Genomic DNA, 72,089 nt, shown 5'->3' with positions numbered 1-72,089 from the left:
ATTGATGATGATGATGAATGATATTGATGATGATGATGAATGATATTGATGATGATGATGAATGATATTGATGATGATGATGATGATGAATGATGATTATTGATATTGATAATGAGGTTGTAAGGGTTATACTTAGGCGTATGTTGGACTGGATATAGGGGAGGTGGAGGCCAGAAAACCAGGTGACGATGGAAGCCCTGTCAGTGGATGTTTAAAGGTAAGCCTAGCCTAATGTGCTAATATAAGTTTTGCTGCTTCTTTCCCTCAGTGTTCCATTATAGGATGTTGATCAGAAAGGTTGCTGCGGATATATGAGGGAACTCCCTGAGTATGGGTGGTTGGAATACCCTGCCATCTTGTAACCTGCAGTACTCTGTGCAATGGGTTAAAAAGAACCTGTTTAGACAGTCCTACAACTTACTTTTAAAGAGAAGGCTAGTTTTAGTTTTCTATGGGATTAGTAGAGAGGCCTGTTTATTATGAAATTCATAGTAAATGCCTATCAGAATTCTTCCCTGCTGTCCTTACTGAGTTCTTTCCTGCTTTCCCGTCTGTGTGCTTCGGCTCGACTGTCAAAGGGGAAAGAAGGTATACCTCTTTTTACGGAGGACAGACAGAAGGACCTGTTCGCCCAAAGCACGTTTAACCAAAGGGACAAGTGCAGGCGTTAGGATATGCTTGGGTTCCCAAGCTTCCTCCTGGCCGGCTTGGTATGGCAATCTTGGGACAGATCTATTTCCCAGGATTTCTCCAAATGCCAAGCCGACCTCCTCTAGACGAGGACCAACCACTTTTGCTGGATTGTCGCCATTCAAGTGACCAGAGCCTGTGAAGATGGAAGCCCTGTCAGTGGATATTTAAGGTAAGCCTATCATAATGTGCTAGTATGATTTTTGTCGCTTCTCTCCCTCAGTGTTCCATTATAGGGGGTGATGATGATGCTGATGGTTAATATTGATGATGATGCTGATGGTTAATATTGATGATGATATAGTGATATAGATTAATGATTATTGATATTGATAATGATGATTGATATTGATGATGATGATTGATATTGATGATGATGAATGATATTGATGATGATGATGATTGACATTGATGATGTTGATAATGATGATGATTGATGATGAGTGATATTGATAATGATAATGATGATGATGATAATTGTTATTAATGATGTTTATGATGATGATAATGATGATGATTGATATTGATGATAATGATAATCGATATTGATGATGATGATTGATATTGATGATGAAGATTAAGATGATGATTGATATTGATGATGATGACTGATATTGATGATGATTAATTATGATGATTGATGATGATTGATATTAATAACGATGAATGATTTTTATAATGATGTTTGATATTGTTATTGTTGATGATGATGATTATTGATGATGATGATGATGATTATTGATGATGATGATGAATGATATTGATGATGATGATTAATGATATTGATGATGATGATGAATGATATTGATGATGATGATGATGAATGATGATTATTGATATTGATAATGAGGTTGTAAGGGTTATACTTAGGCGTATGTTGGACTGGATATAGGGGAGGTGGAGGCCAGAAAACCAGGTGACGATGGAAGCCCTGTCAGTGGATGTTTAAAGGTAAGCCTAGCCTAATGTGCTAATATAAGTTTTGCTGCTTCTTTCCCTCAGTGTTCCATTATAGGATGTTGATCAGAAAGGTTGCTGCGGATATATGAGGGAACTCCCTGAGTATGGGTGGTTGGAATACCCTGCCATCTTGTAACCTGCAGTACTCTGTGCAATGGGTTAAAAAGAACCTGTTTAGACAGTCCTACAACTTACTTTTAAAGAGAAGGCTAGTTTTAGTTTTCTATGGGATTAGTAGAGAGGCCTGTTTATTATGAAATTCATAGTAAATGCCTATCAGAATGCTTCCCTGCTGTCCTTACTGAGTTCTTTCCTGCTGTCCCGTCTGTGTGCTTCGGCTCGACTGTCAAAGGGGAAAGAAGGTATACCTCTTTTTACGGAGGACAGACAGAAGGACCTGTTCGCCCAAAGCACGTTTAACCAAAGGGACAAGTGCAGGCGTTAGGATATGCTTGGGTTCCCAAGCTTCCTCCTGGCCGGCTTGGTATGGCAATCTTGGGACAGATCTATTTCCCAGGATTTCTCAAAATGCCAAGCCGACCTCCTCTAGACGAGGACCAACCACTTTTGCTGGATTGTCGCCATTCAAGTGACCAGAGCCTGTGAAGATGGAAGCCCTGTCAGTGGATATTTAAGGTAAGCCTATCATAATGTGCTAGTATGATTTTTGTCGCTTCTCTCCCTCAGTGTTCCATTATAGGGGGTGATGATGATGCTGATGGTTAATATTGATGATGATGCTGATGGTTAATATTGATGATGATATAGTGATATAGATTAATGATTATTGATATTGATAATGATGATTGATATTGATGATGATGATTGATATTGATGATGATGAATGATATTGATGATGATGATGATTGACATTGATGATGTTGATAATGATGATGATTGATGATGAGTGATATTGATAATGATAATGATGATGATGATAATTGTTATTAATGATGTTTATGATGATGATAATGATGATGATTGATATTGATGATAATGATAATCGATATTGATGATGATGATTGATATTGATGATGAAGATTAAGATGATGATTGATATTGATGATGATGACTGATATTGATGATGATTAATTATGATGATTGATGATGATTGATATTAATAACGATGAATGATTTTTATAATGATGTTTGATATTGTTATTGTTGATGATGATGATTATTGATGATGATGATGATGATGATTATTGATGATGATGATGAATGATATTGATGATGATGATGAATGATATTGATGATGATGATGAATGATATTGATGATGATGATGAATGATGATTATTGATATTGATAATGAGGTTGTAAGGGTTATACTTAGGCGTATGTTGGACTGGATATAGGGGAGGTGGAGGCCGGAAAACCAGGTGACGATGGAAGCCCTGTCAGTGGATGTTTAAAGGTAAGCCTAGCCTAATGTGCTAATATAAGTTTTGCTGCTTCTTTCCCTCAGTGTTCCATTATAGGATGTTGATCAGAAAGGTTGCTGCGGATATATGAGGGAACTCCCTGAGTATGGGTGGTTGGAATACCCTGCCATCTTGTAACCTGCAGTACTCTGCGCAATGGGTTAAAAAGAACCTGTTTAGACAGTCCTACAACTTACTTTTAAAGAGAAGGCTAGTTTTAGTTTTCTATGGGATTAGTAGAGAGGCCTGTTTATTATGAAATTCATAGTAAATGCCTATCAGAATGCTTCCCTGCTGTCCTTACTGAGTTCTTTCCTGCTGTCCCGTCTGTGTGCTTCGGCTCGACTGTCAAAGGGGAAAGAAGGTATACCTTTTTTTTACGGAGGACAGACAGAAGGACCTGTTCGCCCAAAGCACGTTTAACCAGAGGGACAAGTGCAGGCGTTAGGATATGCTTGGGTTCCCAAGCTTCCTCCTGGCCGGCTTGGTATGGCAATCTTGGGACAGATCTATTTCCCAGGATTTCTCCAAATGCCAAGCCGACCTCCTCTAGACGAGGACCAACCACTTTTGCTGGATTGTCGCCATTCAAGTGACCAGAGCCTGTGAAGATGGAAGCCCTGTCAGTGGATATTTAAGGTAAGCCTATCATAATGTGCTAGTATGATTTTTGTCGCTTCTCTCCCTCAGTGTTCCATTATAGGGGGTGATGATGATGCTGATGGTTTATATTGATGATGATGCTGATGGTTAATATTGATGATGATATAGTGATATAGATTAATGATTATTGATATTGATAATGATGATTGATATTGATGATGATGATTGATATTGATGATGATGAATGATATTGATGATGATGATGATGATTGACATTGATGATGTTGATAATGATGATGATTGATGATGAGTGATATTGATAATGATAATGATGATGATGATGATAATTGTTATTAATGATGTTTATGATGATGATAATGATGATGATTGATATTGATGATAATGATAATCGATATTGATGATGATGATTGATATTGATGATGAAGATTAAGATGATGATTGATATTGATGATGATGACTGATATTGATGATGATTAATTATGATGATTGATGATGATTGATATTAATAACGCTGAATGATTTTTATAATGATGTTTGATATTGTTATTGTTGATGATGATGATTATTGATGATGATGATGAATGATATTGATGATGATGATTAATGATATTGATGATGATGATGAATGATATTGATGATGATGATGATGAATGATCATTATTGATATTGATAATGAGGTTGTAAGGGTTATACTTAGGCGTATGTTGGACTGGATATAGGGGAGGTGGAGGCCAGAAAACCAGGTGACGATGGAAGCCCTGTCAGTGGATGTTTAAAGGTAAGCCTAGCCTAATGTGATAATATAAGTTTTGCTGCTTCTTTCCCTCAGTGTTCCATTATAGGATGTTGATCAGAAAGGTTGCTGCGGATATATGAGGGAACTCCCTGAGTATGGGTGGTTGGAATACCCTGCCATCTTGTAACCTGCAGTACTCTGTGCAATGGGTTAAAAAGAACCTGTTTAGACAGTCCTACAACTTACTTTTAAAGAGAAGGCTAGTTTTAGTTTTCTATGGGATTAGTAGAGAGGCCTGTTTATTATGAAATTCATAGTAAATGCCTATCAGAATGCTTCCCTTCTGTCCTTACTGAGTTCTTTCCTGCTGTCCCGTCTGTGTGCTTCGGCTCGACTGTCAAAGGGGAAAGAAGGTATACCTCTTTTTACGGAGGACAGACAGAAGGACCTGTTCGCCCAAAGCACGTTTAACCAAAGGGACAAGTGCAGGCGTTAGGATATGCTTGGGTTCCCAAGCTTCCTCCTGGCCGGCTTGGTATGGCAATCTTGGGACAGATCTATTTCCCAGGATTTCTCCAAATGCCAAGCCGACCTCCTCTAGACGAGGACCAACCACTTTTGCTGGATTGTCGCCATTCAAGTGACCAGAGCCTGTGAAGATGGAAGCCCTGTCAGTGGATATTTAAGGTAAGCCTATCATAATGTGCTAGTATGATTTTTGTCGCTTCTCTCCCTCAGTGTTCCATTATAGGGGGTGATGATGATGCTGATGGTTAATATTGATGATGATGCTGATGGTTAATATTGATGATGATATAGTGATATAGATTAATGATTATTGATATTGATAATGATGATTGATATTGATGATGATGATTGATATTGATGATGATGAATGATATTGATGATGATGATGATTGACATTGATGATGTTGATAATGATGATGATTGATGATGAGTGATATTGATAATGATAATGATGATGATGATAATTGTTATTAATGATGTTTATGATGATGATAATGATGATGATTGATATTGATGATAATGATAATCGATATTGATGATGATGATTGATATTGATGATGAAGATTAAGATGATGATTGATATTGATGATGATGACTGATATTGATGATGATTAATTATGATGATTGATGATGATTGATATTAATAACGATGAATGATTTTTATAATGATGTTTGATATTGTTATTGTTGATGATGATGATTATTGATGATGATGATGATGATTATTGATGATGATGATGATGAATGATATTGATGATGATGATTAATGATATTGATGATGATGATGAATGATATTGATGATGATGATGATGAATGATGATTATTGATATTGATAATGAGGTTGTAAGGGTTATACTTAGGCGTATGTTGGACTGGATATAGGGGAGGTGGAGGCCAGAAAACCAGGTGACGATGGAAGCCCTGTCAGTGGATGTTTAAAGGTAAGCCTAGCCTAATGTGCTAATATAAGTTTTGCTGCTTCTTTCCCTCAGTGTTCCATTATAGGATGTTGATCAGAAAGGTTGCTGCGGATATATGAGGGAACTCCCTGAGTATGGGTGGTTGGAATACCCTGCCATCTTGTAACCTGCAGTACTCTGTGCAATGGGTTAAAAAGAACCTGTTTAGACAGTCCTACAACTTACTTTTAAAGAGAAGGCTAGTTTTAGTTTTCTATGGGATTAGTAGAGAGGCCTGTTTATTATGAAATTCATAGTAAATGCCTATCAGAATGCTTCCCTGCTGTCCTTACTGAGTTCTTTCCTGCTGTCCCGTCTGTGTGCTTCGGCTCGACTGTCAAAGGGGAAAGAAGGTATACCTCTTTTTACGGAGGACAGACAGAAGGACCTGTTCGCCCAAAGCACGTTTAACCAAAGGGACAAGTGCAGGCGTTAGGATATGCTTGGGTTCCCAAGCTTCCTCCTGGCCGGCTTGGTATGGCAATCTTGGGACAGATCTATTTCCCAGGATTTCTCCAAATGCCAAGCCGACCTCCTCTAGACGAGGACCAACCACTTTTGCTGGATTGTCGCCATTCAAGTGACCAGAGCCTGTGAAGATGGAAGCCCTGTCAGTGGATATTTAAGGTAAGCCTATCATAATGTGCTAGTATGATTTTTGTCGCTTCTCTCCCTCAGTGTTCCATTATAGGGGGTGATGATGATGCTGATGGTTTATATTGATGATGATGCTGATGGTTAATATTGATGATGATATAGTGATATAGATTAATGATTATTGATATTGATAATGATGATTGATATTGATGATGATGATTGATATTGATGATGATGAATGATATTGATGATGATGATGATGATTGACATTGATGATGTTGATAATGATGATGATTGATGATGAGTGATATTGATAATGATAATGATGATGATGATGATAATTGTTATTAATGATGTTTATGATGATGATAATGATGATGATTGATATTGATGATAATGATAATCGATATTGATGATGATGATTGATATTGATGATGAAGATTAAGATGATGATTGATATTGATGATGATGACTGATATTGATGATGATTAATTATGATGATTGATGATGATTGATATTAATAACGCTGAATGATTTTTATAATGATGTTTGATATTGTTATTGTTGATGATGATGATTATTGATGATGATGATGAATGATATTGATGATGATGATTAATGATATTGATGATGATGATGAATGATATTGATGATGATGATGATGAATGATCATTATTGATATTGATAATGAGGTTGTAAGGGTTATACTTAGGCGTATGTTGGACTGGATATAGGGGAGGTGGAGGCCAGAAAACCAGGTGACGATGGAAGCCCTGTCAGTGGATGTTTAAAGGTAAGCCTAGCCTAATGTGATAATATAAGTTTTGCTGCTTCTTTCCCTCAGTGTTCCATTATAGGATGTTGATCAGAAAGGTTGCTGCGGATATATGAGGGAACTCCCTGAGTATGGGTGGTTGGAATACCCTGCCATCTTGTAACCTGCAGTACTCTGTGCAATGGGTTAAAAAGAACCTGTTTAGACAGTCCTACAACTTACTTTTAAAGAGAAGGCTAGTTTTAGTTTTCTATGGGATTAGTAGAGAGGCCTGTTTATTATGAAATTCATAGTAAATGACTATCAGAATGCTTCCCTTCTGTCCTTACTGAGTTCTTTCCTGCTGTCCCGTCTGTGTGCTTCGGCTCGACTGTCAAAGGGGAAAGAAGGTATACCTCTTTTTACGGAGGACAGACAGAAGGACCTGTTCGCCCAAAGCACGTTTAACCAAAGGGACAAGTGCAGGCGTTAGGATATGCTTGGGTTCCCAAGCTTCCTCCTGGCCGGCTTGGTATGGCAATCTTGGGACAGATCTATTTCCCAGGATTTCTCCAAATGCCAAGCCGACCTCCTCTAGACGAGGACCAACCACTTTTGCTGGATTGTCGCCATTCAAGTGACCAGAGCCTGTGAAGATGGAAGCCCTGTCAGTGGATATTTAAGGTAAGCCTATCATAATGTGCTAGTATGATTTTTGTCGCTTCTCTCCCTCAGTGTTCCATTATAGGGGGTGATGATGATGCTGATGGTTAATATTGATGATGATGCTGATGGTTAATATTGATGATGATATAGTGATATAGATTAATGATTATTGATATTGATAATGATGATTGATATTGATGATGATGATTGATATTGATGATGATGAATGATATTGATGATGATGATGATTGACATTGATGATGTTGATAATGATGATGATTGATGATGAGTGATATTGATAATGATAATGATGATGATGATAATTGTTATTAATGATGTTTATGATGATGATAATGATGATGATTGATATTGATGATAATGATAATCGATATTGATGATGATGATTGATATTGATGATGAAGATTAAGATGATGATTGATATTGATGATGATGACTGATATTGATGATGATTAATTATGATGATTGATGATGATTGATATTAATAACGATGAATGATTTTTATAATGATGTTTGATATTGTTATTGTTGATGATGATGATTATTGATGATGATGATGATGATTATTGATGATGATGATGATGAATGATATTGATGATGATGATTAATGATATTGATGATGATGATGAATGATATTGATGATGATGATGATGAATGATGATTATTGATATTGATAATGAGGTTGTAAGGGTTATACTTAGGCGTATGTTGGACTGGATATAGGGGAGGTGGAGGCCAGAAAACCAGGTGACGATGGAAGCCCTGTCAGTGGATGTTTAAAGGTAAGCCTAGCCTAATGTGCTAATATAAGTTTTGCTGCTTCTTTCCCTCAGTGTTCCATTATAGGATGTTGATCAGAAAGGTTGCTGCGGATATATGAGGGAACTCCCTGAGTATGGGTGGTTGGAATACCCTGCCATCTTGTAACCTGCAGTACTCTGTGCAATGGGTTAAAAAGAACCTGTTTAGACAGTCCTACAACTTACTTTTAAAGAGAAGGCTAGTTTTAGTTTTCTATGGGATTAGTAGAGAGGCCTGTTTATTATGAAATTCATAGTAAATGCCTATCAGAATGCTTCCCTGCTGTCCTTACTGAGTTCTTTCCTGCTGTCCCGTCTGTGTGCTTCGGCTCGACTGTCAAAGGGGAAAGAAGGTATACCTCTTTTTACGGAGGACAGACAGAAGGACCTGTTCGCCCAAAGCACGTTTAACCAAAGGGACAAGTGCAGGCGTTAGGATATGCTTGGGTTCCCAAGCTTCCTCCTGGCCGGCTTGGTATGGCAATCTTGGGACAGATCTATTTCCCAGGATTTCTCCAAATGCCAAGCCGACCTCCTCTAGACGAGGACCAACCACTTTTGCTGGATTGTCGCCATTCAAGTGACCAGAGCCTGTGAAGATGGAAGCCCTGTCAGTGGATATTTAAGGTAAGCCTATCATAATGTGCTAGTATGATTTTTGTCGCTTCTCTCCCTCAGTGTTCCATTATAGGGGGTGATGATGATGCTGATGGTTAATATTGATGATGATGCTGATGGTTAATATTGATGATGATATAGTGATATAGATTAATGATTATTGATATTGATAATGATGATTGATATTGATGATGATGATTGATATTGATGATGATGAATGATATTGATGATGATGATGATTGACATTGATGATGTTGATAATGATGATGATTGATGATGAGTGATATTGATAATGATAATGATGATGATGATAATTGTTATTAATGATGTTTATGATGATGATAATGATGATGATTGATATTGATGATAATGATAATCGATATTGATGATGATGATTGATATTGATGATGAAGATTAAGATGATGATTGATATTGATGATGATGACTGATATTGATGATGATTAATTATGATGATTGATGATGATTGATATTAATAACGATGAATGATTTTTATAATGATGTTTGATATTGTTATTGTTGATGATGATGATTATTGATGATGATGATGATGATGATGATTATTGATGATGATGATGATGAATGATATTGATGATGATGATGAATGATATTGATGATGATGATGAATGATATTGATGATGATGATGATGATGAATGATGATTATTGATATTGATAATGAGGTTGTAAGGGTTATACTTAGGCGTATGTTGGACTGGATATAGGGGAGGTGGAGGCCAGAAAACCAGGTGACGATGGAAGCCCTGTCAGTGGATGTTTAAAGGTAAGCCTAGCCTAATGTGCTAATATAAGTTTTGCTGCTTCTTTCCCTCAGTGTTCCATTATAGGATGTTGATCAGAAAGGTTGCTGCGGATATATGAGGGAACTCCCTGAGTATGGGTGGTTGGAATACCCTGCCATCTTGTAACCTGCAGTACTCTGTGCAATGGGTTAAAAAGAACCTGTTTAGACAGTCCTACAACTTACTTTTAAAGAGAAGGCTAGTTTTAGTTTTCTATGGGATTAGTAGAGAGGCCTGTTTATTATGACATTCATAGTAAATGCCTATCAGAATGCTTCCCTGCTGTCCTTACTGAGTTCTTTCCTGCTGTCCCGTCTGTGTGCTTCGGCTCGACTGTCAAAGGGGAAAGAAGGTATACCTCTTTTTACGGAGGACAGACAGAAGGACCTGTTCGCCCAAAGCACGTTTAACCAAAGGGACAAGTGCAGGCGTTAGGATATGCTTGGGTTCCCAAGCTTCCTCCTGGCCAGCTTGGTATGGCAATCTTGAGACAGATCTATTTCCCAGGATTTCTCCAAATGCCAAGCCGACCTCCTCTAGACGAGGACCAACCACTTTTGCTGGATTGTCACCATTCAAGTGACCAGAGCCTGTGAAGATGGAAGCCCTGTCAGTGGATATTTAAGGTAAGCCTATCATAATGTGCTAGTATGATTTTTGTCGCTTCTCTCCCTCAGTGTTCCATTATAGGGGGTGATGATGATGCTGATGGTTAATATTGATGATGATGCTGATGGTTAATATTGATGATGATATAGTGATATAGATTAATGATTATTGATATTGATAATGATGATTGATATTGATGATGATGATTGATATTGATGATGATGAATGATATTGATGATGATGATGATTGACATTGATGATGTTGATAATGATGATGATTGATGATGAGTGATATTGATAATGATAATGATGATGATGATAATTGTTATTAATGATGTTTATGATGATGATAATGATGATGATTGATATTGATGATAATGATAATCGATATTGATGATGATGATTGATATTGATGATGAAGATTAAGATGATGATTGATATTGATGATAATGATAATCGATATTGATGATGATGATTGATATTGATGATGAAGATTAAGATGATGATTGATATTGATGATGATGACTGATATTGGTGATGATTAATTATGATGATTGATGATGATTGATATTAATAACGATGAATGATTTTTATAATGATGTTTGATATTGTTATTGTTGATGATGATGATTATTGATGATGATGAATGATATTGATGATGATGATGAATGATATTGATAATGATGATGAATGATGATGATGATGAATGATGATTATTGATATTGATAATGAGGTTGTAAGGGTTATACTTAGGCGTATGTTGGACTGGATATAGGGGAGGTGGAGGCCAGAAAACCAGGTGACGATGGAAGCCCTGTCAGTGGATGTTTAAAGGTAAGCCTAGCCTAATGTGCTAATATAAGTTTTGCTGCTTCTTTCCCTCAGTGTTCCATTATAGGATGTTGATCAGAAAGGTTGCTGCGGATATATGAGGGAACTCCCTGAGTATGGGTGGTTGGAATACCCTGCCATCTTGTAACCTGCAGTACTCTGTGCAATGGGTTAAAAAGAACCTGTTTAGACAGTCCTACAACTTACTTTTAAAGAGAAGGCTAGTTTTAGTTTTCTATGGGATTAGTAGAGAGGCCTGTTTATTATGACATTCATAGTAAATGCCTATCAGAATGCTTCCCTGCTGTCCTTACTGAGTTCTTTCCTGCTGTCCCGTCTGTGTGCTTCGGCTCGACTGTCAAAGGGGAAAGAAGGTATACCTCTTTTTACGGAGGACAGACAGAAGGACCTGTTCGCCCAAAGCACGTTTAACCAAAGGGACAAGTGCAGGCGTTAGGATATGCTTGGGTTCCCAAGCTTCCTCCTGGCCGGCTTGGTATGGCAATCTTGAGACAGATCTATTTCCCAGGATTTCTCCAAATGCCAAGCCGACCTCCTCTAGACGAGGACCAACCACTTTTGCTGGATTGTCGCCATTCAAGTGACCAGAGCCTGTGAAGATGGAAGCCCTGTCAGTGGATATTTAAGGTAAGCCTATCATAATGTGCTAGTATGATTTTTGTCGCTTCTCTCCCTCAGTGTTCCATTATAGGGGGTGATGATGATGCTGATGGTTAATATTGATGATGATGCTGATGGTTAATATTGATGATGATATAGTGATATAGATTAATGATTATTGATATTGATAATGATGATTGATATTGATGATGATGATTGATATTGATGATGATGAATGATATTGATGATGATGATGATTGACATTGATGATGTTGATAATGATGATGATTGATGATGAGTGATATTGATAATGATAATGATGATGATGATAATTGTTATTAATGATGTTTATGATGATGATAATGATGATGATTGATATTGATGATAATGATAATCGATATTGATGATGATGATTGATATTGATGATGAAGATTAAGATGATGATTGATATTGATGATAATGATAATCGATATTGATGATGATGATTGATATTGATGATGAAGATTAAGATGATGATTTATATTGATGATGATGACTGATATTGGTGATGATTAATTATGATGATTGATGATGATTGATATTAATAACGATGAATGATTTTTATAATGATGTTTGATATTGTTATTGTTGATGATGATGATTATTGATGATGATGATGATGATTATTGATGATGATGATGAATGATATTGATGATGATGATGAATGATATTGATGATGATGATGAATGATATTGATGATGATGATGATGATGATGATGATGATGATGAATGATGATTATTGATATTGATAATGAGGTTGTAAGGGTTATACTTAGGCGTATGTTGGACTGGATATAGGGGAGGTGGAGGCCAGAAAACCAGGTGACGATGGAAGCCCTGTCAGTGGATGTTTAAAGGTAAGCCTAGCCTAATGTGCTAATATAAGTTTTGCTGCTTCTTTCCCTCAGTGTTCCATTATAGGATGTTGATCAGAAAGGTTGCTGCGGATATATGAGGGAACTCCCTGAGTATGGGTGGTTGGAATACCCTGCCATCTTGTAACCTGCAGTACTCTGTGCAATGGGTTAAAAAGAACCTGTTTAGACAGTCCTACAACTTACTTTTAAAGAGAAGGCTAGTTTTAGTTTTCTATGGGATTAGTAGAGAGGCCTGTTTATTATGAAATTCATAGTAAATGCCTATCAGAATGCTTCCCTGCTGTCCTTACTGAGTTCTTTCCTGCTGTCCCGTCTGTGTGCTTCGGCTCGACTGTCAAAGGGGAAAGAAGGTATACCTCTTTTTACGGAGGACAGACAGAAGGACCTGTTCGCCCAAAGCACGTTTAACCAAAGGGACAAGTGCAGGCGTTAGGATATGCTTGGGTTCCCAAGCTTCCTCCTGGCCGGCTTGGTATGGCAATCTTGGGACAGATCTATTTCCCAGGATTTCTCCAAATGCCAAGCCGACCTCCTCTAGACGAGGACCAACCACTTTTGCTGGATTGTCGCCATTCAAGTGACCAGAGCCTGTGAAGATGGAAGCCCTGTCAGTGGATATTTAAGGTAAGCCTATCATAATGTGCTAGTATGATTTTTGTCGCTTCTCTCCCTCAGTGTTCCATTATAGGGGGTGATGATGATGCTGATGGTTTATATTGATGATGATGCTGATGGTTAATATTGATGATGATATAGTGATATAGATTAATGATTATTGATATTGATAATGATGATTGATATTGATGATGATGATTGATATTGATGATGATGAATGATATTGATGATGATGATGATTGACATTGATGATGTTGATAATGATGATGATTGATGATGAGTGATATTGATAATGATAATGATGATGATGATAATTGTTATTAATGATGTTTATGATGATGATAATAATGATGATTGATATTGATGATAATGATAATCGATATTGATGATGATGATTGATATTGATGATGAAGATTAAGATGATGATTGATATTGATGATGATGACTGATATTGATGATGATTAATTATGATGATTGATGATGATTGATATTAATAACGATGAATGATTTTTATAATGATGTTTGATATTGTTATTGTTGATGATGATGATTATTGATGATGATGATGATGATTATTGATGATGATGATGAATGATATTGATGATGATGATGAATGATATTGATGATGATGATGAATGATATTGATGATGATGATGATGATGAATGATGATTATTGATATTGATAATGAGGTTGTAAGGGTTATACTTAAGCGTATGTTTTACTGGATATAGGGGAGGTGGAGGCCAGAAAACCAGGTGACGATGGAAGCACTGTCAGTGGATGTTTAAAGGTAAGCCTAGCCTAATGTGCTAATATAAGTTTTGCTGCTTCTTTCCCTCAGTGTTCCATTATAGGATGTTGATCAGAAAGGTTGCTGCGGATATATGAGGGAACTCCCTGAGTATGGGTGGTTGGGATACCCTGCCATCTTGTAACCTGCAGTACTCTGTGCAATGGGTTAAAAAGAACCTGTTTAGACAGTCCTACAACTTACTTTTAAAGAGAAGGCTAGTTTTAGTTTTCTATGGGATTAGTAGAGAGGCCTGTTTATTATGAAATTCATAGTAAATGCCTATCAGAATGCTTCCCTGCTGTCCTTACTGAGTTCTTTCCTGCTGTCCCATCTGTGTGCTTCGGCTCGACTGTCAAAGGGGAAAGAAGGTATACCTCTTTTTACGGAGGACAGACAGAAGGACCTGTTCGCCCAAAGCACGTTTAACCAAAGGGACAAGTGCAGGCGTTAGGATATGCTTGGGTTCCCAAGCTTCCTCCTGGCCGGCTTGGTATGGCAATCTTGGGACAGATCTATTTCCCAGGATTTCTCCAAATGCCAAGCCGACCTCCTCTAGACGAGGACCAACCACTTTTACTGGATTGTCACCATTCAAGTGACCTAAACCTGTGAAGATGGAAGCCCTGTCAGTGGATATTTAAGGTAAGCCTATCATAATGTGCTAGTATGCTTTTTGCCACTTCTCTCCCTCAGTGTTCCATTATAGGGGGTGATGATGATGCTGATGGTTAATATTGATGATGATGATGCTGATGGTTAATATTGATGATGATGCTGATAATATTGATGATGATGCTGATGGTTAATATTGATGATGATATAGTGATATTGATTAATGATCATTGATATTGATAATGATGATTGATATTGATGATGATGATTGATATTGATGATGATGAATGATATTGATGATGATGATGATTGACATTGAAGATGTTGATAATGATGATGATTGATGTTGAGTGATATTGATGATGATAATTAATAATGATGATGTTGATAATTGATTTTTTAAGGATGATGATGATTGATATTGAAGAATATTAATGATGATGATAATTGTTATTAATGATGCTTATGATGATGATAATGATGATGTTTGATATTGATGATAATGATAATTGATATTGATGATGATGATTGATATTGATGATAAAGATTTAGATGATGATTGATATTGATGATTATGACTGATATTGATGATGATTAATTATGATGATTGATATTAATAATGATGAATGATTTTTATAATGATGTTTGATATTTTTATTGTTGATGATGATGATTGATGATGATGATGATATTGATGATGATGATGATGATGATGAATGATATTGATGATGATGAATGATATTGATGATGATGATGATGATGAATGATATTGATGATGATATTGATGAATGATGATGATATTGATGATGATGATGAATGATATTGATGATGATGATGATGATTATGAGGATGATTAATGATTATTGATATTGATAATGAGGTTGTAAGGGTTATACTTAGGCGTATGTTGGACTGGATATAGGGGAGGTGGTGGCCAGAAAACCAGGTGATGATGGAAGCCCTGTCAGTGGATGTTTAAAGGTAAGCCTAGCCTAATGTGCTAGTATGAGTTTTGCTGCTTCTCTCCCTCAGTGTTCCATTATAGGATGTTGATCAGAAAGGTTGCTGCGGATATATGAGGGAACTCCCTGAGTATGGGTGGTTGGAATACGCTGCCATCTTGTAACCTGCAGTACTCTGTGCAATGGGTTAAAAAGAACCTGTTTAGACAGTCCTACAACTTACTTTTAAAGAGAAGGCTAGTTTTAGTTTTCTATGGGATTAGTAGAGAGGCCTGTTTATTATGACATTCATAGTAAATGCCTATCAGAATGCTTCCCTGCTGTCCTTACTGAGTTCTTTCCTGCTGTCCCGTCTGTGTGCTTCGGCTCGACTGTCAAAGGGGAAAGAAGGTATACCTCTTTTTACGGAGGACAGACAGAAGGACCTGTTCGCCCAAAGCACGTTTAACCAAAGGGACAAGTGCAGGCGTTAGGATATGCTTGGGTTCCCAAGCTTCCTCCTGGCCGGCTTGGTATGGCAATCTTGAGACAGATCTATTTCCCAGGATTTCTCCAAATGCCAAATCGACCTCCTCTAGACGAGGACCAACCACTTTTGCTGGATTGTCACCATTCAAGTGACCAGAGCCTGTGAAGATGGAAGCCCTGTCAGTGGATATTTAAGGTAAGCCTATCATAATGTGCTAGTATGATTTTTGTCGCTTCTCTCCCTCAGTGTTCCATTATAGGGGGTGATGATGATGCTGATGGTTAATATTGATGATGATGCTGATGGTTAATATTGATGATGATATAGTGATATAGATTAATGATTATTGATATTGATAATGATGATTGATATTGATGATGATGATTGATATTGATGATGATGAATGATATTGATGATGATGATGATTGACATTGATGATGTTGATAATGATGATGATTGATGATGAGTGATATTGATAATGATAATGATGATGATGATAATTGTTATTAATGATGTTTATGATGATGATAATGATGATGATTGATATTGATGATAATGATAATCGATATTGATGATGATGATTGATATTGATGATGAAGATTAAGATGATGATTGATATTGATGATAATGATAATCGATGTTGATGATGATGATTGATATTGATGATGAAGATTAAGATGATGATTGATATTGATGATGATGACTGATATTGGTGATGATTAATTATGATGATTGATGATGATTGATATTAATAATGATGAATGATTTTTATAATGATGTTTGATATTTTTATTGTTGATGATGATGATTGATGATGATGATGATATTGATGATGATGATGATGATGATGAATGATATTGATGATGATGAATGATATTGATGATGATGATGATGATGATGAATGATATTGATGATGATATTGATGAATGATGATGATATTGATGATGATGATGAATGATATTGATGATGATGATGATGATGATGATTATGAGGATGATTAATGATTATTGATATTGATAATGAGGTTGTAAGGGTTATACTTAGGCGTATGTTGGACTGGATATAGGGGAGGTGGTGGCCAGAAAACCAGGTGATGATGGAAGCCCTGTCAGTGGATGTTTAAAGGTAAGCCTAGCCTAATGTGCTAGTATGAGTTTTGCTGCTTCTCTCCCTCAGTGTTCCATTATAGGATGTTGATCAGAAAGGTTGCTGCGGATATATGAGGGAACTCCCTGAGTATGGGTGGTTGGAATACGCTGCCATCTTGTAACCTGCAGTACTCTGTGCAATGGGTTAAAAAGAACCTGTTTAGACAGTCCTACAACTTACTTTTAAAGAGAAGGCTAGTTTTAGTTTTCTATGGGATTAGTAGAGAGGCCTGTTTATTATGACATTCATAGTAAATGCCTATCAGAATGCTTCCCTGCTGTCCTTACTGAGTTCTTTCCTGCTGTCCCGTCTGTGTGCTTCGGCTCGACTGTCAAAGGGGAAAGAAGGTATACCTCTTTTTACGGAGGACAGACAGAAGGACCTGTTCGCCCAAAGCACGTTTAACCAAAGGGACAAGTGCAGGCGTTAGGATATGCTTGGGTTCCCAAGCTTCCTCCTGGCCGGCTTGGTATGGCAATCTTGAGACAGATCTATTTCCCAGGATTTCTCCAAATGCCAAATCGACCTCCTCTAGACGAGGACCAACCACTTTTGCTGGATTGTCACCATTCAAGTGACCAGAGCCTGTGAAGATGGAAGCCCTGTCAGTGGATATTTAAGGTAAGCCTATCATAATGTGCTAGTATGATTTTTGTCGCTTCTCTCCCTCAGTGTTCCATTATAGGGGGTGATGATGATGCTGATGGTTAATATTGATGATGATGCTGATGGTTAATATTGATGATGATATAGTGATATAGATTAATGATTATTGATATTGATAATGATGATTGATATTGATGATGATGATTGATATTGATGATGATGAATGATATTGATGATGATGATGATTGACATTGATGATGTTGATAATGATGATGATTGATGATGAGTGATATTGATAATGATAATGATGATGATGATAATTGTTATTAATGATGTTTATGATGATGATAATGATGATGATTGATATTGATGATAATGATAATCGATATTGATGATGATGATTGATATTGATGATGAAGATTAAGATGATGATTGATATTGATGATAATGATAATCGATGTTGATGATGATGATTGATATTGATGATGAAGATTAAGATGATGATTGATATTGATGATGATGACTGATATTGGTGATGATTAATTATGATGATTGATGATGATTGATATTAATAACGATGAATGATTTTTATAATGATGTTTGATATTGTTATTGTTGATGATGATGATTATTGATGATGATGATGATGATTATTGATGATGATGATGAATGATATTGATGATGATGATGAATGATATTGATGATGATGATGAATGATATTGATGATGATGATGATGATGATGATGAATGATGATTATTGATATTGATAATGAGGTTGTAAGGGTTATACTTAGGCGTATGTTGGACTGGATATAGGGGAGGTGGAGGCCAGAAAACCAGGTGACGATGGAAGCCCTGTCAGTGGATGTTTAAAGGTAAGCCTAGCCTAATGTGCTAATATAAGTTTTGCTGCTTCTTTCCCTCAGTGTTCCATTATAGGATGTTGATCAGAAAGGTTGCTGCGGATATATGAGGGAACTCCCTGAGTATGGGTGGTTGGAATACCCTGCCATCTTGTAACCTGCAGTACTCTGTGCAATGGGTTAAAAAGAACCTGTTTAGACAGTCCTACAACTTACTTTTAAAGAGAAGGCTAGTTTTAGTTTTCTATGGGATTAGTAGAGAGGCCTGTTTATTATGACATTCATAGTAAATGCCTATCAGAATGCTTCCCTGCTGTCCTTACTGAGTTCTTTCCTGCTGTCCCGTCTGTGTGCTTCGGCTCGACTGTCAAAGGGGAAAGAAGGTATACCTCTTTTTACGGAGGACAGACAGAAGGACCTGTTCCCCCAAAGCACGTTTAACCAAAGGGACAAGTGCAGGCGTTAGGATATGCTTGGGTTCCCAAGCTTCCTCCTGGCCGGCTTGGTATGGCAATCTTGAGACAGATCTATTTCCCAGGATTTCTCCAAATGCCAAGCCGACCTCCTCTAGACGAGGACCAACCACTTTTGCTGGATTGTCGCCATTCAAGTGACCAGAGCCTGTGAAGATGGAAGCCCTGTCAGTGGATATTTAAGGTAAGCCTATCATAATGTGCTAGTATGATTTTTGTCGCTTCTCTCCCTCAGTGTTCCATTATAGGGGGTGATGATGATGCTGATGGTTAATATTGATGATGATGCTGATGGTTAATATTGATGATGATATAGTGATATAGATTAATGATTATTGATATTGATAATGATGATTGATATTGATGATGATGATTGATATTGATGATGATGAATGATATTGATGATGATGATGATTGACATTGATGATGTTGATAATGATGATGATTGATGATGAGTGATATTGATAATGATAATGATGATGATGATAATTGTTATTAATGATGTTTATGATGATGATAATGATGATGATTGATATTGATGATAATGATAATCGATATTGATGATGATGATTGATATTGATGATGAAGATTAAGATGATGATTGATATTGATGATAATAATAATCGATATTGATGATGATGATTGATATTGATGATGAAGATTAAGATGATGATTGATATTGATGATGATGACTGATATTGGTGATGATTAATTATGATGATTGATGATGATTGATATTAATAACGATGAATGATTTTTATAATGATGTTTGATATTGTTATTGTTGATGATGATGATTATTGATGATGATGATGATGATTATTGATGATGATGATGAATGATATTGATGATGATGATGAATGATATTGATGATGATGATGAATGATATTGATGATGATGATGATGATGATGATGATGAATGATGATTATTGATATTGATAATGAGGTTGTAAGGGTTATACTTAGGCGTATGTTGGACTGGATATAGGGGAGGTGGAGGCCAGAAAACCAGGTGACGATGGAAGCCCTGTCAGTGGATGTTTAAAGGTAAGCCTAGCCTAATGTGCTAATATAAGTTTTGCTGCTTCTTTCCCTCAGTGTTCCATTATAGGATGTTGATCAGAAAGGTTGCTGCGGATATATGAGGGAACTCCCTGAGTATGGGTGGTTGGAATACCCTGCCATCTTGTAACCTGCAGTACTCTGTGCAATGGGTTAAAAAGAACCTGTTTAGACAGTCCTACAACTTACTTTTAAAGAGAAGGCTAGTTTTAGTTTTCTATGGGATTAGTAGAGAGGCCTGTTTATTATGAAATTCATAGTAAATGCCTATCAGAATGCTTCCCTGCTGTCCTTACTGAGTTCTTTCCTGCTGTCCCATCTGTGTGCTTCGGCTCGACTGTCAAAGGGGAAAGAAGGTATACCTCTTTTTACGGAGGACAGACAGAAGGACCTGTTCGCCCAAAGCACGTTTAACCAAAGGGACAAGTGCAGGCGTTAGGATATGCTTGGGTTCCCAAGCTTCCTCCTGGCCGGCTTGGTATGGCAATCTTGAGACAGATCTATTTCCCAGGATTTCTCCAAATGCCAAGCCGACCTCCTCTAGACGAGGACCAACCACTTTTGCTGGATTGTCGCCATTCAAGTGACCAGAGCCTGTGAAGATGGAAGCCCTGTCAGTGGATATTTAAGGTAAGCCTATCATAATGTGCTAGTATGATTTTTGTCGCTTCTCTCCCTCAGTGTTCCATTATAGGGGGTGATGATGATGCTGATGGTTAATATTAATGATGATGCTGATGGTTAATATTGATGATGATATAGTGATATAGATTAATGATTATTGATATTGATAATGATGATTGATATTGATGATGATGATTGATATTGATGATGATGAATGATATTGATGATGATGATGATTGACATTGATGATGTTGATAATGATGATGATTGATGATGATTGATATTGATGATGAAGATTAAGATGATGATTGATATTGATGATGATGACTGATATTGATGATGATTAATTATGATGATTGATGATGATTGATATTAATAACGATGAATGATTTTTATAATGATGTTTGATATTGTTATTGTTGATGATGATGATTATTGATGATGATGATGATGATTATTGATGATGATGATGATGAATGATATTGATGATGATGATTAATGATATTGATGATGATGATGAATGATATTGATGATGATGATGATGAATGATGATTATTGATATTGATAATGAGGTTGTAAGGGTTATACTTAGGCGTATGTTGGACTGGATATAGGGGAGGTGGAGGCCAGAAAACCAGGTGACGATGGAAGCCCTGTCAGTGGATGTTTAAAGGTAAGCCTAGCCTAATGTGCTAATATAAGTTTTGCTGCTTCTTTCCCTCAGTGTTCCATTATAGGATGTTGATCAGAAAGGTTGCTGCGGATATATGAGGGAACTCCCTGAGTATGGGTGGTTGGAATACCCTGCCATCTTGTAACCTGCAGTACTCTGTGCAATGGGTTAAAAAGAACCTGTTTAGACAGTCCTACAACTTACTTTTAAAGAGAAGGCTAGTTTTAGTTTTCTATGGGATTAGTAGAGAGGCCTGTTTATTATGAAATTCATAGTAAATGCCTATCAGAATGCTTCCCTGCTGTCCTTACTGAGTTCTTTCCTGCTGTCCCGTCTGTGTGCTTCGGCTCGACTGTCAAAGGGGAAAGAAGGTATACCTCTTTTTACGGAGGACAGACAGAAGGACCTGTTCGCCCAAAGCACGTTTAACCAAAGGGACAAGTGCAGGCGTTAGGATATGCTTGGGTTCCCAAGCTTCCTCCTGGCCGGCTTGGTATGGCAATCTTGGGACAGATCTATTTCCCAGGATTTCTCCAAATGCCAAGCCGACCTCCTCTAGACGAGGACCAACCACTTTTGCTGGATTGTCGCCATTCAAGTGACCAGAGCCTGTGAAGATGGAAGCCCTGTCAGTGGATATTTAAGGTAAGCCTATCATAATGTGCTAGTATGATTTTTGTCGCTTCTCTCCCTCAGTGTTCCATTATAGGGGGTGATGATGATGCTGATGGTTAATATTGATGATGATGCTGATGGTTAATATTGATGATGATATAGTGATATAGATTAATGATTATTGATATTGATAATGATGATTGATATTGATGATGATGATTGATATTGATGATGATGAATGATATTGATGATGATGATGATTGACATTGATGATGTTGATAATGATGATGATTGATGATGAGTGATATTGATAATGATAATGATGATGATGATAATTGTTATTAATGATGTTTATGATGATGATAATGATGATGATTGATATTGATGATAATGATAATCGATATTGATGATGATGATTGATATTGATGATGAAGATTAAGATGATGATTGATATTGATGATGATGACTGATATTGATGATGATTAATTATGATGATTGATGATGATTGATATTAATAACGATGAATGATTTTTATAATGATGTTTGATATTGTTATTGTTGATGATGATGATTATTGATGATGATGATGATGATGATGATTATTGATGATGATGATGATGAATGATATTGATGATGATGATGAATGATATTGATGATGATGATGAATGATATTGATGATGATGATGATGATGAATGATGATTATTGATATTGATAATGAGGTTGTAAGGGTTATACTTAGGCGTATGTTGGACTGGATATAGGGGAGGTGGAGGCCAGAAAACCAGGTGACGATGGAAGCCCTGTCAGTGGATGTTTAAAGGTAAGCCTAGCCTAATGTGCTAATATAAGTTTTGCTGCTTCTTTCCCTCAGTGTTCCATTATAGGATGTTGATCAGAAAGGTTGCTGCGGATATATGAGGGAACTCCCTGAGTATGGGTGGTTGGAATACCCTGCCATCTTGTAACCTGCAGTACTCTGTGCAATGGGTTAAAAAGAACCTGTTTAGACAGTCCTACAACTTACTTTTAAAGAGAAGGCTAGTTTTAGTTTTCTATGGGATTAGTAGAGAGGCCTGTTTATTATGACATTCATAGTAAATGCCTATCAGAATGCTTCCCTGCTGTCCTTACTGAGTTCTTTCCTGCTGTCCCGTCTGTGTGCTTCGGCTCGACTGTCAAAGGGGAAAGAAGGTATACCTCTTTTTACGGAGGACAGACAGAAGGACCTGTTCGCCCAAAGCACGTTTAACCAAAGGGACAAGTGCAGGCGTTAGGATATGCTTGGGTTCCCAAGCTTCCTCCTGGCCAGCTTGGTATGGCAATCTTGAGACAGATCTATTTCCCAGGATTTCTCCAAATGCCAAGCCGACCTCCTCTAGACGAGGACCAACCACTTTTGCTGGATTGTCACCATTCAAGTGACCAGAGCCTGTGAAGATGGAAGCCCTGTCAGTGGATATTTAAGGTAAGCCTATCATAATGTGCTAGTATGATTTTTGTCGCTTCTCTCCCTCAGTGTTCCATTATAGGGGGTGATGATGATGCTGATGGTTAATATTGATGATGATGCTGATGGTTAATATTGATGATGATATAGTGATATAGATTAATGATTATTGATATTGATAATGATGATTGATATTGATGATGATGATTGATATTGATGATGATGAATGATATTGATGATGATGATGATTGACATTGATGATGTTGATAATGATGATGATTGATGATGAGTGATATTGATAATGATAATGATGATGATGATAATTGTTATTAATGATGTTTATGATGATGATAATGATGATGATTGATATTGATGATAATGATAATCGATATTGATGATGATGATTGATATTGATGATGAAGATTAAGATGATGATTGATATTGATGATAATGATAATCGATATTGATGATGATGATTGATATTGATGATGAAGATTAAGATGATGATTGATATTGATGATGATGACTGATATTGGTGATGATTAATTATGATGATTGATGATGATTGATATTAATAACGATGAATGATTTTTATAATGATGTTTGATATTGTTATTGTTGATGATGATGATTATTGATGATGATGAATGATATTGATGATGATGATGAATGATATTGATAATGATGATGAATGATGATGATGATGAATGATGATTATTGATATTGATAATGAGGTTGTAAGGGTTATACTTAGGCGTATGTTGGACTGGATATAGGGGAGGTGGAGGCCAGAAAACCAGGTGACGATGGAAGCCCTGTCAGTGGATGTTTAAAGGTAAGCCTAGCCTAATGTGCTAATATAAGTTTTGCTGCTTCTTTCCCTCAGTGTTCCATTATAGGATGTTGATCAGAAAGGTTGCTGCGGATATATGAGGGAACTCCCTGAGTATGGGTGGTTGGAATACCCTGCCATCTTGTAACCTGCAGTACTCTGTGCAATGGGTTAAAAAGAACCTGTTTAGACAGTCCTACAACTTACTTTTAAAGAGAAGGCTAGTTTTAGTTTTCTATGGGATTAGTAGAGAGGCCTGTTTATTATGACATTCATAGTAAATGCCTATCAGAATGCTTCCCTGCTGTCCTTACTGAGTTCTTTCCTGCTGTCCCGTCTGTGTGCTTCGGCTCGACTGTCAAAGGGGAAAGAAGGTATACCTCTTTTTACGGAGGACAGACAGAAGGACCTGTTCGCCCAAAGCACGTTTAACCAAAGGGACAAGTGCAGGCGTTAGGATATGCTTGGGTTCCCAAGCTTCCTCCTGGCCGGCTTGGTATGGCAATCTTGAGACAGATCTATTTCCCAGGATTTCTCCAAATGCCAAGCCGACCTCCTCTAGACGAGGACCAACCACTTTTGCTGGATTGTCGCCATTCAAGTGGCCAGAGCCTGTGAAGATGGAAGCCCTGTCAGTGGATATTTAAGGTAAGCCTATCATAATGTGCTAGTATGATTTTTGTCGCTTCTCTCCCTCAGTGTTCCATTATAGGGGGTGATGATGATGCTGATGGTTAATATTGATGATGATGCTGATGGTTAATATTGATGATGATATAGTGATATAGATTAATGATTATTGATATTGATAATGATGATTGATATTGATGATGATGATTGATATTGATGATGATGAATGATATTGATGATGATGATGATTGACATTGATGATGTTGATAATGATGATGATTGATGATGAGTGATATTGATAATGATAATGATGATGATGATAATTGTTATTAATGATGTTTATGATGATGATAATGATGATGATTGATATTGATGATAATGATAATCGATATTGATGATGATGATTGATATTGATGATGAAGATTAAGATGATGATTGATATTGATGATAATGATAATCGATATTGATGATGATGATTGATATTGATGATGAAGATTAAGATGATGATTTATATTGATGATGATGACTGATATTGGTGATGATTAATTATGATGATTGATGATGATTGATATTAATAACGATGAATGATTTTTATAATGATGTTTGATATTGTTATTGTTGATGATGATGATTATTGATGATGATGATGATGATTATTGATGATGATGATGAATGATATTGATGATGATGATGAATGATATTGATGATGATGATGATGATGATGAATGATGATTATTGATATTGATAATGAGGTTGTAAGGGTTATACTTAGGCTTATGTTGGACTGGATATAGGGGAGGTGGAGGCCAGAAAACCAGGTGACGATGGAAGCCCTGTCAGTGGATGTTTAAAGGTAAGCCTAGCCTAATGTGCTAATATAAGTTTTGCTGCTTCTTTCCCTCAGTGTTCCATTATAGGATGTTGATCAGAAAGGTTGCTGCGGATATATGAGGGAACTCCCTGAGTATGGGTGGTTGGAATACCCTGCCATCTTGTAACCTGCAGTACTCTGTGCAATGGGTTAAAAAGAACCTGTTTAGACAGTCCTACAACTTACTTTTAAAGAGAAGGCTAGTTTTAGTTTTCTATGGGATTAGTAGAGAGGCCTGTTTATTATGAAATTCATAGTAAATGCCTATCAGAATGCTTCCCTGCTGTCCTTACTGAGTTCTTTCCTGCTGTCCCGTCTGTGTGCTTCGGCTCGACTGTCAAAGGGGAAAGAAGGTATACCTCTTTTTACGGAGGACAGACAGAAGGACCTGTTCGCCCAAAGCACGTTTAACCAAAGGGACAAGTGCAGGCGTTAGGATATGCTTGGGTTCCCAAGCTTCCTCCTGGCCGGCTTGGTATGGCAATCTTGGGACAGATCTATTTCCCAGGATTTCTCCAAATGCCAAGCCGACCTCCTCTAGACGAGGACCAACCACTTTTGCTGGATTGTCGCCATTCAAGTGACCAGAGCCTGTGAAGATGGAAGCCCTGTCAGTGGATATTTAAGGTAAGCCTATCATAATGTGCTAGTATGATTTTTGTCGCTTCTCTCCCTCAGTGTTCCATTATAGGGGGTGATGATGATGCTGATGGTTTATATTGATGATGATGCTGATGGTTAATATTGATGATGATATAGTGATATAGATTAATGATTATTGATATTGATAATGATGATTGATATTGATGATGATGATTGATATTGATGATGATGAATGATATTGATGATGATGATGATTGACATTGATGATGTTGATAATGATGATGATTGATGATGAGTGATATTGATAATGATAATGATGATGATGATAATTGTTATTAATGATGTTTATGATGATGATAATAATGATGATTGATATTGATGATAATGATAATCGATATTGATGATGATGATTGATATTGATGATGAAGATTAAGATGATGATTGATATTGATGATGATGACTGATATTGATGATGATTAATTATGATGATTGATGATGATTGATATTAATAACGATGAATGATTTTTATAATGATGTTTGATATTGTTATTGTTGATGATGATGATTATTGATGATGATGATGATGATTATTGATGATGATGATGAATGATATTGATGATGATGATGAATGATATTGATGATGATGATGAATGATATTGATGATGATGATGATGATGAATGATGATTATTGATATTGATAATGAGGTTGTAAGGGTTATACTTAAGCGTATGTTTTACTGGATATAGGGGAGGTGGAGGCCAGAAAACCAGGTGACGATGGAAGCACTGTCAGTGGATGTTTAAAGGTAAGCCTAGCCTAATGTGCTAATATAAGTTTTGCTGCTTCTTTCCCTCAGTGTTCCATTATAGGATGTTGATCAGAAAGGTTGCTGCGGATATATGAGGGAACTCCCTGAGTATGGGTGGTTGGGATACCCTGCCATCTTGTAACCTGCAGTACTCTGTGCAATGGGTTAAAAAGAACCTGTTTAGACAGTCCTACAACTTACTTTTAAAGAGAAGGCTAGTTTTAGTTTTCTATGGGATTAGTAGAGAGGCCTGTTTATTATGAAATTCATAGTAAATGCCTATCAGAATGCTTCCCTGCTGTCCTTACTGAGTTCTTTCCTGCTGTCCCATCTGTGTGCTTCGGCTCGACTGTCAAAGGGGAAAGAAGGTATACCTCTTTTTACGGAGGACAGACAGAAGGACCTGTTCGCCCAAAGCACGTTTAACCAAAGGGACAAGTGCAGGCGTTAGGATATGCTTGGGTTCCCAAGCTTCCTCCTGGCCGGCTTGGTATGGCAATCTTGGGACAGATCTATTTCCCAGGATTTCTCCAAATGCCAAGCCGACCTCCTCTAGACGAGGACCAACCACTTTTACTGGATTGTCACCATTCAAGTGACCTAAACCTGTGAAGATGGAAGCCCTGTCAGTGGATATTTAAGGTAAGCCTATCATAATGTGCTAGTATGCTTTTTGCCACTTCTCTCCCTCAGTGTTCCATTATAGGGGGTGATGATGATGCTGATGGTTAATATTGATGATGATGATGCTGATGGTTAATATTGATGATGATGCTGATAATATTGATGATGATGCTGATGGTTAATATTGATGATGATATAGTGATATTGATTAATGATCATTGATATTGATAATGATGATTGATATTGATGATGATGATTGATATTGATGATGATGAATGATATTGATGATGATGATGATTGACATTGAAGATGTTGATAATGATGATGATTGATGTTGAGTGATATTGATGATGATAATTAATAATGATGATGTTGATAATTGATTTTTTAAGGATGATGATGATTGATATTGAAGAATATTAATGATGATGATAATTGTTATTAATGATGCTTATGATGATGATAATGATGATGTTTGATATTGATGATAATGATAATTGATATTGATGATGATGATTGATATTGATGATAAAGATTTAGATGATGATTGATATTGATGATTATGACTGATATTGATGATGATTAATTATGATGATTGATATTAATAATGATGAATGATTTTTATAATGATGTTTGATATTTTTATTGTTGATGATGATGATTGATGATGATGATGATATTGATGATGATGATGATGATGATGAATGATATTGATGATGATGAATGATATTGATGATGATGATGATGATGAATGATATTGATGATGATATTGATGAATGATGATGATATTGATGATGATGATGAATGATATTGATGATGATGATGATGATTATGAGGATGATTAATGATTATTGATATTGATAATGAGGTTGTAAGGGTTATACTTAGGCGTATGTTGGACTGGATATAGGGGAGGTGGTGGCCAGAAAACCAGGTGATGATGGAAGCCCTGTCAGTGGATGTTTAAAGGTAAGCCTAGCCTAATGTGCTAGTATGAGTTTTGCTGCTTCTCTCCCTCAGTGTTCCATTATAGGATGTTGATCAGAAAGGTTGCTGCGGATATATGAGGGAACTCCCTGAGTATGGGTGGTTGGAATACGCTGCCATCTTGTAACCTGCAGTACTCTGTGCAATGGGTTAAAAAGAACCTGTTTAGACAGTCCTACAACTTACTTTTAAAGAGAAGGCTAGTTTTAGTTTTCTATGGGATTAGTAGAGAGGCCTGTTTATTATGACATTCATAGTAAATGCCTATCAGAATGCTTCCCTGCTGTCCTTACTGAGTTCTTTCCTGCTGTCCCGTCTGTGTGCTTCGGCTCGACTGTCAAAGGGGAAAGAAGGTATACCTCTTTTTACGGAGGACAGACAGAAGGACCTGTTCGCCCAAAGCACGTTTAACCAAAGGGACAAGTGCAGGCGTTAGGATATGCTTGGGTTCCCAAGCTTCCTCCTGGCCGGCTTGGTATGGCAATCTTGAGACAGATCTATTTCCCAGGATTTCTCCAAATGCCAAATCGACCTCCTCTAGACGAGGACCAACCACTTTTGCTGGATTGTCACCATTCAAGTGACCAGAGCCTGTGAAGATGGAAGCCCTGTCAGTGGATATTTAAGGTAAGCCTATCATAATGTGCTAGTATGATTTTTGTCGCTTCTCTCCCTCAGTGTTCCATTATAGGGGGTGATGATGATGCTGATGGTTAATATTGATGATGATGCTGATGGTTAATATTGATGATGATATAGTGATATAGATTAATGATTATTGATATTGATAATGATGATTGATATTGATGATGATGATTGATATTGATGATGATGAATGATATTGATGATGATGATGATTGACATTGATGATGTTGATAATGATGATGATTGATGATGAGTGATATTGATAATGATAATGATGATGATGATAATTGTTATTAATGATGTTTATGATGATGATAATGATGATGATTGATATTGATGATAATGATAATCGATATTGATGATGATGATTGATATTGATGATGAAGATTAAGATGATGATTGATATTGATGATAATGATAATCGATGTTGATGATGATGATTGATATTGATGATGAAGATTAAGATGATGATTGATATTGATGATGATGACTGATATTGGTGATGATTAATTATGATGATTGATGATGATTGATATTAATAATGATGAATGATTTTTATAATGATGTTTGATATTTTTATTGTTGATGATGATGATTGATGATGATGATGATATTGATGATGATGATGATGATGATGAATGATATTGATGATGATGAATGATATTGATGATGATGATGATGATGAATGATATTGATGATGATATTGATGAATGATGATGATATTGATGATGATGATGAATGATATTGATGATGATGATGATGATGATGATTATGAGGATGATTAATGATTATTGATATTGATAATGAGGTTGTAAGGGTTATACTTAGGCGTATGTTGGACTGGATATAGGGGAGGTGGTGGCCAGAAAACCAGGTGATGATGGAAGCCCTGTCAGTGGATGTTTAAAGGTAAGCCTAGCCTAATGTGCTAGTATGAGTTTTGCTGCTTCTCTCCCTCAGTGTTCCATTATAGGATGTTGATCAGAAAGGTTGCTGCGGATATATGAGGGAACTCCCTGAGTATGGGTGGTTGGAATACGCTGCCATCTTGTAACCTGCAGTACTCTGTGCAATGGGTTAAAAAGAACCTGTTTAGACAGTCCTACAACTTACTTTTAAAGAGAAGGCTAGTTTTAGTTTTCTATGGGATTAGTAGAGAGGCCTGTTTATTATGACATTCATAGTAAATGCCTATCAGAATGCTTCCCTGCTGTCCTTACTGAGTTCTTTCCTGCTGTCCCGTCTGTGTGCTTCGGCTCGACTGTCAAAGGGGAAAGAAGGTATACCTCTTTTTACGGAGGACAGACAGAAGGACCTGTTCGCCCAAAGCACGTTTAACCAAAGGGACAAGTGCAGGCGTTAGGATATGCTTGGGTTCCCAAGCTTCCTCCTGGCCGGCTTGGTATGGCAATCTTGAGACAGATCTATTTCCCAGGATTTCTCCAAATGCCAAATCGACCTCCTCTAGACGAGGACCAACCACTTTTGCTGGATTGTCACCATTCAAGTGACCAGAGCCTGTGAAGATGGAAGCCCTGTCAGTGGATATTTAAGGTAAGCCTATCATAATGTGCTAGTATGATTTTTGTCGCTTCTCTCCCTCAGTGTTCCATTATAGGGGGTGATGATGATGCTGATGGTTAATATTGATGATGATGCTGATGGTTAATATTGATGATGATATAGTGATATAGATTAATGATTATTGATATTGATAATGATGATTGATATTGATGATGATGATTGATATTGATGATGATGAATGATATTGATGATGATGATGATTGACATTGATGATGTTGATAATGATGATGATTGATGATGAGTGATATTGATAATGATAATGATGATGATGATAATTGTTATTAATGATGTTTATGATGATGATAATGATGATGATTGATATTGATGATAATGATAATCGATATTGATGATGATGATTGATATTGATGATGAAGATTAAGATGATGATTGATATTGATGATAATGATAATCGATGTTGATGATGATGATTGATATTGATGATGAAGATTAAGATGATGATTGATATTGATGATGATGACTGATATTGGTGATGATTAATTATGATGATTGATGATGATTGATATTAATAACGATGAATGATTTTTATAATGATGTTTGATATTGTTATTGTTGATGATGATGATTATTGATGATGATGATGATGATTATTGATGATGATGATGAATGATATTGATGATGATGATGAATGATATTGATGATGATGATGAATGATATTGATGATGATGATGATGATGATGATGAATGATGATTATTGATATTGATAATGAGGTTGTAAGGGTTATACTTAGGCGTATGTTGGACTGGATATAGGGGAGGTGGAGGCCAGAAAACCAGGTGACGATGGAAGCCCTGTCAGTGGATGTTTAAAGGTAAGCCTAGCCTAATGTGCTAATATAAGTTTTGCTGCTTCTTTCCCTCAGTGTTCCATTATAGGATGTTGATCAGAAAGGTTGCTGCGGATATATGAGGGAACTCCCTGAGTATGGGTGGTTGGAATACCCTGCCATCTTGTAACCTGCAGTACTCTGTGCAATGGGTTAAAAAGAACCTGTTTAGACAGTCCTACAACTTACTTTTAAAGAGAAGGCTAGTTTTAGTTTTCTATGGGATTAGTAGAGAGGCCTGTTTATTATGACATTCATAGTAAATGCCTATCAGAATGCTTCCCTGCTGTCCTTACTGAGTTCTTTCCTGCTGTCCCGTCTGTGTGCTTCGGCTCGACTGTCAAAGGGGAAAGAAGGTATACCTCTTTTTACGGAGGACAGACAGAAGGACCTGTTCCCCCAAAGCACGTTTAACCAAAGGGACAAGTGCAGGCGTTAGGATATGCTTGGGTTCCCAAGCTTCCTCCTGGCCGGCTTGGTATGGCAATCTTGAGACAGATCTATTTCCCAGGATTTCTCCAAATGCCAAGCCGACCTCCTCTAGACGAGGACCAACCACTTTTGCTGGATTGTCGCCATTCAAGTGACCAGAGCCTGTGAAGATGGAAGCCCTGTCAGTGGATATTTAAGGTAAGCCTATCATAATGTGCTAGTATGATTTTTGTCGCTTCTCTCCCTCAGTGTTCCATTATAGGGGGTGATGATGATGCTGATGGTTAATATTGATGATGATGCTGATGGTTAATATTGATGATGATATAGTGATATAGATTAATGATTATTGATATTGATAATGATGATTGATATTGATGATGATGATTGATATTGATGATGATGAATGATATTGATGATGATGATGATTGACATTGATGATGTTGATAATGATGATGATTGATGATGAGTGATATTGATAATGATAATGATGATGATGATAATTGTTATTAATGATGTTTATGATGATGATAATGATGATGATTGATATTGATGATAATGATAATCGATATTGATGATGATGATTGATATTGATGATGAAGATTAAGATGATGATTGATATTGATGATAATAATAATCGATATTGATGATGATGATTGATATTGATGATGAAGATTAAGATGATGATTGATATTGATGATGATGACTGATATTGGTGATGATTAATTATGATGATTGATGATGATTGATATTAATAACGATGAATGATTTTTATAATGATGTTTGATATTGTTATTGTTGATGATGATGATTATTGATGATGATGATGATGATTATTGATGATGATGATGAATGATATTGATGATGATGATGAATGATATTGATGATGATGATGAATGATATTGATGATGATGATGATGATGATGATGAATGATGATTATTGATATGGATAATGAGGTTGTAAGGGTTATACTTAGGCGTATGTTGGACTGGATATAGGGGAGGTGGAGGCCAGAAAACCAGGTGACGATGGAAGCCCTGTCAGTGGATGTTTAAAGGTAAGCCTAGCCTAATGTGCTAATATAAGTTTTGCTGCTTCTTTCCCTCAGTGTTCCATTATAGGATGTTGATCAGAAAGGTTGCTGCGGATATATGAGGGAACTCCCTGAGTATGGGTGGTTGGAATACCCTGCCATCTTGTAACCTGCAGTACTCTGTGCAATGGGTTAAAAAGAACCTGTTTAGACAGTCCTACAACTTACTTTTAAAGAGAAGGCTAGTTTTAGTTTTCTATGGGATTAGTAGAGAGGCCTGTTTATTATGAAATTCATAGTAAATGCCTATCAGAATGCTTCCCTGCTGTCCTTACTGAGTTCTTTCCTGCTGTCCCATCTGTGTGCTTCGGCTCGACTGTCAAAGGGGAAAGAAGGTATACCTCTTTTTACGGAGGACAGACAGAAGGACCTGTTCGCCCAAAGCACGTTTAACCAAAGGGACAAGTGCAGGCGTTAGGATATGCTTGGGTTCCCAAGCTTCCTCCTGGCCGGCTTGGTATGGCAATCTTGAGACAGATCTATTTCCCAGGATTTCTCCAAATGCCAAGCCGACCTCCTCTAGACGAGGACCAACCACTTTTGCTGGATTGTCGCCATTCAAGTGACCAGAGCCTGTGAAGATGGAAGCCCTGTCAGTGGATATTTAAGGTAAGCCTATCATAATGTGCTAGTATGATTTTTGTCGCTTCTCTCCCTCAGTGTTCCATTATAGGGGGTGATGATGATGCTGATGGTTAATATTGATGATGATGCTGATGGTTAATATTGATGATGATATAGTGATATAGATTAATGATTATTGATATTGATAATGATGATTGATATTGATGATGATGATTGATATTGATGATGATGAATGATATTGATGATGATGATGATTGACATTGATGATGTTGATAATGATGATGATTGATGATGAGTGATATTGATAATGATAATGATGATGATGATAATTGTTATTAATGATGTTTATGATGATGATAATGATGATGATTGATATTGATGATAATGATAATCGATATTGATGATGATGATTGATATTGATGATGAAGATTAAGATGATGATTGATATTGATGATAATGATAATCGATATTGATGATGATGATTGATATTGATGATGAAGATTAAGATGATGATTGATATTGATGATGATGACTGATATTGGTGATGATTAATTATGATGATTGATGATGATTGATATTAATAACGATGAATGATTTTTATAATGATGTTTGATATTGTTATTGTTGATGATGATGATTATTGATGATGATGATGATGATGAATGATATTGATGATGATGATGAATGATATTGATGATGATGATGAATGATATTGATGATGATGATGAATGATATTGATGATGATGATTATTGATATTGATAATGAGGTTGTAAGGGTTATACTTAGGCGTATGTTGGACTGGATATAGGGGAGGTGGAGGCCAGAAAACCAGGTGACGATGGAAGCCCTGTCAGTGGATGTTTAAAGGTAAGCCTAGCCTAATGTGCTAATATAAGTTTTGCTGCTTCTTTCCCTCAGTGTTCCATTATAGGATGTTGATCAGAAAGGTTGCTGCGGATATATGAGGGAACTCCCTGAGTATGGGTGGTTGGAATACCCTGCCATCTTGTAACCTGCAGTACTCTGTGCAATGGGTTAAAAAGAACCTGTTTAGACAGTCCTACAACTTACTTTTAAAGAGAAGGCTAGTTTTAGTTTTCTATGGGATTAGTAGAGAGGCCTGTTTATTATGAAATTCATAGTAAATGCCTATCAGAATGCTTCCCTGCTGTCCTTACTGAGTTCTTTCCTGCTGTCCCGTCTGTGTGCTTCGGCTCGACTGTCAAAGGGGAAAGAAGGTATACCTTTTTTTTACGGAGGACAGACAGAAGGACCTGTTCGCCCAAAGCACGTTTAACCAAAGGGACAAGTGCAGGCGTTAGGATATGCTTGGGTTCCCAAGCTTCCTCCTGGCCGGCTTGGTATGGCAATCTTGGGACAGATCTATTTCCCAGGATTTCTCCAAATGCCAAGCCGACCTCCTCTAGACGAGGACCAACCACTTTTGCTGGATTGTCGCCATTCAAGTGACCAGAGCCTGTGAAGATGGAAGCCCTGTCAGTGGATATTTAAGGTAAGCCTAGCATAATGTGCTAGTATGATTTTTGTCGCTTCTCTCCCTCAGTGTTCCATTATAGGGGGTGATGATGATGCTGATGGTTTATATTGATGATGATGCTGATGGTTAATATTGATGATGATATAGTGATATAGATTAATGATTATTGATATTGATAATGATGATTGATATTGATGATGATGATTGATATTGATGATGATGAATGATATTGATGATGATGATGATTGACATTGATGATGTTGATAATGATGATGATTGATGATGAGTGATATTGATAATGATAATGATGATGATGATAATTGTTATTAATGATGTTTATGATGATGATAATGATGATGATTGATATTGATGATAATGATAATCGATATTGATGATGATGATTGATATTGATGATGAAGATTAAGATGATGATTGATATTGATGATAATGATAATCGATGTTGATGATGATGATTGATATTGATGATGAAGATTAAGATGATGATTGATATTGATGATGATGACTGATATTGGTGATGATTAATTATGATGATTGATGATGATTGATATTAATAATGATGAATGATTTTTATAATGATGTTTGATATTTTTATTGTTGATGATGATGATTGATGATGATGATGATATTGATGATGATGATGATGATGATGAATGATATTGATGATGATGAATGATATTGATGATGATGATGATGATGAATGATATTGATGATGATATTGATGAATGATGATGATATTGATGATGATGATGAATGATATTGATGATGATGATGATGATTATGAGGATGATTAATGATTATTGATATTGATAATGAGGTTGTAAGGGTTATACTTAGGCGTATGTTGGACTGGATATAGGGGAGGTGGTGGCCAGAAAACCAGGTGATGATGGAAGCCCTGTCAGTGGATGTTTAAAGGTAAGCCTAGCCTAATGTGCTAGTATGAGTTTTGCTGCTTCTCTCCCTCAGTGTTCCATTATAGGATGTTGATCAGAAAGGTTGCTGCGGATATATGAGGGAACTCCCTGAGTATGGGTGGTTGGAATACGCTGCCATCTTGTAACCTGCAGTACTCTGTGCAATGGGTTAAAAAGAACCTGTTTAGACAGTCCTACAACTTACTTTTAAAGAGAAGGCTAGTTTTAGTTTTCTATGGGATTAGTAGAGAGGCCTGTTTATTATGACATTCATAGTAAATGCCTATCAGAATGCTTCCCTGCTGTCCTTACTGAGTTCTTTCCTGCTGTCCCGTCTGTGTGCTTCGGCTCGACTGTCAAAGGGGAAAGAAGGTATACCTCTTTTTACGGAGGACAGACAGAAGGACCTGTTCGCCCAAAGCACGTTTAACCAAAGGGACAAGTGCAGGCGTTAGGATATGCTTGGGTTCCCAAGCTTCCTCCTGGCCGGCTTGGTATGGCAATCTTGAGACAGATCTATTTCCCAGGATTTCTCCAAATGCCAAATCGACCTCCTCTAGACGAGGACCAACCACTTTTGCTGGATTGTCACCATTCAAGTGACCAGAGCCTGTGAAGATGGAAGCCCTGTCAGTGGATATTTAAGGTAAGCCTATCATAATGTGCTAGTATGATTTTTGTCGCTTCTCTCCCTCAGTGTTCCATTATAGGGGGTGATGATGATGCTGATGGTTAATATTGATGATGATGCTGATGGTTAATATTGATGATGATATAGTGATATAGATTAATGATTATTGATATTGATAATGATGATTGATATTGATGATGATGATTGATATTGATGATGATGAATGATATTGATGATGATGATGATTGACATTGATGATGTTGATAATGATGATGATTGATGATGAGTGATATTGATAATGATAATGATGATGATGATAATTGTTATTAATGATGTTTATGATGATGATAATGATGATGATTGATATTGATGATAATGATAATCGATATTGATGATGATGATTGATATTGATGATGAAGATTAAGATGATGATTGATATTGATGATAATGATAATCGATGTTGATGATGATGATTGATATTGATGATGAAGATTAAGATGATGATTGATATTGATGATGATGACTGATATTGGTGATGATTAATTATGATGATTGATGATGATTGATATTAATAATGATGAATGATTTTTATAATGATGTTTGATATTTTTATTGTTGATGATGATGATTGATGATGATGATGATATTGATGATGATGATGATGATGATGAATGATATTGATGATGATGAATGATATTGATGATGATGATGATGATGATGAATGATATTGATGATGATATTGATGAATGATGATGATATTGATGATGATGATGAATGATATTGATGATGATGATGATGATGATGATTATGAGGATGATTAATGATTATTGATATTGATAATGAGGTTGTAAGGGTTATACTTAGGCGTATGTTGGACTGGATATAGGGGAGGTGGTGGCCAGAAAACCAGGTGATGATGGAAGCCCTGTCAGTGGATGTTTAAAGGTAAGCCTAGCCTAATGTGCTAGTATGAGTTTTGCTGCTTCTCTCCCTCAGTGTTCCATTATAGGATGTTGATCAGAAAGGTTGCTGCGGATATATGAGGGAACTCCCTGAGTATGGGTGGTTGGAATACGCTGCCATCTTGTAACCTGCAGTACTCTGTGCAATGGGTTAAAAAGAACCTGTTTAGACAGTCCTACAACTTACTTTTAAAGAGAAGGCTAGTTTTAGTTTTCTATGGGATTAGTAGAGAGGCCTGTTTATTATGACATTCATAGTAAATGCCTATCAGAATGCTTCCCTGCTGTCCTTACTGAGTTCTTTCCTGCTGTCCCGTCTGTGTGCTTCGGCTCGACTGTCAAAGGGGAAAGAAGGTATACCTCTTTTTACGGAGGACAGACAGAAGGACCTGTTCGCCCAAAGCACGTTTAACCAAAGGGACAAGTGCAGGCGTTAGGATATGCTTGGGTTCCCAAGCTTCCTCCTGGCCGGCTTGGTATGGCAATCTTGAGACAGATCTATTTCCCAGGATTTCTCCAAATGCCAAATCGACCTCCTCTAGACGAGGACCAACCACTTTTGCTGGATTGTCACCATTCAAGTGACCAGAGCCTGTGAAGATGGAAGCCCTGTCAGTGGATATTTAAGGTAAGCCTATCATAATGTGCTAGTATGATTTTTGTCGCTTCTCTCCCTCAGTGTTCCATTATAGGGGGTGATGATGATGCTGATGGTTAATATTGATGATGATGCTGATGGTTAATATTGATGATGATATAGTGATATAGATTAATGATTATTGATATTGATAATGATGATTGATATTGATGATGATGATTGATATTGATGATGATGAATGATATTGATGATGATGATGATTGACATTGATGATGTTGATAATGATGATGATTGATGATGAGTGATATTGATAATGATAATGATGATGATGATAATTGTTATTAATGATGTTTATGATGATGATAATGATGATGATTGATATTGATGATAATGATAATCGATATTGATGATGATGATTGATATTGATGATGAAGATTAAGATGATGATTGATATTGATGATAATGATAATCGATGTTGATGATGATGATTGATATTGATGATGAAGATTAAGATGATGATTGATATTGATGATGATGACTGATATTGGTGATGATTAATTATGATGATTGATGATGATTGATATTAATAACGATGAATGATTTTTATAATGATGTTTGATATTGTTATTGTTGATGATGATGATTATTGATGATGATGATGATGATTATTGATGATGATGATGAATGATATTGATGATGATGATGAATGATATTGATGATGATGATGAATGATATTGATGATGATGATGATGATGATGATGAATGATGATTATTGATATTGATAATGAGGTTGTAAGGGTTATACTTAGGCGTATGTTGGACTGGATATAGGGGAGGTGGAGGCCAGAAAACCAGGTGACGATGGAAGCCCTGTCAGTGGATGTTTAAAGGTAAGCCTAGCCTAATGTGCTAATATAAGTTTTGCTGCTTCTTTCCCTCAGTGTTCCATTATAGGATGTTGATCAGAAAGGTTGCTGCGGATATATGAGGGAACTCCCTGAGTATGGGTGGTTGGAATACCCTGCCATCTTGTAACCTGCAGTACTCTGTGCAATGGGTTAAAAAGAACCTGTTTAGACAGTCCTACAACTTACTTTTAAAGAGAAGGCTAGTTTTAGTTTTCTATGGGATTAGTAGAGAGGCCTGTTTATTATGACATTCATAGTAAATGCCTATCAGAATGCTTCCCTGCTGTCCTTACTGAGTTCTTTCCTGCTGTCCCGTCTGTGTGCTTCGGCTCGACTGTCAAAGGGGAAAGAAGGTATACCTCTTTTTACGGAGGACAGACAGAAGGACCTGTTCCCCCAAAGCACGTTTAACCAAAGGGACAAGTGCAGGCGTTAGGATATGCTTGGGTTCCCAAGCTTCCTCCTGGCCGGCTTGGTATGGCAATCTTGAGACAGATCTATTTCCCAGGATTTCTCCAAATGCCAAGCCGACCTCCTCTAGACGAGGACCAACCACTTTTGCTGGATTGTCGCCATTCAAGTGACCAGAGCCTGTGAAGATGGAAGCCCTGTCAGTGGATATTTAAGGTAAGCCTATCATAATGTGCTAGTATGATTTTTGTCGCTTCTCTCCCTCAGTGTTCCATTATAGGGGGTGATGATGATGCTGATGGTTAATATTGATGATGATGCTGATGGTTAATATTGATGATGATATAGTGATATAGATTAATGATTATTGATATTGATAATGATGATTGATATTGATGATGATGATTGATATTGATGATGATGAATGATATTGATGATGATGATGATTGACATTGATGATGTTGATAATGATGATGATTGATGATGAGTGATATTGATAATGATAATGATGATGATGATAATTGTTATTAATGATGTTTATGATGATGATAATGATGATGATTGATATTGATGATAATGATAATCGATATTGATGATGATGATTGATATTGATGATGAAGATTAAGATGATGATTGATATTGATGATAATAATAATCGATATTGATGATGATGATTGATATTGATGATGAAGATTAAGATGATGATTGATATTGATGATGATGACTGATATTGGTGATGATTAATTATGATGATTGATGATGATTGATATTAATAACGATGAATGATTTTTATAATGATGTTTGATATTGTTATTGTTGATGATGATGATTATTGATGATGATGATGATGATTATTGATGATGATGATGAATGATATTGATGATGATGATGAATGATATTGATGATGATGATGAATGATATTGATGATGATGATGATGATGATGATGATGAATGATGATTATTGATATTGATAATGAGGTTGTAAGGGTTATACTTAGGCGTATGTTGGACTGGATATAGGGGAGGTGGAGGCCAGAAAACCAGGTGACGATGGAAGCCCTGTCAGTGGATGTTTAAAGGTAAGCCTAGCCTAATGTGCTAATATAAGTTTTGCTGCTTCTTTCCCTCAGTGTTCCATTATAGGATGTTGATCAGAAAGGTTGCTGCGGATATATGAGGGAACTCCCTGAGTATGGGTGGTTGGAATACCCTGCCATCTTGTAACCTGCAGTACTCTGTGCAATGGGTTAAAAAGAACCTGTTTAGACAGTCCTACAACTTACTTTTAAAGAGAAGGCTAGTTTTAGTTTTCTATGGGATTAGTAGAGAGGCCTGTTTATTATGAAATTCATAGTAAATGCCTATCAGAATGCTTCCCTGCTGTCCTTACTGAGTTCTTTCCTGCTGTCCCATCTGTGTGCTTCGGCTCGACTGTCAAAGGGGAAAGAAGGTATACCTCTTTTTACGGAGGACAGACAGAAGGACCTGTTCGCCCAAAGCACGTTTAACCAAAGGGACAAGTGCAGGCGTTAGGATATGCTTGGGTTCCCAAGCTTCCTCCTGGCCGGCTTGGTATGGCAATCTTGAGACAGATCTATTTCCCAGGATTTCTCCAAATGCCAAGCCGACCTCCTCTAGACGAGGACCAACCACTTTTGCTGGATTGTCGCCATTCAAGTGACCAGAGCCTGTGAAGATGGAAGCCCTGTCAGTGGATATTTAAGGTAAGCCTATCATAATGTGCTAGTATGATTTTTGTCGCTTCTCTCCCTCAGTGTTCCATTATAGGGGGTGATGATGATGCTGATGGTTAATATTAATGATGATGCTGATGGTTAATATTGATGATGATATAGTGATATAGATTAATGATTATTGATATTGATAATGATGATTGATATTGATGATGATGATTGATATTGATGATGATGAATGATATTGATGATGATGATGATTGACATTGATGATGTTGATAATGATGATGATTGATGATGATTGATATTGATGATGAAGATTAAGATGATGATTGATATTGATGATGATGACTGATATTGATGATGATTAATTATGATGATTGATGATGATTGATATTAATAACGATGAATGATTTTTATAATGATGTTTGATATTGTTATTGTTGATGATGATGATTATTGATGATGATGATGATGATTATTGATGATGATGATGATGAATGATATTGATGATGATGATTAATGATATTGATGATGATGATGAATGATATTGATGATGATGATGATGAATGATGATTATTGATATTGATAATGAGGTTGTAAGGGTTATACTTAGGCGTATGTTGGACTGGATATAGGGGAGGTGGAGGCCAGAAAACCAGGTGACGATGGAAGCCCTGTCAGTGGATGTTTAAAGGTAAGCCTAGCCTAATGTGCTAATATAAGTTTTGCTGCTTCTTTCCCTCAGTGTTCCATTATAGGATGTTGATCAGAAAGGTTGCTGCGGATATATGAGGGAACTCCCTGAGTATGGGTGGTTGGAATACCCTGCCATCTTGTAACCTGCAGTACTCTGTGCAATGGGTTAAAAAGAACCTGTTTAGACAGTCCTACAACTTACTTTTAAAGAGAAGGCTAGTTTTAGTTTTCTATGGGATTAGTAGAGAGGCCTGTTTATTATGAAATTCATAGTAAATGCCTATCAGAATGCTTCCCTGCTGTCCTTACTGAGTTCTTTCCTGCTGTCCCGTCTGTGTGCTTCGGCTCGACTGTCAAAGGGGAAAGAAGGTATACCTCTTTTTACGGAGGACAGACAGAAGGACCTGTTCGCCCAAAGCACGTTTAACCAAAGGGACAAGTGCAGGCGTTAGGATATGCTTGGGTTCCCAAGCTTCCTCCTGGCCGGCTTGGTATGGCAATCTTGGGACAGATCTATTTCCCAGGATTTCTCCAAATGCCAAGCCGACCTCCTCTAGACGAGGACCAACCACTTTTGCTGGATTGTCGCCATTCAAGTGACCAGAGCCTGTGAAGATGGAAGCCCTGTCAGTGGATATTTAAGGTAAGCCTATCATAATGTGCTAGTATGATTTTTGTCGCTTCTCTCCCTCAGTGTTCCATTATAGGGGGTGATGATGATGCTGATGGTTAATATTGATGATGATGCTGATGGTTAATATTGATGATGATATAGTGATATAGATTAATGATTATTGATATTGATAATGATGATTGATATTGATGATGATGATTGATATTGATGATGATGAATGATATTGATGATGATGATGATTGACATTGATGATGTTGATAATGATGATGATTGATGATGAGTGATATTGATAATGATAATGATGATGATGATAATTGTTATTAATGATGTTTATGATGATGATAATGATGATGATTGATATTGATGATAATGATAATCGATATTGATGATGATGATTGATATTGATGATGAAGATTAAGATGATGATTGATATTGATGATGATGACTGATATTGATGATGATTAATTATGATGATTGATGATGATTGATATTAATAACGATGAATGATTTTTATAATGATGTTTGATATTGTTATTGTTGATGATGATGATTATTGATGATGATGATGATGATGATGATTATTGATGATGATGATGATGAATGATATTGATGATGATGATGAATGATATTGATGATGATGATGAATGATATTGATGATGATGATGATGATGAATGATGATTATTGATATTGATAATGAGGTTGTAAGGGTTATACTTAGGCGTATGTTGGACTGGATATAGGGGAGGTGGAGGCCAGAAAACCAGGTGACGATGGAAGCCCTGTCAGTGGATGTTTAAAGGTAAGCCTAGCCTAATGTGCTAATATAAGTTTTGCTGCTTCTTTCCCTCAGTGTTCCATTATAGGATGTTGATCAGAAAGGTTGCTGCGGATATATGAGGGAACTCCCTGAGTATGGGTGGTTGGAATACCCTGCCATCTTGTAACCTGCAGTACTCTGTGCAATGGGTTAAAAAGAACCTGTTTAGACAGTCCTACAACTTACTTTTAAAGAGAAGGCTAGTTTTAGTTTTCTATGGGATTAGTAGAGAGGCCTGTTTATTATGACATTCATAGTAAATGCCTATCAGAATGCTTCCCTGCTGTCCTTACTGAGTTCTTTCCTGCTGTCCCGTCTGTGTGCTTCGGCTCGACTGTCAAAGGGGAAAGAAGGTATACCTCTTTTTACGGAGGACAGACAGAAGGACCTGTTCGCCCAAAGCACGTTTAACCAAAGGGACAAGTGCAGGCGTTAGGATATGCTTGGGTTCCCAAGCTTCCTCCTGGCCAGCTTGGTATGGCAATCTTGAGACAGATCTATTTCCCAGGATTTCTCCAAATGCCAAGCCGACCTCCTCTAGACGAGGACCAACCACTTTTGCTGGATTGTCACCATTCAAGTGACCAGAGCCTGTGAAGATGGAAGCCCTGTCAGTGGATATTTAAGGTAAGCCTATCATAATGTGCTAGTATGATTTTTGTCGCTTCTCTCCCTCAGTGTTCCATTATAGGGGGTGATGATGATGCTGATGGTTAATATTGATGATGATGCTGATGGTTAATATTGATGATGATATAGTGATATAGATTAATGATTATTGATATTGATAATGATGATTGATATTGATGATGATGATTGATATTGATGATGATGAATGATATTGATGATGATGATGATTGACATTGATGATGTTGATAATGATGATGATTGATGATGAGTGATATTGATAATGATAATGATGATGATGATAATTGTTATTAATGATGTTTATGATGATGATAATGATGATGATTGATATTGATGATAATGATAATCGATATTGATGATGATGATTGATATTGATGATGAAGATTAAGATGATGATTGATATTGATGATAATGATAATCGATATTGATGATGATGATTGATATTGATGATGAAGATTAAGATGATGATTGATATTGATGATGATGACTGATATTGGTGATGATTAATTATGATGATTGATGATGATTGATATTAATAACGATGAATGATTTTTATAATGATGTTTGATATTGTTATTGTTGATGATGATGATTATTGATGATGATGAATGATATTGATGATGATGATGAATGATATTGATAATGATGATGAATGATGATGATGATGAATGATGATTATTGATATTGATAATGAGGTTGTAAGGGTTATACTTAGGCGTATGTTGGACTGGATATAGGGGAGGTGGAGGCCAGAAAACCAGGTGACGATGGAAGCCCTGTCAGTGGATGTTTAAAGGTAAGCCTAGCCTAATGTGCTAATATAAGTTTTGCTGCTTCTTTCCCTCAGTGTTCCATTATAGGATGTTGATCAGAAAGGTTGCTGCGGATATATGAGGGAACTCCCTGAGTATGGGTGGTTGGAATACCCTGCCATCTTGTAACCTGCAGTACTCTGTGCAATGGGTTAAAAAGAACCTGTTTAGACAGTCCTACAACTTACTTTTAAAGAGAAGGCTAGTTTTAGTTTTCTATGGGATTAGTAGAGAGGCCTGTTTATTATGACATTCATAGTAAATGCCTATCAGAATGCTTCCCTGCTGTCCTTACTGAGTTCTTTCCTGCTGTCCCGTCTGTGTGCTTCGGCTCGACTGTCAAAGGGGAAAGAAGGTATACCTCTTTTTACGGAGGACAGACAGAAGGACCTGTTCGCCCAAAGCACGTTTAACCAAAGGGACAAGTGCAGGCGTTAGGATATGCTTGGGTTCCCAAGCTTCCTCCTGGCCGGCTTGGTATGGCAATCTTGAGACAGATCTATTTCCCAGGATTTCTCCAAATGCCAAGCCGACCTCCTCTAGACGAGGACCAACCACTTTTGCTGGATTGTCGCCATTCAAGTGGCCAGAGCCTGTGAAGATGGAAGCCCTGTCAGTGGATATTTAAGGTAAGCCTATCATAATGTGCTAGTATGATTTTTGTCGCTTCTCTCCCTCAGTGTTCCATTATAGGGGGTGATGATGATGCTGATGGTTAATATTGATGATGATGCTGATGGTTAATATTGATGATGATATAGTGATATAGATTAATGATTATTGATATTGATAATGATGATTGATATTGATGATGATGATTGATATTGATGATGATGAATGATATTGATGATGATGATGATTGACATTGATGATGTTGATAATGATGATGATTGATGATGAGTGATATTGATAATGATAATGATGATGATGATAATTGTTATTAATGATGTTTATGATGATGATAATGATGATGATTGATATTGATGATAATGATAATCGATATTGATGATGATGATTGATATTGATGATGAAGATTAAGATGATGATTGATATTGATGATAATGATAATCGATATTGATGATGATGATTGATATTGATGATGAAGATTAAGATGATGATTTATATTGATGATGATGACTGATATTGGTGATGATTAATTATGATGATTGATGATGATTGATATTAATAACGATGAATGATTTTTATAATGATGTTTGATATTGTTATTGTTGATGATGATGATTATTGATGATGATGATGATGATTATTGATGATGATGATGAATGATATTGATGATGATGATGAATGATATTGATGATGATGATGATGATGATGATGATGAATGATGATTATTGATATTGATAATGAGGTTGTAAGGGTTATACTTAGGCGTATGTTGGACTGGATATAGGGGAGGTGGAGGCCAGAAAACCAGGTGACGATGGAAGCCCTGTCAGTGGATGTTTAAAGGTAAGCCTAGCCTAATGTGCTAATATAAGTTTTGCTGCTTCTTTCCCTCAGTGTTCCATTATAGGATGTTGATCAGAAAGGTTGCTGCGGATATATGAGGGAACTCCCTGAGTATGGGTGGTTGGAATACCCTGCCATCTTGTAACCTGCAGTACTCTGTGCAATGGGTTAAAAAGAACCTGTTTAGACAGTCCTACAACTTACTTTTAAAGAGAAGGCTAGTTTTAGTTTTCTATGGGATTAGTAGAGAGGCCTGTTTATTATGAAATTCATAGTAAATGCCTATCAGAATGCTTCCCTGCTGTCCTTACTGAGTTCTTTCCTGCTGTCCCGTCTGTGTGCTTCGGCTCGACTGTCAAAGGGGAAAGAAGGTATACCTCTTTTTACGGAGGACAGACAGAAGGACCTGTTCGCCCAAAGCACGTTTAACCAAAGGGACAAGTGCAGGCGTTAGGATATGCTTGGGTTCCCAAGCTTCCTCCTGGCCGGCTTGGTATGGCAATCTTGGGACAGATCTATTTCCCAGGATTTCTCCAAATGCCAAGCCGACCTCCTCTAGACGAGGACCAACCACTTTTGCTGGATTGTCGCCATTCAAGTGACCAGAGCCTGTGAAGATGGAAGCCCTGTCAGTGGATATTTAAGGTAAGCCTATCATAATGTGCTAGTATGATTTTTGTCGCTTCTCTCCCTCAGTGTTCCATTATAGGGGGTGATGATGATGCTGATGGTTTATATTGATGATGATGCTGATGGTTAATATTGATGATGATATAGTGATATAGATTAATGATTATTGATATTGATAATGATGATTGATATTGATGATGATGATTGATATTGATGATGATGAATGATATTGATGATGATGATGATTGACATTGATGATGTTGATAATGATGATGATTGATGATGAGTGATATTGATAATGATAATGATGATGATGATAATTGTTATTAATGATGTTTATGATGATGATAATAATGATGATTGATATTGATGATAATGATAATCGATATTGATGATGATGATTGATATTGATGATGAAGATTAAGATGATGATTGATATTGATGATGATGACTGATATTGATGATGATTAATTATGATGATTGATGATGATTGATATTAATAACGATGAATGATTTTTATAATGATGTTTGATATTGTTATTGTTGATGATGATGATTATTGATGATGATGATGATGATTATTGATGATGATGATGAATGATATTGATGATGATGATGAATGATATTGATGATGATGATGAATGATATTGATGATGATGATGATGATGAATGATGATTATTGATATTGATAATGAGGTTGTAAGGGTTATACTTAAGCGTATGTTTTACTGGATATAGGGGAGGTGGAGGCCAGAAAACCAGGTGACGATGGAAGCACTGTCAGTGGATGTTTAAAGGTAAGCCTAGCCTAATGTGCTAATATAAGTTTTGCTGCTTCTTTCCCTCAGTGTTCCATTATAGGATGTTGATCAGAAAGGTTGCTGCGGATATATGAGGGAACTCCCTGAGTATGGGTGGTTGGGATACCCTGCCATCTTGTAACCTGCAGTACTCTGTGCAATGGGTTAAAAAGAACCTGTTTAGACAGTCCTACAACTTACTTTTAAAGAGAAGGCTAGTTTTAGTTTTCTATGGGATTAGTAGAGAGGCCTGTTTATTATGAAATTCATAGTAAATGCCTATCAGAATGCTTCCCTGCTGTCCTTACTGAGTTCTTTCCTGCTGTCCCATCTGTGTGCTTCGGCTCGACTGTCAAAGGGGAAAGAAGGTATACCTCTTTTTACGGAGGACAGACAGAAGGACCTGTTCGCCCAAAGCACGTTTAACCAAAGGGACAAGTGCAGGCGTTAGGATATGCTTGGGTTCCCAAGCTTCCTCCTGGCCGGCTTGGTATGGCAATCTTGGGACAGATCTATTTCCCAGGATTTCTCCAAATGCCAAGCCGACCTCCTCTAGACGAGGACCAACCACTTTTACTGGATTGTCACCATTCAAGTGACCTAAACCTGTGAAGATGGAAGCCCTGTCAGTGGATATTTAAGGTAAGCCTATCATAATGTGCTAGTATGCTTTTTGCCACTTCTCTCCCTCAGTGTTCCATTATAGGGGGTGATGATGATGCTGATGGTTAATATTGATGATGATGATGCTGATGGTTAATATTGATGATGATGCTGATAATATTGATGATGATGCTGATGGTTAATATTGATGATGATATAGTGATATTGATTAATGATCATTGATATTGATAATGATGATTGATATTGATGATGATGATTGATATTGATGATGATGAATGATATTGATGATGATGATGATTGACATTGAAGATGTTGATAATGATGATGATTGATGTTGAGTGATATTGATGATGATAATTAATAATGATGATGTTGATAATTGATTTTTTAAGGATGATGATGATTGATATTGAAGAATATTAATGATGATGATAATTGTTATTAATGATGCTTATGATGATGATAATGATGATGTTTGATATTGATGATAATGATAATTGATATTGATGATGATGATTGATATTGATGATAAAGATTTAGATGATGATTGATATTGATGATTATGACTGATATTGATGATGATTAATTATGATGATTGATATTAATAATGATGAATGATTTTTATAATGATGTTTGATATTTTTATTGTTGATGATGATGATTGATGATGATGATGATATTGATGATGATGATGATGATGATGAATGATATTGATGATGATGAATGATATTGATGATGATGATGATGATGAATGATATTGATGATGATATTGATGAATGATGATGATATTGATGATGATGATGAATGATATTGATGATGATGATGATGATTATGAGGATGATTAATGATTATTGATATTGATAATGAGGTTGTAAGGGTTATACTTAGGCGTATGTTGGACTGGATATAGGGGAGGTGGTGGCCAGAAAACCAGGTGATGATGGAAGCCCTGTCAGTGGATGTTTAAAGGTAAGCCTAGCCTAATGTGCTAGTATGAGTTTTGCTGCTTCTCTCCCTCAGTGTTCCATTATAGGATGTTGATCAGAAAGGTTGCTGCGGATATATGAGGGAACTCCCTGAGTATGGGTGGTTGGAATACGCTGCCATCTTGTAACCTGCAGTACTCTGTGCAATGGGTTAAAAAGAACCTGTTTAGACAGTCCTACAACTTACTTTTAAAGAGAAGGCTAGTTTTAGTTTTCTATGGGATTAGTAGAGAGGCCTGTTTATTATGACATTCATAGTAAATGCCTATCAGAATGCTTCCCTGCTGTCCTTACTGAGTTCTTTCCTGCTGTCCCGTCTGTGTGCTTCGGCTCGACTGTCAAAGGGGAAAGAAGGTATACCTCTTTTTACGGAGGACAGACAGAAGGACCTGTTCGCCCAAAGCACGTTTAACCAAAGGGACAAGTGCAGGCGTTAGGATATGCTTGGGTTCCCAAGCTTCCTCCTGGCCGGCTTGGTATGGCAATCTTGAGACAGATCTATTTCCCAGGATTTCTCCAAATGCCAAATCGACCTCCTCTAGACGAGGACCAACCACTTTTGCTGGATTGTCACCATTCAAGTGACCAGAGCCTGTGAAGATGGAAGCCCTGTCAGTGGATATTTAAGGTAAGCCTATCATAATGTGCTAGTATGATTTTTGTCGCTTCTCTCCCTCAGTGTTCCATTATAGGGGGTGATGATGATGCTGATGGTTAATATTGATGATGATGCTGATGGTTAATATTGATGATGATATAGTGATATAGATTAATGATTATTGATATTGATAATGATGATTGATATTGATGATGATGATTGATATTGATGATGATGAATGATATTGATGATGATGATGATTGACATTGATGATGTTGATAATGATGATGATTGATGATGAGTGATATTGATAATGATAATGATGATGATGATAATTGTTATTAATGATGTTTATGATGATGATAATGATGATGATTGATATTGATGATAATGATAATCGATATTGATGATGATGATTGATATTGATGATGAAGATTAAGATGATGATTGATATTGATGATAATGATAATCGATGTTGATGATGATGATTGATATTGATGATGAAGATTAAGATGATGATTGATATTGATGATGATGACTGATATTGGTGATGATTAATTATGATGATTGATGATGATTGATATTAATAATGATGAATGATTTTTATAATGATGTTTGATATTTTTATTGTTGATGATGATGATTGATGATGATGATGATATTGATGATGATGATGATGATGATGAATGATATTGATGATGATGAATGATATTGATGATGATGATGATGATGAATGATATTGATGATGATATTGATGAATGATGATGATATTGATGATGATGATGAATGATATTGATGATGATGATGATGATGATGATTATGAGGATGATTAATGATTATTGATATTGATAATGAGGTTGTAAGGGTTATACTTAGGCGTATGTTGGACTGGATATAGGGGAGGTGGTGGCCAGAAAACCAGGTGATGATGGAAGCCCTGTCAGTGGATGTTTAAAGGTAAGCCTAGCCTAATGTGCTAGTATGAGTTTTGCTGCTTCTCTCCCTCAGTGTTCCATTATAGGATGTTGATCAGAAAGGTTGCTGCGGATATATGAGGGAACTCCCTGAGTATGGGTGGTTGGAATACGCTGCCATCTTGTAACCTGCAGTACTCTGTGCAATGGGTTAAAAAGAACCTGTTTAGACAGTCCTACAACTTACTTTTAAAGAGAAGGCTAGTTTTAGTTTTCTATGGGATTAGTAGAGAGGCCTGTTTATTATGACATTCATAGTAAATGCCTATCAGAATGCTTCCCTGCTGTCCTTACTGAGTTCTTTCCTGCTGTCCCGTCTGTGTGCTTCGGCTCGACTGTCAAAGGGGAAAGAAGGTATACCTCTTTTTACGGAGGACAGACAGAAGGACCTGTTCGCCCAAAGCACGTTTAACCAAAGGGACAAGTGCAGGCGTTAGGATATGCTTGGGTTCCCAAGCTTCCTCCTGGCCGGCTTGGTATGGCAATCTTGAGACAGATCTATTTCCCAGGATTTCTCCAAATGCCAAATCGACCTCCTCTAGACGAGGACCAACCACTTTTGCTGGATTGTCACCATTCAAGTGACCAGAGCCTGTGAAGATGGAAGCCCTGTCAGTGGATATTTAAGGTAAGCCTATCATAATGTGCTAGTATGATTTTTGTCGCTTCTCTCCCTCAGTGTTCCATTATAGGGGGTGATGATGATGCTGATGGTTAATATTGATGATGATGCTGATGGTTAATATTGATGATGATATAGTGATATAGATTAATGATTATTGATATTGATAATGATGATTGATATTGATGATGATGATTGATATTGATGATGATGAATGATATTGATGATGATGATGATTGACATTGATGATGTTGATAATGATGATGATTGATGATGAGTGATATTGATAATGATAATGATGATGATGATAATTGTTATTAATGATGTTTATGATGATGATAATGATGATGATTGATATTGATGATAATGATAATCGATATTGATGATGATGATTGATATTGATGATGAAGATTAAGATGATGATTGATATTGATGATAATGATAATCGATGTTGATGATGATGATTGATATTGATGATGAAGATTAAGATGATGATTGATATTGATGATGATGACTGATATTGGTGATGATTAATTATGATGATTGATGATGATTGATATTAATAACGATGAATGATTTTTATAATGATGTTTGATATTGTTATTGTTGATGATGATGATTATTGATGATGATGATGATGATTATTGATGATGATGATGAATGATATTGATGATGATGATGAATGATATTGATGATGATGATGAATGATATTGATGATGATGATGATGATGATGATGAATGATGATTATTGATATTGATAATGAGGTTGTAAGGGTTATACTTAGGCGTATGTTGGACTGGATATAGGGGAGGTGGAGGCCAGAAAACCAGGTGACGATGGAAGCCCTGTCAGTGGATGTTTAAAGGTAAGCCTAGCCTAATGTGCTAATATAAGTTTTGCTGCTTCTTTCCCTCAGTGTTCCATTATAGGATGTTGATCAGAAAGGTTGCTGCGGATATATGAGGGAACTCCCTGAGTATGGGTGGTTGGAATACCCTGCCATCTTGTAACCTGCAGTACTCTGTGCAATGGGTTAAAAAGAACCTGTTTAGACAGTCCTACAACTTACTTTTAAAGAGAAGGCTAGTTTTAGTTTTCTATGGGATTAGTAGAGAGGCCTGTTTATTATGACATTCATAGTAAATGCCTATCAGAATGCTTCCCTGCTGTCCTTACTGAGTTCTTTCCTGCTGTCCCGTCTGTGTGCTTCGGCTCGACTGTCAAAGGGGAAAGAAGGTATACCTCTTTTTACGGAGGACAGACAGAAGGACCTGTTCCCCCAAAGCACGTTTAACCAAAGGGACAAGTGCAGGCGTTAGGATATGCTTGGGTTCCCAAGCTTCCTCCTGGCCGGCTTGGTATGGCAATCTTGAGACAGATCTATTTCCCAGGATTTCTCCAAATGCCAAGCCGACCTCCTCTAGACGAGGACCAACCACTTTTGCTGGATTGTCGCCATTCAAGTGACCAGAGCCTGTGAAGATGGAAGCCCTGTCAGTGGATATTTAAGGTAAGCCTATCATAATGTGCTAGTATGATTTTTGTCGCTTCTCTCCCTCAGTGTTCCATTATAGGGGGTGATGATGATGCTGATGGTTAATATTGATGATGATGCTGATGGTTAATATTGATGATGATATAGTGATATAGATTAATGATTATTGATATTGATAATGATGATTGATATTGATGATGATGATTGATATTGATGATGATGAATGATATTGATGATGATGATGATTGACATTGATGATGTTGATAATGATGATGATTGATGATGAGTGATATTGATAATGATAATGATGATGATGATAATTGTTATTAATGATGTTTATGATGATGATAATGATGATGATTGATATTGATGATAATGATAATCGATATTGATGATGATGATTGATATTGATGATGAAGATTAAGATGATGATTGATATTGATGATAATAATAATCGATATTGATGATGATGATTGATATTGATGATGAAGATTAAGATGATGATTGATATTGATGATGATGACTGATATTGGTGATGATTAATTATGATGATTGATGATGATTGATATTAATAACGATGAATGATTTTTATAATGATGTTTGATATTGTTATTGTTGATGATGATGATTATTGATGATGATGATGATGATTATTGATGATGATGATGAATGATATTGATGATGATGATGAATGATATTGATGATGATGATGAATGATATTGATGATGATGATGATGATGATGATGAATGATGATTATTGATATGGATAATGAGGTTGTAAGGGTTATACTTAGGCGTATGTTGGACTGGATATAGGGGAGGTGGAGGCCAGAAAACCAGGTGACGATGGAAGCCCTGTCAGTGGATGTTTAAAGGTAAGCCTAGCCTAATGTGCTAATATAAGTTTTGCTGCTTCTTTCCCTCAGTGTTCCATTATAGGATGTTGATCAGAAAGGTTGCTGCGGATATATGAGGGAACTCCCTGAGTATGGGTGGTTGGAATACCCTGCCATCTTGTAACCTGCAGTACTCTGTGCAATGGGTTAAAAAGAACCTGTTTAGACAGTCCTACAACTTACTTTTAAAGAGAAGGCTAGTTTTAGTTTTCTATGGGATTAGTAGAGAGGCCTGTTTATTATGAAATTCATAGTAAATGCCTATCAGAATGCTTCCCTGCTGTCCTTACTGAGTTCTTTCCTGCTGTCCCATCTGTGTGCTTCGGCTCGACTGTCAAAGGGGAAAGAAGGTATACCTCTTTTTACGGAGGACAGACAGAAGGACCTGTTCGCCCAAAGCACGTTTAACCAAAGGGACAAGTGCAGGCGTTAGGATATGCTTGGGTTCCCAAGCTTCCTCCTGGCCGGCTTGGTATGGCAATCTTGAGACAGATCTATTTCCCAGGATTTCTCCAAATGCCAAGCCGACCTCCTCTAGACGAGGACCAACCACTTTTGCTGGATTGTCGCCATTCAAGTGACCAGAGCCTGTGAAGATGGAAGCCCTGTCAGTGGATATTTAAGGTAAGCCTATCATAATGTGCTAGTATGATTTTTGTCGCTTCTCTCCCTCAGTGTTCCATTATAGGGGGTGATGATGATGCTGATGGTTAATATTGATGATGATGCTGATGGTTAATATTGATGATGATATAGTGATATAGATTAATGATTATTGATATTGATAATGATGATTGATATTGATGATGATGATTGATATTGATGATGATGAATGATATTGATGATGATGATGATTGACATTGATGATGTTGATAATGATGATGATTGATGATGAGTGATATTGATAATGATAATGATGATGATGATAATTGTTATTAATGATGTTTATGATGATGATAATGATGATGATTGATATTGATGATAATGATAATCGATATTGATGATGATGATTGATATTGATGATGAAGATTAAGATGATGATTGATATTGATGATAATGATAATCGATATTGATGATGATGATTGATATTGATGATGAAGATTAAGATGATGATTGATATTGATGATGATGACTGATATTGGTGATGATTAATTATGATGATTGATGATGATTGATATTAATAACGATGAATGATTTTTATAATGATGTTTGATATTGTTATTGTTGATGATGATGATTATTGATGATGATGATGATGATGAATGATATTGATGATGATGATGAATGATATTGATGATGATGATGAATGATATTGATGATGATGATGAATGATATTGATGATGATGATTATTGATATTGATAATGAGGTTGTAAGGGTTATACTTAGGCGTATGTTGGACTGGATATAGGGGAGGTGGAGGCCAGAAAACCAGGTGACGATGGAAGCCCTGTCAGTGGATGTTTAAAGGTAAGCCTAGCCTAATGTGCTAATATAAGTTTTGCTGCTTCTTTCCCTCAGTGTTCCATTATAGGATGTTGATCAGAAAGGTTGCTGCGGATATATGAGGGAACTCCCTGAGTATGGGTGGTTGGAATACCCTGCCATCTTGTAACCTGCAGTACTCTGTGCAATGGGTTAAAAAGAACCTGTTTAGACAGTCCTACAACTTACTTTTAAAGAGAAGGCTAGTTTTAGTTTTCTATGGGATTAGTAGAGAGGCCTGTTTATTATGAAATTCATAGTAAATGCCTATCAGAATGCTTCCCTGCTGTCCTTACTGAGTTCTTTCCTGCTGTCCCGTCTGTGTGCTTCGGCTCGACTGTCAAAGGGGAAAGAAGGTATACCTTTTTTTTACGGAGGACAGACAGAAGGACCTGTTCGCCCAAAGCACGTTTAACCAAAGGGACAAGTGCAGGCGTTAGGATATGCTTGGGTTCCCAAGCTTCCTCCTGGCCGGCTTGGTATGGCAATCTTGGGACAGATCTATTTCCCAGGATTTCTCCAAATGCCAAGCCGACCTCCTCTAGACGAGGACCAACCACTTTTGCTGGATTGTCGCCATTCAAGTGACCAGAGCCTGTGAAGATGGAAGCCCTGTCAGTGGATATTTAAGGTAAGCCTAGCATAATGTGCTAGTATGATTTTTGTCGCTTCTCTCCCTCAGTGTTCCATTATAGGGGGTGATGATGATGCTGATGGTTTATATTGATGATGATGCTGATGGTTAATATTGATGATGATATAGTGATATAGATTAATGATTATTGATATTGATAATGATGATTGATATTGATGATGATGATTGATATTGATGATGATGAATGATATTGATGATGATGATGATTGACATTGATGATGTTGATAATGATGATGATTGATGATGAGTGATATTGATAATGATAATGATGATGATGATAATTGTTATTAATGATGTTTATGATGATGATAATGATGATGATTGATATTGATGATAATGATAATCGATATTGATGATGATGATTGATATTGATGATGAAGATTAAGATGATGATTGATATTGATGATAATGATAATCGATGTTGATGATGATGATTGATATTGATGATGAAGATTAAGATGATGATTGATATTGATGATGATGACTGATATTGGTGATGATTAATTATGATGATTGATGATGATTGATATTAATAATGATGAATGATTTTTATAATGATGTTTGATATTTTTATTGTTGATGATGATGATTGATGATGATGATGATATTGATGATGATGATGATGATGATGAATGATATTGATGATGATGAATGATACTTATGATGATGATGATGATGAATGATATTGATGATGATATTGATGAATGATGATGATATTGATGATGATGATGAATGATATTGATGATGATGATGATGATGATGATTATGAGGATGATTAATGATTATTGATATTGATAATGAGGTTGTAAGGGTTATACTTAGGCGTATGTTGGACTGGATATAGGGGAGGTGGTGGCCAGAAAACCAGGTGATGATGGAAGCCCTGTCAGTGGATGTTTAAAGGTAAGCCTAGCCTAATGTGCTAGTATGAGTTTTGCTGCTTCTCTCCCTCAGTGTTCCATTATAGGATGTTGATCAGAAAGGTTGCTGCGGATATATGAGGGAACTCCCTGAGTATGGGTGGTTGGAATACGCTGCCATCTTGTAACCTGCAGTACTCTGTGCAATGGGTTAAAAAGAACCTGTTTAGACAGTCCTACAACTTACTTTTAAAGAGAAGGCTAGTTTTAGTTTTCTATGGGATTAGTAGAGAGGCCTGTTTATTATGACATTCATAGTAAATGCCTATCAGAATGCTTCCCTGCTGTCCTTACTGAGTTCTTTCCTGCTGTCCCGTCTGTGTGCTTCGGCTCGACTGTCAAAGGGGAAAGAAGGTATACCTCTTTTTACGGAGGACAGACAGAAGGACCTGTTCGCCCAAAGCACGTTTAACCAAAGGGACAAGTGCAGGCGTTAGGATATGCTTGGGTTCCCAAGCTTCCTCCTGGCCGGCTTGGTATGGCAATCTTGAGACAGATCTATTTCCCAGGATTTCTCCAAATGCCAAATCGACCTCCTCTAGACGAGGACCAACTACTTTTGCTGGATTGTCACCATTCAAGTGACCAGAGCCTGTGAAGATGGAAGCCCTGTCAGTGGATATTTAAGGTAAGCCTATCATAATGTGCTAGTATGATTTTTGTCGCTTCTCTCCCTCAGTGTTCCATTATAGGGGGTGATGATGATGCTGATGGTTAATATTGATGATGATGCTGATGGTTAATATTGATGATGATATAGTGATATAGATTAATGATTATTGATATTGATAATGATGATTGATATTGATGATGATGATTGATATTGATGATGATGAATGATATTGATGATGATGATGATTGACATTGATGATGTTGATAATGATGATGATTGATGATGAGTGATATTGATAATGATAATGATGATGATGATAATTGTTATTAATGATGTTTATGATGATGATAATGATGATGATTGATATTGATGATAATGATAATCGATATTGATGATGATGATTGATATTGATGATGAAGATTAAGATGATGATTGATATTGATGATAATGATAATCGATGTTGATGATGATGATTGATATTGATGATGAAGATTAAGATGATGATTGATATTGATGATGATGACTGATATTGGTGATGATTAATTATGATGATTGATGATGATTGATATTAATAACGATGAATGATTTTTATAATGATGTTTGATATTGTTATTGTTGATGATGATGATTATTGATGATGATGATGATGATTATTGATGATGATGATGAATGATATTGATGATGATGATGAATGATATTGATGATGATGATGAATGATATTGATGATGATGATGATGATGATGATGAATGATGATTATTGATATTGATAATGAGGTTGTAAGGGTTATACTTAGGCGTATGTTGGACTGGATATAGGGGAGGTGGAGGCCAGAAAACCAGGTGACGATGGAAGCCCTGTCAGTGGATGTTTAAAGGTAAGCCTAGCCTAATGTGCTAATATAAGTTTTGCTGCTTCTTTCCCTCAGTGTTCCATTATAGGATGTTGATCAGAAAGGTTGCTGCGGATATATGAGGGAACTCCCTGAGTATGGGTGGTTGGAATACCCTGCCATCTTGTAACCTGCAGTACTCTGTGCAATGGGTTAAAAAGAACCTGTTTAGACAGTCCTACAACTTACTTTTAAAGAGAAGGCTAGTTTTAGTTTTCTATGGGATTAGTAGAGAGGCCTGTTTATTATGACATTCATAGTAAATGCCTATCAGAATGCTTCCCTGCTGTCCTTACTGAGTTCTTTCCTGCTGTCCCGTCTGTGTGCTTCGGCTCGACTGTCAAAGGGGAAAGAAGGTATACCTCTTTTTACGGAGGACAGACAGAAGGACCTGTTCCCCCAAAGCACGTTTAACCAAAGGGACAAGTGCAGGCGTTAGGATATGCTTGGGTTCCCAAGCTTCCTCCTGGCCGGCTTGGTATGGCAATCTTGAGACAGATCTATTTCCCAGGATTTCTCCAAATGCCAAGCCGACCTCCTCTAGACGAGGACCAACCACTTTTGCTGGATTGTCGCCATTCAAGTGACCAGAGCCTGTGAAGATGGAAGCCCTGTCAGTGGATATTTAAGGTAAGCCTATCATAATGTGCTAGTATGATTTTTGTCGCTTCTCTCCCTCAGTGTTCCATTATAGGGGGTGATGATGATGCTGATGGTTAATATTGATGATGATGCTGATGGTTAATATTGATGATGATATAGTGATATAGATTAATGATTATTGATATTGATAATGATGATTGATATTGATGATGATGATTGATATTGATGATGATGAATGATATTGATGATGATGATGATTGACATTGATGATGTTGATAATGATGATGATTGATGATGAGTGATATTGATAATGATAATGATGATGATGATAATTGTTATTAATGATGTTTATGATGATGATAATGATGATGATTGATATTGATGATAATGATAATTGATATTGATGATGATGATTGATATTGATGATGAAGATTAAGATGATGATTGATATTGATGATAATAATAATCGATATTGATGATGATGATTGATATTGATGATGAAGATTAAGATGATGATTGATATTGATGATGATGACTGATATTGGTGATGATTAATTATGATGATTGATGATGATTGATATTAATAACGATGAATGATTTTTATAATGATGTTTGATATTGTTATTGTTGATGATGATGATTATTGATGATGATGATGATGATTATTGATGATGATGATGAATGATATTGATGATGATGATGAATGATATTGATGATGATGATGAATGATATTGATGATGATGATGATGATGATGATGAATGATGATTATTGATATGGATAATGAGGTTGTAAGGGTTATACTTAGGCGTATGTTGGACTGGATATAGGGGAGGTGGAGGCCAGAAAACCAGGTGACGATGGAAGCCCTGTCAGTGGATGTTTAAAGGTAAGCCTAGCCTAATGTGCTAATATAAGTTTTGCTGCTTCTTTCCCTCAGTGTTCCATTATAGGATGTTGATCAGAAAGGTTGCTGCGGATATATGAGGGAACTCCCTGAGTATGGGTGGTTGGAATACCCTGCCATCTTGTAACCTGCAGTACTCTGTGCAATGGGTTAAAAAGAACCTGTTTAGACAGTCCTACAACTTACTTTTAAAGAGAAGGCTAGTTTTAGTTTTCTATGGGATTAGTAGAGAGGCCTGTTTATTATGAAATTCATAGTAAATGCCTATCAGAATGCTTCCCTGCTGTCCTTACTGAGTTCTTTCCTGCTGTCCCATCTGTGTGCTTCGGCTCGACTGTCAAAGGGGAAAGAAGGTATACCTCTTTTTACGGAGGACAGACAGAAGGACCTGTTCGCCCAAAGCACGTTTAACCAAAGGGACAAGTGCAGGCGTTAGGATATGCTTGGGTTCCCAAGCTTCCTCCTGGCCGGCTTGGTATGGCAATCTTGAGACAGATCTATTTCCCAGGATTTCTCCAAATGCCAAGCCGACCTCCTCTAGACGAGGACCAACCACTTTTGCTGGATTGTCGCCATTCAAGTGACCAGAGCCTGTGAAGATGGAAGCCCTGTCAGTGGATATTTAAGGTAAGCCTATCATAATGTGCTAGTATGATTTTTGTCGCTTCTCTCCCTCAGTGTTCCATTATAGGGGGTGATGATGATGCTGATGGTTAATATTGATGATGATGCTGATGGTTAATATTGATGATGATATAGTGATATAGATTAATGATTATTGATATTGATAATGATGATTGATATTGATGATGATGATTGATATTGATGATGATGAATGATATTGATGATGATGATGATTGACATTGATGATGTTGATAATGATGATGATTGATGATGAGTGATATTGATAATGATAATGATGATGATGATAATTGTTATTAATGATGTTTATGATGATGATAATGATGATGATTGATATTGATGATAATGATAATCGATATTGATGATGATGATTGATATTGATGATGAAGATTAAGATGATGATTGATATTGATGATAATGATAATCGATATTGATGATGATGATTGATATTGATGATGAAGATTAAGATGATGATTGATATTGATGATGATGACTGATATTGGTGATGATTAATTATGATGATTGATGATGATTGATATTAATAACGATGAATGATTTTTATAATGATGTTTGATATTGTTATTGTTGATGATGATGATTATTGATGATGATGATGATGATGAATGATATTGATGATGATGATGAATGATATTGATGATGATGATGAATGATATTGATGATGATGATGAATGATATTGATGATGATGATTATTGATATTGATAATGAGGTTGTAAGGGTTATACTTAGGCGTATGTTGGACTGGATATAGGGGAGGTGGAGGCCAGAAAACCAGGTGACGATGGAAGCCCTGTCAGTGGATGTTTAAAGGTAAGCCTAGCCTAATGTGCTAATATAAGTTTTGCTGCTTCTTTCCCTCAGTGTTCCATTATAGGATGTTGATCAGAAAGGTTGCTGCGGATATATGAGGGAACTCCCTGAGTATGGGTGGTTGGAATACCCTGCCATCTTGTAACCTGCAGTACTCTGTGCAATGGGTTAAAAAGAACCTGTTTAGACAGTCCTACAACTTACTTTTAAAGAGAAGGCTAGTTTTAGTTTTCTATGGGATTAGTAGAGAGGCCTGTTTATTATGAAATTCATAGTAAATGCCTATCAGAATGCTTCCCTGCTGTCCTTACTGAGTTCTTTCCTGCTGTCCCGTCTGTGTGCTTCGGCTCGACTGTCAAAGGGGAAAGAAGGTATACCTTTTTTTTACGGAGGACAGACAGAAGGACCTGTTCGCCCAAAGCACGTTTAACCAAAGGGACAAGTGCAGGCGTTAGGATATGCTTGGGTTCCCAAGCTTCCTCCTGGCCGGCTTGGTATGGCAATCTTGGGACAGATCTATTTCCCAGGATTTCTCCAAATGCCAAGCCGACCTCCTCTAGACGAGGACCAACCACTTTTGCTGGATTGTCGCCATTCAAGTGACCAGAGCCTGTGAAGATGGAAGCCCTGTCAGTGGATATTTAAGGTAAGCCTAGCATAATGTGCTAGTATGATTTTTGTCGCTTCTCTCCCTCAGTGTTCCATTATAGGGGGTGATGATGATGCTGATGGTTTATATTGATGATGATGCTGATGGTTAATATTGATGATGATATAGTGATATAGATTAATGATTATTGATATTGATAATGATGATTGATATTGATGATGATGATTGATATTGATGATGATGAATGATATTGATGATGATGATGATTGACATTGATGATGTTGATAATGATGATGATTGATGATGAGTGATATTGATAATGATAATGATGATGATGATAATTGTTATTAATGATGTTTATGATGATGATAATGATGATGATTGATATTGATGATAATGATAATCGATATTGATGATGATGATTGATATTGATGATGAAGATTAAGATGATGATTGATATTGATGATGATGACTGATATTGATGATGATTAATTATGATGATTGATGATGATTGATATTAATAACGATGAATGATTTTTATAATGATGTTTGATATTGTTATTGTTGATGATGATGATTATTGATGATGATGATGATGATGATTATTGATGATGATGATGATGAATGATATTGATGATGATGATGAATGATATTGATGATGATGATGAATGATATTGATGATGATGATGATGATGAATGATGATTATTGATATTGATAATGAGGTTGTAAGGGTTATACTTAGGCGTATGTTGGACTGGATATAGGGGAGGTGGAGGCCAGAAAACCAGGTGACGATGGAAGCCCTGTCAGTGGATGTTTAAAGGTAAGCCTAGCCTAATGTGCTAATATAAGTTTTGCTGCTTCTTTCCCTCAGTGTTCCATTATAGGATGTTGATCAGAAAGGTTGCTGCGGATATATGAGGGAACTCCCTGAGTATGGGTGGTTGGAATACCCTGCCATCTTGTAACCTGCAGTACTCTGTGCAATGGGTTAAAAAGAACCTGTTTAGACAGTCCTACAACTTACTTTTAAAGAGAAGGCTAGTTTTAGTTTTCTATGGGATTAGTAGAGAGGCCTGTTTATTATGAAATTCATAGTAAATGCCTATCAGAATGCTTCCCTGCTGTCCTTACTGAGTTCTTTCCTGCTGTCCCGTCTGTGTGCTTCGGCTCGACTGTCAAAGGGGAAAGAAGGTATACCTTTTTTTTACGGAGGACAGACAGAAGGACCAGTTCGCCCAAAGCACGTTTAACCAAAGGGACAAGTGCAGGCGTTAGGATATGCTTGGGTTCCCAAGCTTCCTCCTTGCCGGCTTGGTATGGCAATCTTGGGACAGATCTATTTCCCAGGATTTCTCCAAATGCCAAGCCGACCTCCTCTAGACGAGGACCAACCACTTTTGCTGGATTGTCGCCATTCAAGTGACCAGAGCCTGTGAAGATGGAAGCCCTGTCAGTGGATATTTAAGGTAAGCCTATCATAATGTGCTAGTATGATTTTTGTCGCTTCTCTCCCTCAGTGTTCCATTATAGGGGGTGATGATGATGCTGATGGTTAATATTGATGATGATGCTGATGGTTAATATTGATGATGATATAGTGATATAGATTAATGATAATTGATATTGATAATGATGATTGATATTGATGATGATGATTGATATTGATGATGATGAATGATATTGATGATGATGATGATTGACATTGATGATGTTGATAATGATGATGATTGATGATGAGTGATATTGATAATGATAATGATGATGATGATAATTGTTATTAATGATGTTTATGATGATGATAATGATGATGATTGATATTGATGATAATGATAATCGATATTGATGATGATGATTGATATTGATGATGAAGATTAAGATGATGATTGATACTGATGATGATGACTGATATTGATGATGATTAATTATGATGATTGATGATGATTGATATTAATAACGATGAATGATTTTTATAATGATGTTTGATATTGTTATTGTTGATGATGATGATTATTGATGATGATGATGATGATTATTGATGATGATGATGAATGATATTGATGATGATGATTAATGATATTGATGATGATGATGAATGATATTGATGATGATGATGATGAATGATGATTATTGATATTGATAATGAGGTTGTAAGGGTTATACTTAGGCGTATGTTGGACTGGATATAGGGGAGGTGGAGGCCAGAAAACCAGGTGACGATGGAAGCCCTGTCAGTGGATGTTTAAAGGTAAGCCTAGCCTAATGTGCTAATATAAGTTTTGCTGCTTCTTTCCCTCAGTGTTCCATTATAGGATGTTGATCAGAAAGGTTGCTGCGGATATATGAGGGAACTCCCTGAGTATGGGTGGTTGGAATACCCTGCCATCTTGTAACCTGCAGTACTCTGTGCAATGGGTTAAAAAGAACCTGTTTAGACAGTCCTACAACTTACTTTTAAAGAGAAGGCTAGTTTTAGTTTTCTATGGGATTAGTAGAGAGGCCTGTTTATTATGAAATTCATAGTAAATGCCTATCAGAATGCTTCCCTGCTGTCCTTACTGAGTTCTTTCCTGCTGTCCCGTCTGTGTGCTTCGGCTCGACTGTCAAAGGGGAAAGAAGGTATACCTTTTTTTTACGGAGGACAGACAGAAGGACCTGTTCGCCCAAAGCACGTTTAACCAAAGGGACAAGTGCAGGCGTTAGGATATGCTTGGGTTCCCAAGCTTCCTCCTGGCCGGCTTGGTATGGCAATCTTGGGACAGATCTATTTCCCAGGATTTCTCCAAATGCCAAGCCGACCTCCTCTAGACGAGGACCAACCACTTTTGCTGGATTGTCGCCATTCAAGTGACCAGAGCCTGTGAAGATGGAAGCCCTGTCAGTGGATATTTAAGGTAAGCCTATCATAATGTGCTAGTATGATTTTTGTCGCTTCTCTCCCTCAGTGTTCCATTATAGGGGGTGATGATGATGCTGATGGTTTATATTGATGATGATGCTGATGGTTAATATTGATGATGATATAGTGATATAGATTAATGATTATTGATATTGATAATGATGATTGATATTGATGATGATGATTGATATTGATGATGATGAATGATATTGATGATGATGATGATTGACATTGATGATGTTGATAATGATGATGATTGATGATGAGTGATATTGATAATGATAATGATGATGATGATAATTGTTATTAATGATGTTTATGATGATGATAATGATGATGATTGATATTGATGATAATGATAATCGATATTGATGATGATGATTGATATTGATGATGAAGATTAAGATGATGATTGATATTGATGATGATGACTGATATTGATGATGATTAATTATGATGATTGATGATGATTGATATTAATAACGATGAATGATTTTTATAATGATGTTTGATATGGTTATTGTTGATGATGATGATTATTGATGATGATGATGATGATGATTATTGATGATGATGATGAATGATATTGATGATGATGATGAATGATATTGATGATGATGATGATGATGAATGATATTGATGATGATGATGATGATGAATGATGATTATTGATATTGATAATGAGGTTGTAAGGGTTATACTTAGGCGTATGTTGGACTGGATATAGGGGAGGTGGAGGCCAGAAAACCAGGTGACGATGGAAGCCCTGTCAGTGGATGTTTAAAGGTAAGCCTAGCCTAATGTGCTAATATAAGTTTTGCTGCTTCTTTCCCTCAGTGTTCCATTATAGGATGTTGATCAGAAAGGTTTCTGCGGATATATGAGGGAACTCCCTGAGTATGGGTGGTTGGAATACCCTGCCATCTTGTAACCTGCAGTACTCTGTGCAATGGGTTAAAAAGAACCTGTTTAGACAGTCCTACAACTTACTTTTAAAGAGAAGGCTAGTTTTAGTTTTCTATGGGATTAGTAGAGAGGCCTGTTTATTATGAAATTCATAGTAAATGCCTATCAGAATGCTTCCCTGCTGTCCTTACTGAGTTCTTTCCTGCTGTCCCGTCTGTGTGCTTCGGCTCGACTGTCAAAGGGGAAAGAAGGTATACCTTTTTTTTACGGAGGACAGACAGAAGGACCAGTTCGCCCAAAGCACGTTTAACCAAAGGGACAAGTGCAGGCGTTAGGATATGCTTGGGTTCCCAAGCTTCCTCCTTGCTGGCTTGGTATGGCAATCTTGGGACAGATCTATTTCCCAGGATTTCTCCAAATGCCAAGCCGACCTCCTCTAGACGAGGACCAACCACTTTTGCTGGATTGTCGCCATTCAAGTGACCAGAGCCTGTGAAGATGGAAGCCCTGTCAGTGGATATTTAAGGTAAGCCTATCATAATGTGCTAGTATGATTTTTGTCGCTTCTCTCCCTCAGTGTTCCATTATAGGGGGTGATGATGATGCTGATGGTTAATATTGATGATGATGCTGATGGTTAATATTGATGATGATATAGTGATATAGATTAATGATTATTGATATTGATAATGATGATTGATATTGATGATGATGATTGATATTGATGATAATGAATGATATTGATGATGATGATGATTGACATTGATGATGTTGATAATGATGATGATTGATGATGAGTGATATTGATAATGATAATGATGATGATGATAATTGTTATTAATGATGTTTATGATGATGATAATGATGATGATTGATATTGATGATAATGATAATCGATATTGATGATGATGATTGATATTGATGATGAAGATTAAGATGATGATTGATATTGATGATGATGACTGATATTGATGATGATTAATTATGATGATTGATGATGATTGATATTAATAACGATGAATGATTTTTATAATGATGTTTGATATTGTTATTGTTGATGATGATGATTATTGATGATGATGATGATGATTATTGATGATGATGATGAATGATATTGATGATGATGATTAATGATATTGATGATGATGATGAATGATATTGATGATGATGATGATGAATGATGATTATTGATATTGATAATGAGGTTGTAAGGGTTATACTTAGGCGTATGTTGGACTGGATATAGGGGAGGTGGAGGCCAGAAAACCAGGTGACGATGGAAGCACTGTCAGTGGATGTTTAAAGGTAAGCCTAGCCTAATGTGCTAATATAAGTTTTGCTGCTTCTTTCCCTCAGTGTTCCATTATAGGATGTTGATCAGAAAGGTTGCTGCGGATATATGAGGGAACTCCCTGAGTATGGGTGGTTGGGATACCCTGCCATCTTGTAACCTGCAGTACTCTGTGCAATGGGTTAAAAAGAACCTGTTTAGACAGTCCTACAACTTACTTTTAAAGAGAAGGATAGTTTTAGTTTTCTATGGGATTAGTAGTGAGGCCTGTTAATTATGAAATTCATAGTAAATGCCTATCAGAATGCTTCCCTGCTGTCCTTACTGAGTTCTTTCCTGCTGTCCCGTCTGTGTGCTTCGGCTCGACTGTCAAAGGGGAAAGAAGGTATACCTCTTTTTACGGAGGACAGACAGAAGGACCTGTTCGCCCAAAGCACGTTTAACCAAAGGGACAAGTGCAGGCGTTAGGATATGCTTGGGTTCCCAAGCTTCCTCCTGGCCGGCTTGGTATGGCAATCTTGGGACAGATCTATTTCCCAGGATTTCTCCAAATGCCAAGCCGACCTCCTCTAGACGAGGACCAACCACTTTTGCTGGATTGTCACCATTCAAGTGACCTGAGCCTGTGAAGATGGAAGCCCTGTCAGTGGATATTTAAGGTAAGCCTATCATAATGTGCTAGTATGCTTTTTGCGCTTCTCTCCCTCAGTGTTCCATTATAGGGGGTGATGATGATGCTGATGGTTAATATTGATGATGATGATGCTGATGGTTAATATTGATGATGATGCTGATAATATTGATGATGATGCTGATGGTTAATATTGATGATGATATAGTGATATTGATTAATGATTATTGATATTGATAATGATGATTGATATTGATGATGATGATTGATATTGATGATGATGAATGATATTGATGATGATGATGATTGACATTGAAGATGTTGATAATGATGATGATTGATGTTGAGTGATATTGATGATGATAATTAATAATGATGATGTTGATAATTGATTTTTTAATGATGATGATGATTGATATTGAAGAATATTAATGATGATGATGATGATGATAATTGTTATTAATGATGCTTATGATGATGATAATGATGATGTTTGATATTGATGATAATGATAATTGATATTGATGATGATGATTGATATTGATGATAAAGATTTAGATGATGATTGATATTGATGATTATGACTGATATTGATGATGATTAATTATGATGATTGATATTAATAATGATGAATGATTTTTATAATGATGTTTGATATTTTTATTGTTGATGATGATGATTGATGATGATATTGATGATGATGATGATGATGATGAATGATATTGATGATGATGAATGATATTGAAGATGATGATGATGATGAATGATATTGATGATGATATTGATGAATGATGATGATATTGATGATGATGATGAATGATATTGATGATGATGATGATGATGATGATGATGATGATTAATGATTATTGATATTGATAATGAGGTTGTAAGGGTTATACTTAGGCGTATGTTGGACTGGATATAGGGGAGGTGGAGGCCAGAAAACCAGGTGATGATGGAAGCCCTGTCAGTGGATGTTTAAAGGTAAGCCTAGCCTAATGTGCTAGTATGAGTTTTGCTGCTTCTCTCCCTCAGTGTTCCATTATAGGATGTTGATCAGAAAGGTTGCTGCGGATATATGAGGGAACTCCCTGAGTATGGGTGGTTGGAATACGCTGCCATCTTGTAACCTGCAGTACTCTGTGCAATGGGTTAAAAAGAACCTGTTTAGACAGTCCTACAACTTACTTTTAAAGAGAAGGCTAGTTTTAGTTTTCTATGGGATTAGTAGAGAGGCCTGTTTATTATGACATTCATAGTAAATGCCTATCAGAATGCTTCCCTGCTGTCCTTACTGAGTTCTTTCCTGCTGTCCCGTCTGTGTGCTTCGGCTCGACTGTCAAAGGGGAAAGAAGGTATACCTCTTTTTACGGAGGACAGACAGAAGGACCTGTTCGCCCAAAGCACGTTTAACCAAAGGGACAAGTGCAGGCGTTAGGATATGCTTGGGTTCCCAAGCTTCCTCCTGGCCGGCTTGGTATGGCAATCTTGGGACAGATCTATTTCCCAGGATTTCTCCAAATGCCAAGCCGACCTCCTCTAGACGAGGACCAACCACTTTTGCTGGATTGTCGCCATTCAAGTGACCAGAGCCTGTGAAGATGGAAGCCCTGTCAGTGGATATTTAAGGTAAGCCTATCATAATGTGCTAGTATGATTTTTGTCGCTTCTCTCCCTCAGTGTTCCATTATAGGGGGTGATGATGATGCTGATGGTTAATATTGATGATGATGCTGATGGTTAATATTGATGATGATATAGTGATATAGATTAATGATTATTGATATTGATAATGATGATTGATATTGATGATGATGATTGATATTGATGATGATGAATGATATTGATGATGATGATGATTGACATTGATGATGTTGATAATGATGATGATTGATGATGAGTGATATTGATAATGATAATGATGATGATGATAATTGTTATTAATGATGTTTATGATGATGATAATGATGATGATTGATATTGATGATAATGATAATCGATATTGATGATGATGATTGATATTGATGATGAAGATTAAGATGATGATTGATATTGATGATGATGACTGATATTGATGATGATTAATTATGATGATTGATGATGATTGATATTAATAACGATGAATGATTTTTATAATGATGTTTGATATTGTTATTGTTGATGATGATGATTATTGATGATGATGATGATGATTATTGATGATGATGATGAATGATATTGATGATGATGATGAATGATATTGATGATGATGATGATGATGATGATTGATATTGATGATAATGATAATCGATATTGATGATGATGATTGATATTGATGATGAAGATTAAGATGATGATTGATATTGATGATAATGATAATCGATGTTGATGATGATGATTGATATTGATGATGAAGATTAAGATGATGATTGATATTGATGATGATGACTGATATTGGTGATGATTAATTATGATGATTGATGATGATTGATATTAATAACGATGAATGATTTTTATAATGATGTTTGATATTGTTATTGTTGATGATGATGATTATTGATGATGATGATGATGATTATTGATGATGATGATGAATGATATTGATGATGATGATGAATGATATTGATGATGATGATGAATGATATTGATGATGATGATGATGATGAATGATGATTATTGATATTGATAATGAGGTTGTAAGGGTTATACTTAGGCGTATGTTGGACTGGATATAGGGGAGGTGGAGGCCAGAAAACCAGGTGACGATGGAAGCCCTGTCAGTGGATGTTTAAAGGTAAGCCTAGCCTAATGTGCTAATATAAGTTTTGCTGCTTCTTTCCCTCAGTGTTCCATTATAGGATGTTGATCAGAAAGGTTGCTGCGGATATATGAGGGAACTCCCTGAGTATGGGTGGTTGGAATACCCTGCCATCTTGTAACCTGCAGTACTCTGTGCAATGGGTTAAAAAGAACCTGTTTAGACAGTCCTACAACTTACTTTTAAAGAGAAGGCTAGTTTTAGTTTTCTATGGGATTAGTAGAGAGGCCTGTTTATTATGAAATTCATAGTAAATGCCTATCAGAATGCTTCCCTGCTGTCCTTACTGAGTTCTTTCCTGCTGTCCCGTCTGTGTGCTTCGGCTCGACTGTCAAAGGGGAAAGAAGGTATACCTTTTTTTTACGGAGGACAGACAGAAGGACCTGTTCGCCCA

The sequence above is a fragment of the Pelophylax lessonae genome (genome assembly GCF_965119305.1).
Source record: "Pelophylax lessonae genome assembly, chromosome: 3".
NCBI classification, from domain to species: Eukaryota; Metazoa; Chordata; class Amphibia; order Anura; family Ranidae; genus Pelophylax; species Pelophylax lessonae.
This window is presented reverse-complemented; position numbering follows the sequence as displayed.